This window comes from Ochotona curzoniae, unplaced genomic scaffold (assembly GCF_017591425.1).
Source record: "Ochotona curzoniae isolate NIBS_2020 unplaced genomic scaffold, NIBS_Ocur_1.0 contig_3944, whole genome shotgun sequence".
Taxonomy (NCBI): Eukaryota; Metazoa; Chordata; class Mammalia; order Lagomorpha; family Ochotonidae; genus Ochotona; species Ochotona curzoniae.
The window spans coordinates 460,071-532,159 of record NW_024466058.1 but is presented as its reverse complement, the minus strand read 5'-3'; positions in this window follow the sequence as shown (position 1 = coordinate 532,159).

Genomic DNA, 72,089 nt, shown 5'->3' with positions numbered 1-72,089 from the left:
GCTCAACTTGCCACTGGATGTGGAGTTGTTAGCGCCTGGACTGAGGATCTGCATCCTTGTTTTGTGTGGGTGCTCAACATGCTTGATTGCATCATCCTGGGCTCCACGGACATTGGACAAGAAGTGACCAAAGCGGGTTTCCTTCTAGAAAAGCTCGAAAAAATAATGGTATGTGAAGTGAATGAGCCACGTGGAGTCGTTTTGGCACTGGAAGACCTGTGCAGGCCCTTTCGAATGTTGCCATTCACCAACACACTCAGTTCCCCAGTGATCACATACACTGCTGGTATATGTGTTGCCAGACCACTAGTTTCCTAAGGTAGCTGAAAAAGGCTTGGCGCTGAACTTGGTCAGGACGTGGAGTAGTTAGCACCTGGACTGAGGATCTGCATCCTTGTTTTGTGTGGGTTCTCAACATGCTTGATTGCATCATACTGGGCTCTATGAACAATGGACAAGAAGTGACTAATGAGTGTTTTCCTGTAGATCTGCTTGACAAGCTGATGGTATGTGAAGTGAATGAGCCAAGTGCAGTTGTTTTGGCCCTGTAAGACCTGTGATGGATCTTTCGAATATTGCCATTTACCAACACACTCAGTTCCTCAGGGATCACATACACTTTCAGGCATATGTGCAGCTAGAGCCCTCATTTTGCATGGTTGCTGAAAATGGCCTTGGAGCTCAACTTGTCTCTTTGAGTGGAGATGTTAGCGCTTGCACTGAGGATCTGCATCCTTGTTTTGTGTGGGTGCTCAACATGATTGATTGCATCATCCTGGGCTCCATGGACATTTGACAAGAAGAGAACAAACAGGGTTTCCGTCTAGATCTGCTCGACAAACTGCTGGTATAAGAAGTGATTGAGCCAAGTGGAGTCGTTTAGGCACTGAAAGACCTGTGATGGCCCTTTCGAATGTGGCCATTCAACAACACACTCAGTTCCCCAGAAATCACATACACTTTCAGGTCTATGTGCTGCCAGACCACTGGTTTCCCAATGTAGCTGAAAATGGCTTGGGCGATGAATTTGTCTCTAGATGTGGAGTTGTTAGTGCCTGGACTGAGGATCTGCATCCTTGTTTTGTGTGGGTGCTCAACATGCTTGATGGTATGAACGTGGGCTCCATGGACATTGGACGAGAAGTGACCAAACAGTATCTCACTCTAGATCTGCTCGACAAGATGACGGTATGTAAAATGAATGAGCCATGTGGATTCGTTTTGTCCCTGGAAGACCTGTGATGGCCCTTTCGAATGTGGCCATTCACCAACACACTCAGTCCCCCAGGGATCACATACACATTCAGGTATATGTGCTGAATGAGTCAACATGCTGCATGGTAGCTGAAAATGGCTTGGGCGCTCAACTTGCCTGTGGATGTGGAGTTGTGGCGCCTGGACTGAGGATCTGCATCCTTGGTTTGTGTGGGTGCTCAACATGCTTGATTGCATCATCCTGGGCTCCACGGACATTGGACAAGAAGTGACCAAAACGGGTTTACTTCTAGACAAGCTCGAAAAAATAATGGTATGTGAATTGAATGAGCCACGTGGAGTCGTTTTGGCACTGGAAGACCTGTGCAGGCTTTTTCGAATGTTGCCATTCTCCAACACACTCAGTTCCCAGAGATTACATACACTTTCAGGCATATGTGCTGCCAGACCACTGGTTTCCCAAGGTAGCTGAAAATGGCTTGGGCGCTGAACTTGTCTCTGGAAGTGGATTTGCTAGTGCCTGGACTGAAGATCTGCATCCTTGTTTTGTGTGGGTGCCAAACATGCTTGATTGCATCATCCTTGGCTCCATTGATATTGGACAAGATATGACCAAACAGGATTTCCCTCAAGATCTGCTTGACAAGCTGATGGTATGTGAAGTGAATGAGCCAGTTGCAGTTGTTTGGCCTTGTAAGACCAGTGCTGGCGCGTTTGAATGTTGTCATTCACCAAAACACTCAGTTCCCCAGAGATCACATACACTTCCAAGTATATGTGCTGCCAGACCACTGGTTTCCCAAGGTAGCTGAAAATGGCTTGGGCGCTGAACTTGTCTCTAGATGTGGAGATGTTAGCACCTGGACCGAGGATCTGCATCCTTGTTTTGTGTGGTTGCTCATCATGCTTGATTGAATGAACCTGGGCTCCATGGACATTGGACAAGAAGTGACCAAACAGTTTTTCCCTGTAGATCTGCTCGACAAGCTGATGGTATGTGAAGTGAATGAGCCATGTGGATTCATTTTGTCCCTGAAAGACTTGTGCTGGCCCTTTCGAATGTTGCCATTCATCAACACGCTCTTTTCCCCAGGGATCACATACAATTTCAGGCTATATGTGCTGAATGAGGCATCATGCTTCATGGTAGATGAAAATGGCTTGGGCGCTCAACTTGCCTCTGTATGTGGAGTTGTGAGCGCCTGGATTGAGGATCTGCATCCTTGTTTTGTGTGGGTGCTCAACATGCTTGATTGCATCATCCTTGGCTCCATTGATATTGGACAAGATGTGACCAAAACGGGTTTCCTTCTAGACAAGCTCGAAAAAATAAAGGTATGTGAAGTGAATGAGCCACGTGGAGTCGTTTCGGCACTGGAAGACCTGTGCAGGCCCTTTCGAATGTTGCCATTCACCAACACACTCAGTTCACCAGAAATCACATACACAGCTGGTATATGTGTTGCCAGATCACTAGTTTCCCAAGGTAGCTGAAAAGGCTTGGCGCTGAACTTGGTCTGGACGTGGAGTAGTTAGCACCTGGACTGAGGATCTGCATCCTTGTTTTGTGTGGGTTCTCAACATGCTTGATTGCATCAATCTCTGCTCCATGGAAATTGGACAAGTTATGACCAAACAGGGTTTCCCTCTACATCTGCTCCACAAGCTGATGGTATGTGAAGTGAATGAGCCAAGTGGATTCGTTTTGGCTCTGGAAGACCTGTGCTGGCCCTTTCGAATGTTGCCATTCACCAACACACTCAGTTACCCAGGGATCACATATACTTTCAGGCATATGTGCTGCCTGAGCCGTCATGTTGCATATTAGCTGAAAATCGCTTGGGTGCTGAACTTGTTTCTGGAAGTGAGTTGTTAGGGCCTGGACTGAGGATCTGCATCCTTGTTTTTTGTGGGTTCACATCATGCTTGATTGCATCCTACTGGGCTCCATGTACAATGGACAAGAAGTGACCAAACAGTGTTTCCCCGAAGACAAGCTTGCAAAGCTGATGGTATGTGAAGTGAATGAGCAAAGTGCAGTTGTTTTGGCACTGTAAGACCTGTGATGGCCCTTTCGAATATTGCCGTTCACCAACACACTCAGTTCCCCAGGGACCACATACACTTTCAGGGATAAGTGCTGCCAGAGCCCTCATTTTGCATGGTAGCTGAAAATGGCTTGGGCGCTCAACTTGTCTCTGGGAGTGGAGATGTTAACGCTTGCACTGAGGATCTGCATCCTTGTTTTGTGTGGGTGCTCAACATGCTTGATTGCATTGTCCTGTGCTTCATGGACATTTGACAAGAAGTGAACAAACAGGGTTTCCCTCTAGATCTGCTCGACAAGCTGCTGGTATAAGAAGTGATTGAGCCAAGTGGAGTCGTTTAGGCACTGAAAGACCTGTGCTGGTCCATTCGAATGTGGCTATTCACCAAGACACTCAGTTCCCCAGGGATCACATACACATTCAGGTATATGTGCTGAATGAGCCAACATGCTCCATGGTAGCTGAAAATGGCTAGGGCACTCAGCTTGCCGCTGGATGTGGAGTTGTGGCGCCTGGACTGAGGATGTGCATCCTTGTTTTGTGTGGGTGCTCAACATGCTTGATTGCATCATCCTGGGCTCCATGAACTTTGGAAAAGAAGTGACCAAAACGGGTTTCCTTCTAGACAAGCTCGAAAAAATAATGGTATGTGAAGTGAATGAGCCACGTGGAGTCGTTTTGGCACTGGAAGACCTTGTGCAGGCCCTTTCAAATGTTGCCATTCACCAACACACTCAGTTCCCAGAGATCACATACACTGCTGGTGTATGTTGCCAGACCACTGGTTGCACAAGGTAGCTGAAAAAGGCTTAGCGCTGAACTTGTGTCTGGAACTGGAGTTGTTAGCACCTGGACTGAGGATCTGCATCCTTGTTTTGTGTGAGTTCTCAACATGCTTGATTGCATCATCCTGGACTCCATTGACATTGGACAAGAAGTGACCAAACAGGGTTTCCCTGTACATCTGCTCGACAAGCTGATGGTATGTGAAGTGAATGAGCCAAGTGGAGTCATTTTGTCCCTGGAAGACCTGTGCTGGCCCTTTCGAATGTGGCGATTCACCAACACACTCAGTTGCCCAGAGATCACATACACTTTCAAGCATACGTTCTGCCACAGCCAACATGTTGCATGGTAGCTGAAAATGTCTTAGGCGCTCAACTTGTCTCTGGAAGTAGAGATGTTAGCGCTTGCACTGAGGATCTGCATCATTGTTTTGTGTGGGTGCTCAACATGCCTAATTGCTTCATCCTGGGCTCCATGGACATTGGACAAGAAGTGACCAAACAAGATTTCCCTGTAGATCTGCTTGAGAAGGTGATGGTATGTGAAGTTAATGAGCCAAGTGGAGTCATTTTGGCCCTGGAAGACCTGTGCTGGCCCTTTTGAATGTTGCCATTCACCAACACACTCAGTTATCCAGGGATCTCATATACTAACCGGCATATGTGCTGCCTGAACCATCATGTTGCATAGTAGCTGAAAATGGCTTGGGCGCTGAACTTGTATCTGGAAGTAAGTTGTTAGCGCCTGTACTGAGGATCTGCATCCTTGTTTTGTGTGGGTTCTCATCATGCTTGATTGCATCATCCTGGGCTCCATGAACAATGGACAAGAAGTGACCAAACAGTGTTTCCCTCTAGACAAGTTTGAAAAGCTGATGGTACGTGAAGTGAATGAGACAAGTGCAGTTGTTTTGGCCCTGTAAGACCTGTGATGGCCCTTTCGAATATTGCCATTCACCAACACACTAAGTTCCCAGAGATCACATGCGCTGCTGGTGTATGTGTTGCCAGACCACTGGTTTCCCAAAATAGCTGAAAAAGGCTTTGCGCTGAACATGTGTCTGGACGTGGAGATTTTAGCGCTTGCACTGAGGATCTGCATCCTTGTTTTGTGTGGGTGCTCAACATGCTTGATGCATCAATCTCTGCTCCATGGAAATTGGACAAGAAGTGATCAACATTGTTTCCCTCTAGATCTGCTCGACAAGCTGATGGTATGTGAAGTGAATGAGCCAAGTGGAGTCGCTTTGGCACTGAAAGACCTGTGCTGGCCTTTTCGAATGTTGCCATTCACCAAAACACTCAGTTCCCCAGAGATCACATACACTTTCAGGTATATGTGCTGCCAGACCACTGGTTTCCCAAGGTAGTTGAAAATGGCTTGGGCGCTCAACTTGTCTCTAGATGTGGAGTTTTTAGTGCCTGGACTGAGGATCTGCATCCTTGTGTTGTGTGGGTTCTCATCATGCTTGATTGCATCATACCGGGCTCCATGAACAATGGACAAGAAGTGACCAAACAGTGTTTCCCTCGAGACAAGATTGAAAAGCTGATGGTACGTGAAGTGAATGAGCCAAGAGGAGTCGTTTAGGCACCGGAAGACCTGTGCTGGCCCTTTCTAATGTGGCCATTCAACAACACACTCAGTTCCCCAGGGATCACATACACTTTCAGGTATGTGTGCTGCCAGACTACTGGTTTCCCAATGTAGCTGAAAATGGCTTGGGCGCTGAACTTGTCTCTGGAAGTAGAGATGTTAGCGATTGCACTGAGGATCTGCATCCTTGTTTTGTGTGGTTGCTCAACATGCTTGATTGCATCATCCTGGGCTCCATGGACATTGGACAAGAATTGAACAAACAGGGTTCCCTCTAGATCTGCTCCACAAGCTGAAGGCATGTGAAGTGAATGAGTCAAGTGCAGTCGTTTTGGCGCTGGAAGACCTGTGCTGGATCATTCTAATGTTGCCATTCATCAAGACACTCAATTCCCCAGGGATCGCATACACATTTAGGCTTATGTGCTGCTAGAGCTGTCGTTTTCCATGGTGCTGAAAATGGCTTTGGCGCTGAGCTTGTCTCTGGATGCGGAGTTGTGAGCGCCTGGACTGGGGATCTGCATTCTTGTTTTGTGTGGGTCTTGAACATGCTTGATTGCATCATCCTGAGTCCCATGGACATTGGACAAGAAGTGACAAAGCAGGGTTTACCGCTAAATCTGCTTGTCACGCTGATAGTATATGAAGTGAATGAGCCAAGTGCAATCATTTTGGCACTGGATATCCCATTCTGGCCCTTCGAATATTGACATTCACCAACACACTCAGTTCCCCAGGGATCACATACACTTTCAGGCATATCTGCTGCCTGAGCAATCATGTTGCATGTTAGTTGAAAATGGCTTGGCGCTGAACTTTTCTCTGGATGTGGAGATTTGAGCGCCTGGACTGAGGATCTGCATCCTTGTGTTGTGAGGGTGCTCAACATGCTTGATTGCATCATCCTGGGCTCCATGGAGATTGGACAAGAAGTGACTAAACAGGGTTTACTTCAAGATCTGCTTGACACGCTGATAGAATATGAAGTGAATGAGCCAAGGTGAGTCGCTTTGGCATTGGGAGATCCATTCTGGCCAATTCTTATTGCCATTCACCAACACACTCATTTCCCCAGGGATCACATACACTTTCAGGCATATGTGCTGCCATAGCCGTCGTTTTGCATGATAGCTGAAAATTTCTTGCGTGCTAACTTGTCCATGGATGTGGAACTCTTAGCTCCTGGACGGAGGATCTTCATCCTTGTTTTGTGTGGGTGCCCAACATGCTTGATTGCATCATCCTGGACTCCATAGACATTGGACAAGAAGTGACCAAACAGGGTTTCCCTCTTGAACTTCTCGACAAGCTGATGGTATGTGAAGTGAATGAGTCAAGTGGAGTCGCTTTGGCCCTGAAAGACCTGAACTAGATCTTTCTAATATTGCCATTCACCAACAGACTTAGTTCCCAAGGCATCACATACAAATTCAGGCATATGTGCTGCCTGAACCATCATGTTGCATGGTAGCTGAAAATGACTTGGCGCTGACCTTGTCTTGGATGTGGATTTGTTAGCGCCTGGACTGAGGATCTACCTGCTTGTTTTCTGAGGGTGCTCAGAATGATTGATTGCATCATCCTGGGCTCCATGTACATTGGACAAGAAGTTCTATAACAGGGTTTCCCTCTAGATCTGTTCGACAAGCTGATGGTATGTGATGTGAATGAGCTAAGTGCAGTCTTTGGCCCTGGAAGACCTGTGCTGGCCATTTCGAATGTTGCCATTCACCAACACACTCAGTTCCCAATGATCACATACACATTAAGGCTTATATGCTGCTACAACAGTGGTTTTCCATATTGCTGAAAATGGCTTTGTCGTTGAATATGTCTCTGGATGTGGAGTTGTTAGTGGTTGGACTGAGGATCTGCATCCTTGTTTTGTGTGGGTGCTCAACATGCTTGATTGCATCATCCTGGGTTCCATTGACATTGGACAAGAAGTGACCAAACAGGGTTTCCCTCTAGATCTCCTTGACACGCAAACGGTATGGGAAGTAAATGAGCCAAGTGGAGTCGTTTTGGCCCTGAAAGTTCTGTGCTGGCCCCTTCAAATGTGGCCATTCACCAACACACTCAGTTCCCCAGAGATCACCTACACTTTCAGGTATATGTGCTGCCAGAACACTGGTTTCCCAAGGTAGCTGAAAATTTCTTGGCGCTGAAATTGTCTCTGGATGTGGAGTTGTTAGCGCCTGGACTGAGGATCTGCATCCTTGTTTTGTGTGGGTGCTCAACATGGTTGATTGCATCATCCTGGGCTCCATGGACATTGGACAAAAAGTGACAAAACAGGGTTTCCCTCTAGACAAGCTCGAAAATCTGATGATATGTGAAGTGAATAAGCAAAGTGGAGTCATTTTGGCACTGGAAGACCTGTGCTGGCCCTTTTGAATGTTACCATTCCCCAACACACTCAGTTCCCCATTGATCACATACACTTTCAGCCATATGTGCAGCCAGAGCCATCATGTTGAATGGTAGGTGAAAATGACTTGGGCGCTGAACTTGCCTCTGGATGATTAGTTGTGAGCACCTGGACTGAGAATCTGCATCCTTGTTTTGTGTGGGTGCTCAACATGCTAGATTGCATCATCCTGGGCTCCATGGACATTGGAGAAGTATTCATCAAAAACGGTTTCCCTCCAGATCTGTTCTACAAGCTTATGGCATGTGAAGTGAATGAGCGAAGTGGAGTCGTTTTTTCCCTGGAAGACCTGTGCTGGCCCTTTCAAATGTTGCCATTCACCAACACACTCAGTTCCCCAGGGATCACATACACTTTCAGGCATATGTGCTGCCAGAGCCATCATTTTGCATGGTAGCTGAAAATGGCTTGGGAGGTGAACTTGTATCTGGATGTGGAGTTTGAGCTCCTGGACTGAGGATTTGCATCCTTGTTTTGTGTGGGAGCTCAACATGCTTGATTGCATCATCCTGGGCTCCATGAATATTGGACAAGAAGTGAACAAACAGGCTTTCCCTCTAGATTTGCTCGACAAGCTGATGGTATGTGAATTGCATCAGTCAAGTGAATTCATTTTGGCCCTGAAAGTCCTGTGCTGGCCCTTTCGAACATTGTCATTCACCAACACACTCAGTTCCCCAGGGATCACATACAATTTCAAGTATATGTGCTGCCAGACCACTGGTTTCCCAAGGTAGCTGAAAATGGCTTGTGCGCTGAACTTGTCTCTTGATGTGGAATTGGTAGTGCTTGGACTGAAGATCTGCATCCTTGTTTTGTTTGGGTGCTCAACATGCTTGGTTGCATCATCCTGGGCTCCATGGACATTGGAAAAGAAGTGACCAAACATGATTATCCTCTAGATCTTCTCGACAAGCTTATGGTATGTGAGGTGAATGAGTCAAGTGGAGTTGCTTTGGCACTGAAAGACCTGTGCTGGATCGACCTAATATAGCCATTCTACAACAGACTAAATTCCCCAGGCATCACATACACGTTCAGGCATATGTGCTGCCTGAACCATCATGTTGCATGGGAGCTGAAAATGGCTTAGCGCTGACCTTGTCTCTGGATGTGAAGTTGTGAGCGCCTGGACTGAGGATCTGCATCCTTGTTTTGTGTGGGTTCTAAACATGCTTGATTGCATATAACTCTGCTCCATGGAAATTGGACAAGAAGTGAACAAATAGGGTTTCCCTCTAGATGTGCTCCACAAGCTGATGGTATGTGAAGTGAATGAGCCAAGTGGAGTCGTTTTGGCACTGGAAGACCCCTGCTGTGCAATTCGAATATTGCCATTCACCAACACACTCAGTTACCAAGGGAGCACATACACTTTCCTGCATATGTGCTGCCAAAGCCATCATGTTGCATGGTAGCTGAAAATGGCTTGGGCGCTGAACTTGTCTCTAGATGTATAGTTGTTAGCCCCTGGACTGAGGATCTGCATCCTTGTTTTGTGTTGGTGCTCAACATGCTTGATTACAGCTTCCTGGGCTCCATGGACTTTGGACAAGAAGTGACCAAACATTGTTTCCTCCAGATCTGCTCGAAAAGCTGATAATATTTGAAGTGAATGAGCCTAGTGGAATCTTTTTGGCCCTAGAAGAACTGTGCTGGCCCTTTCAAATGTTGCCATTCACCAACACACTCAGATGCCCAGAGATCTCATGCAGATTCAGGTATATGTGCTGCAAGAGCCAGCATATTGCATGGTGGCTGAAAATGGGTTGGGCACTGTACTAATCCCTGGGTGTGGATTTGTTACTGCTTGGACTGAGGATCTGCATCCTTGTTTAGTGTGGGTGCTCAACAAGCTTGATTGCATTTTCCTGGGCTCCATGGATATTGGACGATAAGTGACGAAACTGTTTTACATCTAAATCTGGTCAACAAGCTTATGATATGTGAAGTGAATGAGCAATGTGGAGTTGTTTTGGCCCTGGAAGACCTGTGCTGAGCCTATCAAATGTTGCCATTCACCAACACACTCAGTTCCCAAGGCATCACATACACTTTAAGGCATATTTGCTGCAGAAGGGTCGTTTTCCATGGTAGCTGAAAATGGCTTGGGCGCTGAACTTGTCTCTGGAGTTGTAGTTGTTAGCACCTGGCCTGAGGATCTGCATCCTTGTTTTGTGTGGGTGCTCAACATGCTTGATTGAATGCATCATCCTGGGCTCCATGGACATTGGACAAGAAGTGACCAAAAAGTTTTTCCCATTAGACAAGCTCGAAAATCTCATGATATGTGAAGTGAATGAACCAAGTGGAGTCATTTTGTCCCTGCAAAACCTGGGCTGGCCCTTTCGAATGTTGCCATTCACCAACACACTCCGTTCCCCAGGGATCACATACACTTTCAGGCATATGTGCTGTCAGAGCCATTATGTTGCATGGTAGCTGAAAATGGCTTGGGCGCTTAACTTGCCACTGGATGTGGAGTTGTGAGCGCCTGGACTGAGGATCTGCATCCTTGTTTTGTGTGGGTGCTCAACATGCTTGATTGCATCAACCTCTGTTCCATGGAAATTGGACATGAAGTGACCAAACAGGGTTTCCCTCTAGATCTGCTAGAGAAGCTGATGACATGTGAATTGCATGAGTCAATTACATTCGTTTTGGCACTGGAAGACCTGTGCTGGATCTTTCGAATGTTGCCATTCACCAACACACTCAGTTCCCCAGGGATCACATACACTTTCAGGCATATGTACTGCCAGAGACATCATGTTGCATGGTAGCTGAAAATAGCTTGGGCGTTGAACAAGTCTCTGTATGTGGAGTTGTTAGCGCCTGGACTGAGGATCTTCATCGCTGTTGTGTGGGTGCTCAACATGCTTGATTGCATCATCCTGGGCTCGATGGACATTGGACAAGAAGTGATCAAACAGGGTTTCCCTCTAGAACTGCTTGACAAGCTGATGATATGTGAAGTGAATGAGCCAAGTGGAGTCGATTTGTCCCTGAAAGACCTGTGCTGGCCCTTTCGAATGTTGCCATTCACCAACGCACTCAGTTCCCCAGGGATCACATACACTTTCAGGCATATGTGCTGCCAGAGCCATCATGTTGCATGGGAGCTGAAAATGGCTTGGGCGCTGAACTTGTCTCTTGAAGTGGAGTTGTTAGCGCCTGGACTGAGGATCTGCATCCTTGTTTTGTGTGGGTGCTCAACATGCTTGATTGCATCATCCTGGGCTCAATGGACATTGGATAAGAAATGACCAAACAGGGTTTCCCTCGAGACAAGCTCGAAAAGCTAATGGTATGTGGAGTGAATGAGCCACGTTGAGTCCTTTTGGCACCGGAAGACCTGTGGTGGCCAGTTCTAATGTTAAAATTCGCCAGCACACTCAGTTCCCCAGTGATCACATACAATTTCAGGCGTATGTGCTGCCACAGCCATCATTTTGCATGGTAGCTGAAAATGGCTTGGGCGCTGAACTTGTCTCTGGATGTGGAGTTGTTAGCGCCTGGACTGAGGATCTGCATCCTTGTTTTGTGTGGGTGCTCATCATGCTTGATTGCATCAACCTGTGCTCCATGGACATTGGAGGAGAAGTGACCAAACAGTTTTTCCCTGTAGATCTGCTCGACAAGCTGATGGTATGTGAAGTGAATGTGTCATGTGGATTCATTTTGTCCCTGAAAGACCTGTGCTGGCCCTTACGAATGTTGCTATTCACTAACACACTCAATTCCCCAGGGATCACATACACTTTCAGCTATATATGCTGAATGAGCCATCATCCTGCAGGGTTGCTGAAAATGGCTTGGGCGCTCAACTTGTCTCGTGATGTTTAGTTGTTTGTGCCTGGACTGAGGATCTGCATCCTTGTTTTGTGTGGGTGCTCAACATGCATGATTGCAACATCCTGGGCTCCATGGACATTGGACAAGAAGTGACCAAACAGGGTTTCCCTCTAGAAAAGCTCGAAAAGCTAATGGTATGTGAAGTGAATGAGCCACGTTGAGTCGTTATGGCACTGAAAGACCTGTGCTGCCCCTTTCTAATGTAACAATTCTTCAACACATTCAGATCACCAGAGATCACATACACTGCTGATATATGTGTTGCCAGACCAATGGTTTCCCAAGGTAGCTGAAAATGGCTTGGCACTGAACTTGTCTCTGGATGTGGAATTCTTTACGCCTGGACTGAGGATCTGCATCCTTGTTTTGTGTGGGTTCTCAATATGCTTGATTGCATCATCCAGTTTTCCATGGATATTGGACAAGAAGTGAACAAACAGGGTTTCCATCTAGATCTGCTTGACAAGCTGATGGTATGTGAAGTGAATGAGCCAGGTGCAGTTGTTTTGTCCCTGGAAGACCTGTGCTGGCCCTTTCGAATGTTGCCATTCACCAACACACTCAGTTCCCCATGGATCACATACACTTTCAAGCGTATGTGCTGCCAGAGCCATCATGTAACATGGTAATTGAAAATGGCTTGGGCGCTGAAATTGTCTTTGGATGTGGATTTTTTAGCACCTGGACTGAGGATCTGCATCCTTGTTTTGTGTGGGTGCTCAACATGCTTGATTGCATCATCCTGGGTTCCATGGCCATTGGACAAGAAGTGACCAAACAGGGTTTCCCTCTAGATCTGCTCAACAAGCTGATAGTATGTGAAGTGAATGAGCCAAGTGCAGTTGTTTGGCCCTGGAAGACCTGTCCTGGCCCTTTCGAATTTTGCCATTCACCAACACACTCAGTTCCCCATGGATCACATATATTTTCAGGCATATGTGCTGCCAGTGCCAACATGTTGCATGGTAGCTGAAAATGGCCTGGGAGCTCACCGTGTCTCTGGGAGTGGAGATGTTAGCGCTTGGACTGAGGATCTGCATCCTTGTTTTGTGTGGGTGCTCAACATGCTTGATTGCATCATCCTGGGCTCCATGGTCATTGGACAAGAAGTGATCAAACAGGGTTTCCCTCTAGATCTGCTCAACAAGCTGATGGTATGTGAACTGAATGAGCCACGTTGAGTAGTTATGGCACCGGAAACCTGTGCTGGCCCTTTCTAATGTTACAATTCTTCAACACACTCAGTTCCCCAGAGATCACATACCCTTTCCGGTATATGTGTTGCCAGAACAATGGTTTCCCAAGGTAGCTGAAAATGGCTTGGCACTGAACTTGTCTCTAGATGTGGAATTCTTTGCGCCTCTACTGAGGATCTGCATCCTTGTTATTTGTGGGTGCTCAACATGCTTGATTGCATCAACCTGAGCTCCATGGACATTGGACAAGAAGTGACAAAACAGGGTTTCCCTCTAGATCTGCTTGTCACGCTGATAGTATTTGAAGTGAATGAGCTAAGTGCAGTCATTTTGGCACTGGAAATCCCATTCTGGCCCTTCAAATATTGCAATTCACCAACACACTCAGTTCCCCAGGGATCACATACACTTTCAGGCATATGTGCTGCCAGAGCCATCATGTTGCATGGTAGCTTAAAATGGCTTGTGCTCTGAACTTGTCTCTGGATGTGGATTTATTAGCGCCTGGACTGAGAATCTGCATCCTTGTTTTGTGTGGGTGGTCAACATGCAAGATTGCATCATCTTGGGCTCCATGGACATTGGACAAGAAGTGACCAAACAGGGTTTCCCTCTAGATCTGCTCAACAAGCTGATGGTATGTGAAGTGAATGTGCCAAGTGGAGTTGTTTTGGCCCTGGAAGGCCTGTTCTGGCCCTTTCAAATGTTGCCATTCAACAACACACTCAGTTCCCCAGGGATCACATACACTGCTGGTATATGTGTTGCCAGACCACTGTCTTCACAGGGTAGCTGAAAATGGCTTGGCCGCTGAACTTGTCTCTGGAATTATAGTTGTTAGCACCTGGACTGACGATCTGCATCCTTGGTTTGTGTAGGTGCTCAACATGCTTGATTGAATCATCCTGGGCTCCATGGACATTGGAGAAGAAGTGACCAAAAAGTTTTTCACACTCGACAAGCTCGAAAATCTCATGATATGTGAAGTGAATGAACTAAGTGGAGTCATTTTGTCCCTGGAAAACCTGGGCTGGCCCTTTCGAATGTTGCCATTCACCAACACACTCCGTTCCCCAGGGATCATATACACTTTCAGACATAAGTGCTGCCAGAGCCATCATGTTGCATGATAGCTGAAAATGGATTGTTCGCTCAACTTGTCTCTGGATGTGGAGTTGTGAGCGCCTGGACTGAGGATCTGCATCCTTGTTTTGTATGGGTGCTCAACATGCTTGATTGCATCTTCCTGGGCTCCATGGACATTGGACAAGAAGTGACCAAACAGGGTTTCCCTCTAGATCTGCTAGAGAAGCTGATGGCATGTGAATTGCATGAGTCAAGTACATTCGTTTTGGCACTGGAAGACCTGTGCTGGATCTTTCGAATGTTGCCATTCACCAACACACTCAGTCACCAGGGATCACATACACTTTCAGGTATTTTTGCTACCTGAACCATCATGTTGCATAGTAGCTGAAAATGGCTTGGGCTCTGAACTTGTCTCTGGATGTGCAGTTGTTAGCACCTGGATTTAGGATCTGTATCCTTGTTTTGTGTGGGTGCTCAAAATACTTGATTGTATCATCCAGGCCCAATGGGCATTGGACATGAATTGTCCACACAGGGTTTCCCTCTAGATCTGCTCCACAAGCTGATGGTATGTGAAGTGAATGAGCCAAGTGGAGTTGTTTTGGCCCTGGAAGGCCTGTGCTTGCCCTTTCAAATGTTGCCATTCACCAACACACTCAGTTCCGCAGGCATCACATACACTTTCAGGTATATGTGCTGCCAGAGCCACCATGTTGCATGGGAGTTGAAAATGGCTTGGGCGCTGAACTTGTCTCTGGATGTGGAGTTGTTAGCGCCTGGACTGAGGATCTGCATCCTTGCTTTGTGTGGGTGCTCAACATGATTGTTTGCATCATCCTGGGCTCCATGGACATTGGACAAGAATTCAGCCAACAGGTTTCCCTCTAGATCTGCTCGACAAGCTGATGGAATGTGAAGTGAATGAGCCAAGTGGAGTCTCTTTGGCCCTGAAAGACCTCTGCTGGCCCTTTCAAATGTTGCCATTCACCAACACACTCAGTTCCCTAGGGATGACATCACTTTCAGTTATATGTGATGCCAGAGCCATCATGTTGCATGGTAGCTGAAAATGGCTTGGGCGCTGAACATGTCTCTGGATGTGGAGTTGTTTGAGCCTGACTGAGGATCTGCATCCTTGTTTTGTGTGGGTGCTCAACATGCTTGATTGCATCATCCTGGGCTCCATGGATATTGGACAAGAATTGACCAAACAGGGTTTCCCTCTAGACAAGATCGACAAGCAGATGGTATGTAAACTGAATGAGCCACGTAGAGTCGTTTTGGCCCGGAAAGACCTGTGCTGGAGTTGTTAGCGCCTGGACAGAGGATATGCATCCTTGTTTTGTGTGGGTGCTCAACATGCTTGATTTCATCATCCTATGCTGCATGGACATTGGACAAGTAGTGACCAAACAGGGTTTCCCTCTAGATCTGCTCGACAAGCTGATGCCATGTGAATTGCAAGAGTCAAGGGAATTCGTTTTTTCTTGGAAGACCTGTGCTGGCCCTTTCGAATGTTGCCATTCACCAACACACTCAGTTACCCTGGGATCACATTCACTTTCAGATATATGTGCCGAATGTGCCATCATGCTGCATGGTAGCTGAAAATGGCTCGGGCGCTGAACTTGTCACTGGATGTGGAGTTGTTAGTGCCTGGACTGAGGATCTGCATCCTTGTTGTGTGTGGGTGCTCATCATGCTAGATTGCATTTTCCTGAGCTCCATGGACATTGGACAAGAAATGAACAAACAGGGATTCGCTCTACACAAGCTCAAAAATCTGATGGTATGTGAAGTGAATGAGCCACGTGGAGTCGTTTTATCACTGGAAGATCTGTCCTGGCGCTTTCAAATGTTGAAATTCACCTACACACCCAGTTCCCCAGGGATCACATACACTGCTGGTATGTGTTGCCAGACCACTGGCTTCACAGGGTAGCTGAAAATGGCTTGGCCGCTGAACTTGTCTGGGGGTTGTAGTTGTTAGCACCTGGACTGAGGATCTGCATCCTTGTTTTGTGTGGGTGCTCAACATGCTTGATTGAACGCATCATCCTGGGCTCCATGGACATTGGAGAAGAAGTGACCAAAAGGGTTTCCCTCTAGATCTGCTCGACAAGCTGATGGTATGTGAAGTGAATGAGCCAAGTGGAGTCGTTTTGGCACTGGAAGACCTGTGCTGGCCATTTCAAATGTTGCCATTCACCAACACACTCAGTTCCCCAGGGATCACATACACTTTCAGGCATATGTGCTGCCAGAGCCATCATGTTGCATGGTAGCTGAAAATGGCTTGGGCGCTGAACTTGTCTCTGGATGTGGAGTTGTTAGCGCCTGGACTGAGGATCTGCATCCTTGTTTTGTGTGGGTGCTCAACATGCTTGATTGCATCATCCTGGGCTCCATGGACATTGGACAAGAAGTGACCAAACAGGGTTTCCCTCTAGATCTGCTCGACAAGCTGATGGCATGTGAAGTTGAATGAGCCAAGTGGAGTCGTTTTGGCACTGGAAGACCTGTGCTGGCCCTTTCGAATGTTGCCATTCACCCACACACTCAGTTCCCCAGGGATCACATACACTTTCAGGCATATGTTGCTGCCAGAGCCATCATGTTGCATGGTAGCTGAAAATGGCTTGGGCGCTGAACTTGTCTCTGGATGTGGAGTTGTTAGCGCCTGGACTGAGGATCTGCATCCTTGTTTTGTGTGGGTGCTCAACATGCTTGATTGCATCATCCTGGGCTCCATGGACATTGGACAAGAAGTGACCAAATAGGGTTTCCCTCTAGATCTGCTAGACAAGCTGAATGGTATGTGAAGTGAATGAGCCAAGTGGAGTCGTTTTGGCACTGAAAGACCCTGCCCTCCAATTTGAATGTTGCCATTCACCAACACACTCAGTTCCCCAGGGATCACATACACTTTCAGGCATATGTGCTGCCAGAGCATCATGTTGCATGGTAGCTGAAAATAGGCTTGGGCGCTGAACTTGTCTCTGGATGTGGAGTTGTTAGCGCCTGGACTGAGGATCTGCATCCTTGTTTTGTGTGGGTGCTCAACATGCTTGATTGCATCATCCTGGGCTCCATGGACATTGGACAAGAAGTGACCAAACAGGGTTTCCCTCTAGATCTGCTCGACAAGCTGATGGATATGTGAAGTGAATGAGCCAAGTGGAGTCGTTTTGGCACTGGAAGACCTGTGCTGGCCATTTCAAAAGTTGCCATTCACCAACACACTCAGTTCCCCAGGGATCACATACACTTTCAGGCATATGTGCTGCCAGAGCCATCATGTTGCATGGTAGCTGAAAATGGCTTGGGCGCTGAACTTGTCTCTGGATGTGGAGTTGTTAGCGCCTGGACTGAGGATCTGCATCCTTGTTTTGTGTGGGTGCTCAACATGCTTGATTGCATCATCCTGGGCTCCATGGACATTGGACAAGAAGTGACCAAACAGGGTTTCCCTCTAGATCTGCTCGACAAGCTGATGGTATGTGAAGTGAATGAGCCAAGTGGAGTCGTTTTGGCACTGAAAGACCTGTGCTGGCCCTTTCGAATGTTGCCATTCACCAACACACTCAGTTCCCAGGGATCACATACACTTTCAGGTATATGTGCTGCCAGACCACTGGTTTCCCAAGGTAGCTGAAAATGGCTTGGCACTGAACTTGTCTCTGGATGTGGAGTTGTTAGCGCCTGGACTGAGGATCTGCATCCTTGTTTTGTGTGGGTGCTCAAATGCTTGATTGCATCATCCTGGGTCCATGGACATTGGACAAGAAGTGACCAAACAGGGTTTCCCTCTAGATCTGCTCGACAAGCTGATGGTATGTGAAGTGAATGAGCCAAGTGGAGTCGTTTTGGCACTGAAAGACCTGTGCTGGCCATTTCGAATGTTGCCATTCACCAACACACTCAGTTCCCCAGGGATCACATACACTTTCAGGCATATGTGCTGCCAGAGCCATCATGTTGCATGGTAGCTGAAAATGGCTTGGGCGCTGAACTTGTCTCTGGATGTGGAGTTGTTAGCGCCTGGACTGAGGATCTGCATCCTTGTTTTGTGTGGGTGCTCAACATGCTTGATTGCATCATCCTGGGCTCCATGGACATTGGACAAGAAGTGACCAAACAGGGTTTCCCTCTAGATCTGCTCTACAAGCTGATGGTATGTGAAGTGAATGAGCCAAGTGGAGTCGTTTTGGCACTGGAAGACCTGTGCTGGCCCTTTCGAATATTGCCATTCACCAACACACTCAGTTCCCCAGGGATCACATACACTTTCAGGCATATGTGCTGCCAGAGCCATCATGTTTGCATGGTAGCTGAAAATGGCTTGGGCGCTGAACTTGTCTCTGGATGTGGAGTTGTTAGCGCTTGGACTGAGGATCTGCATCCTTGTTTTGTGTGGGTGCTCAACATGCTTGATTGCATCATCCTGGGCTCCATGGACATTGGACAAGAAGTGACCAAACAGGGTTTCCCTCTAGATCTGCTCCACAAGCTGATGGTATGTGAAGTGAATGAGCCAAGTGGAGTCGTTATGGCACTGGAAGACCTGTGCTGGCCCTTTCGAATGTTGCCATTCACCAACACACTCAGTTCCCCAGGGATCACATACACTTTCAGGCATATGTGCTGCCAGAGCCATCATGTTACATGGTAGCTGAAAATGGCTTCGAGGTTAACTTGTCTATGGATGTGGAGTTGTTAGCGTCGGGACTGAGGATCTGCATCCTTGTTTTGTGTGGGTGCTCAACATGCTTGATTGCATCATCCTGGGCTCCATGGACATTGGACAAGAAGTGACCAAACAGGTTTTCCCTCTAGATCTGCTCCACAAGCTGATGGTATGTGAAGTGAATGAGCCAAGTGGAGTCGTTTTGGCACTGGAAGACACCTGCTGGCCATTTCGAAAGTTGCCATTCACCAACACACTCAGTTCCCCAGGGATCACATACACTTTCAGGCATATGTGCTGCCAGAGCCACATGTTACATGGTAGCTGAAAATGGCTTGGGCGCTGAACTTGTCTCTGGATGTGGAGTTGTTAGCGCCTGGACTGAGGATCTGCATCCTTGTTTTGTGTGGGTGCTCAACATGCTTGATTGCATCATCCTGGGCTCCATGGACATTGGACAAGAAGTGACCAAACAGGTTTTCCCTCTAGATCTGCTCGACAAGCTGATGGTATGTGAAGTGAATGAGCCAAGTGGAGTCGTTTTGGCACTGGAAGAGCCATGATGGCCCTTTCGAATGTTGCCATTCGCCAACACACTCAGTTCCCCAGGGATCACATACACTTTCAGGTATATGTGCTGCCAGAGCCATCATGTTGCATGGTAGCTGAAAATGGCTTGGGCGCTGAACTTGTCTCTGGATGTGGAGTTGTTAGCGCCTGGACTGAGGATCTGCATCCTTGTTTTGTGTGGGTGCTCAACATGCTTGATTGCATCATCCTGGGCTCCATGGACATTGGACAAGATGTGACCAAACAGGGTTTCCCTCTAGATCTGCTCGACAAGCTGATGGTATGTGAAGTGAATGAGCCAAGTGGAGTCGTTTTGGCACTGAAAGACCTGTGCTGGCCATTTCGAATATTGCCATTCACCAACACACTCAGTTCCCCAGGGATCACATACACTTTCAGGCATATGTGCTGCCATAACCAACATGTTGCATGGTAGCTGAAAATGGCTTGGGCGACTGAACTTGTCTCTGGATGTGGAGTTGTTAGCGCCTGGACTGAGGATCTGCATCCTTGTTTTGTGTGGGTGCTCAACATGCTTGATTGCATCATCCTGGGCTCCATGGACATTGGACAAGATGTGACCAAACAGGGTTTCCCTCTAGATCTGCTCGACAAGCTGATGGTATGTGAAGTGAATGAGCCAAGTGGAGTCGTTTTGGCACTGGAAGACCTGTGCTGGCCCTTTCGAATATTGCCATTCACCAACACACTCAGTTCCCCAGGGATCACATACACTTTCAGGCATATGTGCTGCCAGAGCCACATGTTGCATGGTAGCTGAAAATGGCTTGGGCGCTGAACTTGTCTCTGGATGTGGAGTTGTTAGCGCCTGGACTGAGGATCTGCATCCTTGTTTTGTGTGGGTGCTCAACATGCTTGATTGCATCATCCTGGGCTCCATGGACATTGGACAAGAAGTGACCAAACAGGGTTTCCCTCTAGATCTGCTCGACAAGCTGATGGTATGTGAAGTGAATGAGCCAAGTGGAGTCGTTTTGGCACTGGAAGACCTGTGCTGGCCCTTTCGAATGTTGCCATTCACCAACACACTCAGTTCCCCAGGGATCACATACACTTTCAGGCATATGTGCTGCCAGAGCCATCATGTTACATGGTAGCTGAAAATGGCTTGGGCGCTGAACTTGTCTCTGGATGTGGAGTTGTTAGCGCCTGGACTGAGGATCTGCATCCTTGTTTTGTGTGGGTGCTCAACATGCTTGATTGCATCATCCTGGGCTCCATGGACATTGGACAAGAAGTGACCAAACAGGGTTTCCCTGTAGATCTGCTCGACAAGCTGATGGTATGTGAAGTGAATGAGCCAAGTGGAGTCGTTTTGTCCCTGGAAGACCTCTGCTGGCCCTTTCGAATGTTGCCATTCACCAACACACTCAGTTCCCCAGGGATCACATACACTTTCAGGCATATGTGCTGCCAGAGCCATCATGTTGCATGGTAGCTGAAAATGGCTTGGGCGCTGAACTTGTCTCTGGATGTGGAGATGTTAGCGCCTGGACTGAGGATCTGCATCCTTGTTTTGTGTGGGTGCTCAACATGCTTGATTGCATCATCCTGGGCTCCATGGACATTGGACAAGAAGTGACCAAACAGTGTTTCCCTCTAGATCTGCTCGACAAGCTGATGGTATGTGAAGTGAATGAGCCAAGTGGAGTCGCTTTGGCACTGGAAGACCCCTGCTGGCCATTTCGAATGTTGCCATTCACCAACACACTCAGTTCCCCAGGGATCACATACACTTTCAGGCATATGTGCTGCCAGAGCCATCATGTTGCATGGTAGCTGAAAATGGCTTGGGCGCTGAACTTGTCTCTGGATGTGGAGTTGTTAGCGCCTGGACTGAGGATCTGCATCCTTGTTTTGTGTGGGTGCTCAACATGCTTGATTGCATCATCCTGGGCTCCATGGACATTGGACAAGAAGTGACCAAACAGGTTTTCCCTCTAGATCTGCTCGACAAGCTGATGGTATGTGAAGTGAATGAGCCAAGTGGAGTCGTTTTGTCACTGGAAGACCTGTCCTGGCCATTTCGAATGTTGCCATTCACCAACACACTCAGTTCCCAGGGATCACATACACTTTCAGGCATATGTGCTGCAAGAGCCATCATGTTGCATGGTAGCTGAAAATGGCTTGGGCGCTGAACTTGTCTCTGGATGTGGAGTTGTTAGCGCCTGGACTGAGGATCTGCATCCTTGTTTTGTGTGGGTGCTCAACATGCTTGATTGCATCATCCTGGGCTCCATGGACATTGGACAAGAAGTGACCAAACAGGGTTTCCCTCTAGATCTGCTCGACAAGCTGATGGTATGTGAAGTGAATGAGCCAAGTGGAGTCGTTATGGCACTGGCAGAATTACGCTGGCCCTTTCTAATGTTACAATTCACCAACACACTCAGTTCCCCAGAGATCACATACACTTGCAGGCATATGTGCTGCCAGACCATCATGTTTCCATGGTAGCTGAAAATGGCTTGGGCGCTGAACTTGTCTCTGGATGTGGAGTTGTTAGCGCCTGGACTGAGGATCTGCATCGTTGTTTTGTGTGGGTGCTCAACATGCTTGATTGCATCATCCTGGGCTCCATGGACATTGGACAAGAAGTGACCAAACAGGGTTTCCCTCTAGATCCTCTCGACAAGCTGATGGTATGTGAAGTGAATGAGCCAAGTGGAGTTGTTTTTGCACTGGAAGACCTGTGCTGGCCAATTCGAATATTGCCATTCACCAGCACACTCAGTTCCCCAGGGATCACATACACTTTCAGGCATATGTGCTGCCAGAGCCATCGTGTTGCATGGTAGCTGAAAATGGCTTGGGCGCTGAACTTGTCTCTGGATGTGGAGTTGTTAGCGCCTGGACTGAGGATCTGCATGCTTGTTTTGTGTGGGTGCTCAACATGCTTGATTGCATCATCCTGGGCTCCATGGACATTGGACAAGAAGTGACCAAACAGGGTTTCCCTCTAGATCTGCTCGACAAGCTGATGGTATGTGAAGTGAATGAGCCAAGTGGAGTCGTTTTGGCACTGGAAGACCCTGCTGGCCCATTCGAATATTGCCATTCACCAACACACTCAGTTCCCCAGGTTCACATACACTTTCAGGCATATGTGCTGCCAGAGCCATCATGTTGCATGGTAGCTGAAAATGGCTTGGGCGCTGAACTTGTCTCTGGATGTGGAGTTGTTAGCGCCTGGACTGAGGATCTGCATCCTTGTTTTGTGTGGGTGCTCAACATGCTTGATTGCATCATCCTGGGCTCCATGGACATTGGACAAGAAGTGACCAAACAGGGTTTCCCTCTAGATCTGCTCGACAAGCTGATGGTATGTGAAGTGAATGAGCCAAGTGGAGTCGTTTTGGCACTGGAAGACCCTGCTGGCCAATTTGAATATTGCCATTCACCCACACACTCAGTTCCCCAGGGATCACATACACTTTCAGGCATATGTGCTGCCAGAGCCATCATGTTGCATGGTAGCTGAAAATGGCTTGGGCGCTGAACTTGTCTCTGTATGTGGAGTTGTTAGCGCCTGGACTGAGGATCTGCATCCTTGTTTTGTGTGGGTGCTCAACATGCTTGATTGCATCATCCTGGGCTCCATGGACATTGGACAAGAAGTGACCAAACAGGGTTTCCCTCTAGATCTGCTCTACAAGCTGATGGTATGTGAAGTGAATGAGCCAAGTGGAGTCGTTTTGGCACTGGAAGACCTGTGCTGGACCATTTCGAATATTGCCATTCACCAACACACTCAGTTCCCCAGGGATCACATACACTTTCAGGCATATGTGCTGCCAGAGCCATCATTTTGCATGGTAGCTGAAAATGGCTTGGGCGCTGAACTTGTCTCTGGATGTGGAGTTGTTAGCGCCTGGACTGAGGATCTGCATCCTTGTTTTGTGTGGGTGCTCAACATGCTTGATTGCATCATCCTGGGCTCCATGGACATTGGACAAGAAGTGACCAAACAGGGTTTCCCTCTAGATTTGCTCGACAAGCTGATGGTATGTGAAGTGAATGAGCCAAGTGGAGTCGTTTTGGCACTGAAGACCCCTGCTGGCCAATTCGAACATTGCCATTCACCAACACACTCAGTTCCCCAGGGATCACATACACTTTCAGGCATATGTGCTGCCAGAGCCATCTGTTTCACATGGTAGCTGAAAATGGCTTGGGCGCTGAACTTGTCTCTGGATGTGGAGTTGTTAGCGCCTGGACTGAGGATCTGCATCCTTGTTTTGTGTGGGTGCTCAACATGCTTGATTGCATCATCCTGGGCTCCATGGACATTGGACAAGAAGTGACCAAACAGGGTTTCCCTCTAGATCTGCTCGACAAGCTGATGGTATGTGAAGTGAATGAGCCAAGTGGAGTTGTTTTGGCACTGGAAGACCCGTGCTGGCCAATTCGAATATTGCCATTCACCCACACACTCAGTTCCCCAGGCATCACATACACTTTCAGGCATATGTGCTGCCAGAGCCATCATGTTGCATGGTAGCTGAAAATGGCTTGGGCGCTGAACTTGTCTCTGGATGTGGAGTTGTTAGCGCCTGGACTGAGGATCTGCATCCTTGTTTTGTGTGGGTGCTCAACATGCTTGATTGCATCATCCTGGGCTCCATGGACATTGGACAAGAAGTGACCAAACAGGGTTTCCCTCTAGATCTGCTCCACAAGCTGATGGTATGTGAAGTGAATGAGCCAAGTGGAGTCGTTTTGGCACTGGAAGACCCCTGCTGGCCAATTCGAATATTGCCATTCACCCACACACTCAGTTCCCCAGGCATCACATACACTTTCAGGCATATGTGCTGCCAGAGCCATCATGTTGCATGGTAGCTGAAAATGGCTTGGGCGCTGAACTTGTCTCTGGATGTGGAGTTGTTAGCGCCTGGACTGAGGATCTGCATCCTTGTTTTGTGTGGGTGCTCAACATGCTTGATTGCATCATCCTGGGCTCCATGGACATTGGACAAGAAGTGACCAAACAGGGTTTCCCTCTAGATCTGCTCCACAAGCTGATGGTATGTGAAGTGAATGAGCCAAGTGGAGTCGTTTTGGCACTGGAAGACCTCTGCTGGCCAATTCAAAAGTTGCCATTCACCAACACACTCAGTTCCCCAGGGATCACATACACTTTCAGGCATATGTGCTGCCAGAGCCATCATTTGCATGGTAGCTGAAAATGGCTTGGGCGCTGAACTTGTCTCTGGATGTGGAGTTGTTAGCGCCTGGACTGAGGATCTGCATCCTTGTTTTGTGTGGGTGCTCAACATGCTTGATTGCATCATCCTGGGCTCCATGGACATTGGACAAGAAGTGACCAAACAGGGTTTCCCTCTAGATCTGCTCGACAAGCTGATGGTATGTGAAGTGAATGAGCCAAGTGGAGTCGTTTTGGCACTGGAAGACCCTGATGGCCAATTTCGAATATTGCCATTCACCCACACACTCAGTTCCCCAGGCATCACATACACTTTCAGGCATATGTGCTGCCAGAGCCGTCGTTTTGCATGGTAGCTGAAAATGGCTTGGGCGCTGAACTTGTCTCTGGATGTGGAGTTGTTAGCGCCTGGACTGAGGATCTGCATCCTTGTTTTGTGTGGGTGCTCAACATGCTTGATTGCATCATCCTGGGCTCCATGGACATTGGACAAGAAGTGACCAAACAGGGTTTCCCTCTAGATCTGCTCGACAAGCTGATGGTATGTGAAGTGAATGAGCCAAGTGGAGTCGTTTTGGCACTGGAAGACCCCTGCTGGCCAATTCGAATATTGCCATTCACCCACACACTCAGTTCCCCAGGATCACATACACTTTCAGGCATATGTGCTGCCAGAGCCATCATTTTGCATGGTAGCTGAAAATGGCTTGGGCGCTGAACTTGTCTCTGGATGTGGAGTTGTTAGCGCCTGGACTGAGGATCTGCATCCTTGTTTTGTGTGGGTGCTCAACATGCTTGATTGCATCATCCTGGGCTCCATGGACATTGGACAAGAAGTGACCAAACAGGGTTTCCCTCTAGATCTGCTCGACAAGCTGATGGTATGTGAAGTGAATGAGCCAAGTGGAGTCGTTTTGGCACTGGAAGACCCCTGCTGGCCAATTCGAATATTGCCATTCACCAACACACTCAGTTCCCCAGGGATCACATACACTTTCAGGCATATGTGCTGCCAGAGCCATCATTTGCATGGTAGCTGAAAATGGCTTGGGCGCTGAACTTGTCTCTGGATGTGGAGTTGTTAGCGCCTGGACTGAGGATCTGCATCCTTGTTTTGTGTGGGTGCTCAACATACTTCATTGTATCATCCAGGCCCAATGGGCATTGGACATCAATTGACCACACAGGGTTTCCTTCTAGATCTCCTCGACAAGCTGATGGTATGTGAAGTGTATGAGCCAAGTGGAGTCTCTTTGGCCCTGAAAGTGTTGCCAGCCATATCTGTATATACTGGTTACATGCCGTACCCAAAATGGCGCCGGCCAGAGAGGCTAGATCTTGGTGCCTGGTGGATAGTCACGTAGCTTTGGCAGTACCACGCATGCGCCTAACGCATGCGCAGTGAGCTGCGGCGCGGCAGGCACGTAAACACTGGGACTGACGAATCCAGTCGCCCAGAACCCTGCGTAATCATGACGCCGACCTATCATCGGCGGAGGCGGGGCCAGACAGCACATAAGAGTAGAAGCCTGCCGGGATTCACGCTTCCTTCCTCATGTTAGTGTGCACAATAAATTTTACCGCAGGAGACTTCACACGCGTCTGCGTCTTATTGCTGGGCGGTAAGACACGTGGGCGCGACAACTGGTGCCGAGAACCCGGGACCTGGAGGGAGCCTCCCGTTCAAAACGGGATGGAGTCAGAACTGCGGCCATAAAACAGGTAAGGAGCTCTGAGAGGGAGAACTTTCGGGTGACTAGGAGCATAAATCGGAGGTATATGAGCCGCCGCTTCTGGTTATAGACATGGGCGCACAGGTCTCTCTGGTGAAATTTTTGCAGATGGTTTATGCCCCGCATAAGGGAGCGGTCAGAGAGAGTGACGAAGCCCTTCAGTCTGCCCAGGATAGTCTCTCAGAAACAGAGCGGGAGAGGAGAACCGGTTTGAAGCAAAAAATAAAGGTGAAACTTAAAGCAGTATCTTCCTCATCAAGTTCGGAGACTTCCGACGCTGAGGAAGGGTATAAGTGGGATAGGCGCTTAGAACGTAAACCTGCAGGAAATAGACAAGGATTAGAAAAGGAGAAGAAAGATAATGACGGTGCTATTGCGCCGGCCACGCGCGGCCCATGGCCTCAGGACTCTGGAGCCATTTCATCAATGGCTCCTCCTCCTGTGACGCCATCTGCCCCGCCCATGAGTTATGGTGCCGGCTCTTCCTTCATCGATGCAGCCGCGCGCCGGGAACTTCAAGATATGTTCCCTGTCTTAGAAGAAGAAAGGGAAAGAGTTCACAGACAGGTAGATGCAGCATTAGTGCGAGAATTGGCCATGTCTGTAAAGCAATACGGTCTTCATGCCAATTACACTTTGTCCCTGTTAGAACGTATGGGGGGAATGAATATGACTCCCTCTGATTGGCAATTTGTGGTGAAGGCTGTTCTCCCTAATATGGGATCATATCTAAATTGGAAGGGATTATGGCAGGAGCTTTTAAATAGATATCCATGGCCAGTGTATACCCAGATCTCTACTGCAGCTATAAAGGCTTGGAAGGCCCTTTCACTTAAAGGGCAAGAGAAACTGGGCATTACACAGGTTAAGCAGGAGCCAGATGAGCCCTTTGCTGATTTTGTGGCACGCGTAATGCAGGCCGTGGAAAGGACCTTTGGAGAGGGAGATCAGAACACTAAAATGGAAGAGCAGATAATTTGGGAGCAGTGTAATGCAGAATGTAGAGCCCTACTCAAGGATCGTAAGTCCAAGGGAATTTCAGATTGGCTAAAAGTTTGTAGGGATACAGGAGGCCCCTTAACAGCTCATGGACTAGCAGCCGCCATTTTGAGGTCTAATCATAGGGAGAGAGCATCACCTGTGTGCTTTCAGTGTGGTAAACCAGGACATATGAAAAGGGAATGCCGTGCAGGGCCTAGCAATAAGCCTCCTGGGATGTGCCCACGGTGCCGCAAAGGTAGACATTGGGCCAATGAGTGCAAGTCAGTGAAGGACATAGGAGGACGCCCTCTCTCGAGCCAGGAGTCAAAAAACGGGAGTTGGGGACCGAAGGCCCAGGTCCCCTCGACCGATCGGGCACTCTTCCGTCAGGCACGAGGGAACCCCGCCAGGAGCGACACCCTGCAAGCCTGGACCTCTGTGCCGCCACCGGAGTCCTCTTAAAACCAGAGGACGGCATTACGCCGGTACCGGTCATCTTAACAGACACGGTACCACCCGGTGCGGTCGGGCTTGTGATAGGCCGAGCAGCCTTGAGCTCTCCAGGTTTTATTGTAACACCTGGAATTTTACATCCGGAAGCTAGCTCTTTCTCAGTGCTGTGCTCAGTTGCACGAGGTGTTTTTGCTGTTGCGCCAGGTGATCCTATAGCCCAACTCATATTTTTACCAGCTTTAATTAGTGCAGACAAGACTGTCCAGACCCGAGTAGAGGTTCCTTATATAAATTTAATGATGGATATGGTCGATAGACCCATGCTTGAGTTGCAAATTGAGAATAGACCGTTTATGGGGCTTTTAGACACAGGAGCTGATAAGAGCATCATAACCTCCAAGTATTGGCCGCGTGATTGGCCTTTGATTCAAACTTCTCACAGCCTACGCGGTCTGGGGTTTGAACAAGCTCCATCCCAAAGTGCCAGAGCCCTACAGTGGAAGGATAAGGAAGGCAATTGCGGGACAGTCACACCCTATGTCCTGAACCTACCGGTTTGCCTTTGGGGAAGAGATATTCTTAAACAGATGGGGATACGACTAGTCTCTAATGCCTCCGGTTATTCTGAAGTCTCTCAAAAGTTGATGGATAAAATGGGCTATATTCAAGGAAAGGGTTTAGGTAAACAGAGTCAAGGTATTGTCCAGCCAATTGAACCTCGGGAAAATCCAGGCCGTAAAGGCCTGGGTTTTTAATAGCGGCCATTGGTATGCAGCTGCCCATACCTTGGAAAACAGCCGAACCGGTTTGGGTTCCCCAATGGCCGCTATCATTTGAGAAATGCCAAGCTGCTCAACAATTAGTTCAGGAACAATTACATTTGGGACATTTAGAGCCCTCTGTTTCTCCTTGGAATACTCCTATCTTTGTTATCAAAAAGAAATCAGGAAAGTGGCGTCTCCTACATGATTTAAGAGCTGTAAATGCACAGATGCAGTGCTTTGGTCCCGTTCAACGTGGCCTTCCAGTTTTGTCATCCCTCCCTAAGCAATGGCCGTTATTAGTGGTTGATTTGAAGGATTGCTTTTTTTCTATACCGTTAGCATCGAAGGATAGGGAGAGGTTTGCTTTCACTATTCCCTCCATTAATCATGAAGAGCCAGATAAGCGATATCAATGGAAAAGTTTGCCCCAGGGGATGGCTAACAGTCCTACTATGTGTCAACTCTATGTTGCCCAAGTGTTACAACCATTGCGAGATCGTTTTCCAGCGGCCCGCGTCGTCCATTATATGGACGATATTTTAATTTGTGCTCAAAAGCAAGATCAGTTGTTACAGATTTACGTTGATCTGAAGCGGGCTCTGCAGGATTATGGCCTTATAATTTCATCTGAGAAGGTTCAAATGCAGCAGGTGAAAGCCTTCTTAGGGTCTTTAATTACAGAAACATATATTAAGCCTCAAAAGATAAGCCTCAAGATTTCTCATTTGCGAACTTTGAATGATTTTCAGAAATTAGTGGGGGATATTAATTGGTTGCGACCCTTCCTTAAGATCTCTTCTCAAGAGTTACGGCCTTTGTTTGCTCTGCTTGAAGGCGATTCTGATCTCGCTTCCAGGCGAACCCTCACCCATGAGGCGCAACAGGTCATAATAAAAGTCCAGGAAGCTATTGAAAAGGCTCAATTAGTACGCCTAGATCAAAATCAGCCTTTTGAGCTATGTGTATTGCCTACAGAAGTTTTCCCCACTGCTGTATTATGGCAACAGGGCCCGTTACTTTGGATTCATTCTCAGGTTTCTCAGATTAAGTCTATTCAATGGTATCCATCTGCGATCGCGTCAATAGTGTTTAAAGGATTAAAATTAGCCTTAATTCATTTTGGGCGTCATCCGGACCGCATAATAGTCCCCTATACTGTTCAGCAATTACAAGTGCTGAGTGGGTGTAGCAATGAGTGGTCCATCTTAATGTTTATCTATCAGGGAATTTTTGATAATCATTTTCCAAGGCATCCATTACTACAATTTTTACAGCGACATCCTGTGGTCTTTCCGATAAGAACCAGTGCCTGTCCTCTCCCTGGTGCTCTTACAATTTTTACTGACGGTTCCTCGACAGGAGCCGGAGCCTTAGTTGCCGGAGATACTGTGATAAAAAAGACCTTTGCGACGGTTTCTCCTCAGAGGGTTGAATGCCATATGGTGCTTTTTGCCTTACAAACCTTTCTAGAACCTTTGAATATTGTTTCTGATTCTCAATATGTAGTTAATGCAGTGAATGTTTTGGAGGCCGCTGGCTCTATTTCAGGGTCCGGCCCGGTGGCGGATCTCTTTAAACAAATTCAACAGGCCATCTGGCATAGAAGCCACCCCTTTTATATAACCCATATCCGAGCTCATTCAGGTTTACCAGGGCCATTAGCTCGAGGGAATGCTCTTGCCGATGCCGCCACCAGAACCCAAATCATGATTATGATGGTGTCTCCACCATCCTCAGGGGAGAAAGCCCGCCAGTTTCATTCACAATTTCATGTTTCAGCCCAGACCCTCAGACTCCGATTTGGGATCACTAGAAAGGAAGCGCGCCAGATAGTTCTTGATTGCCCTGCCTGCTGCGAATTTAGACCTGCTTCACATGAGGGGGTCAATCCTAGGGGATTGAGACCCAATCAATTGTGGCAGATGGATGTGACGCACGTCCCATCCTTTGGGAGGAACCAATTTGTTCATGTATCCGTGGACTCCTTTTCTGGTGTGCTCTTTGCATCAGTTCTAACTGGGGAGAAGGCCATCCATGTAATCCAACATTGCTTAGAAGCATGGGCCGCATGGGGTAAACCTGAGTGTATTAAGACTGATAATGGCCCCGCCTATACTTCAGCCAAATTTCGTGATTTTTGCATGAAGATGGGCGTTAAATTAGTGACTGGCATCCCTTATAATCCACAAGGTCAGGGGATAATCGAACGTGCTCATCGCTCTATTAAGGAATTGTTGCAAAAACAAAAAACCACCTGGGAATCGCTTGGCCTCGCCAGTCAGAGCCCTCGGGCCACTCTAGCCCTGGCTCTCTTCACCATCAATTTTTTACAGCTGGATGAGAAAGGCCTCAGTGCTGCAGATCGTCATTCCCTCAAGACGGCGCAAGAGCAATCTTGGGTCAAGTGGAAGGATGTTCTGGAGTCCAAATGGAAGGGCCCAGACCCAGTTATTAGGCAGGCTCGAGGAGCCATTTGTGTGTTTCCACAGGACGCCCCAGTTCCGGTTTGGGTTCCAGCTCGATTGACTCGTTCCTGTCCATCACCGCCTTCTGACGTTTCTGCAACTGCTGGAGCGCTTGCACGAGGATCTGACTTGGGGAGGATTCATGCAGACCCGCAATCAGAAACTCCTCCTACAATCCCACAGGACAATGGTGCCCCGCCCAGTGCAAACACGGCTGATGGTGCAACTAATGGTCTGTATGGCGCTTGTGAGGATCGTGATTGCTGAGCCACGATGAGGAGTTTTGAGTGTTTTTCCATGACCCTTACCGGTCGCCCACTCAGCCCGAGCGTTTCCTCGATTTTTCTTCTTTGGATTTGCCTTTTCTCCCTTATGATGATATTAAGGAGAATATGAGTAATTTTTTATTCTCCCTACAGGACACGCTTTGTTTTCAAGCGTCTCCTGAGAATTTTAGTGTCAAGGTTTATGTGTTACTTATATTCCTTTTCAAAATGTTTCAATGGCTGCTAATCTTTCTTGCCAGCTTTCTTCCTATCTTTTAGGAAATTGGACGAGAGAATTTGATATTTTACAGTCGGAGTTGAGAATTGCCATTGTCCAGATTAATTCTACACGGGTGGATCCTGTTGTTGCTGAAACCCTGGCTACTTGGATTTGGAACATCACTTCCCATATTAAGGAATGGGTGGGAGTGGTTGTGCTAATTCTGCTCTTATGTGCAGGCTGTGCCTTATGCCTTTTTTTGCCTGTGTCGTTTGAGACACCGCGCTCAGCGAGATTGTGTGACAATACATCAAGCCCTACTAGCCATGCAGTATGGTGACTCCCCCATGGTATGGTTGAGCATGCTTCAACAGGCTTAGTTAAGAGCATGGACATCATGGCTCCTGCACCTCAGGTCATTATGGCATTGCACTGAGTTCGAGCATGATGCATAATGCACCTGACTAGCCCTTGCACCTCGCAGGTCTTATCCATTGCACGCGAGAGGGTAGTCAATCTTATAACTAACTTGTCGAGACATTGCTCTTTACAACCACCGCGGTTGTAGCCCATGACGGGTAAGATAGACCCAGACAATTATCGGTCTAAGACAGGGACTACGTCAAGCCACGCAGCCTCCCTATGACGGATCGTGCGCCTTGAGTCTACAACCTAAGACAGGCCCATACCAGTTTATTTTTCTATTGTATAAGAAGGAGGGAGATGTTGCCAGCCATATCTGTATATACTGGTTACATGCCGTACCCAAAATGGCGCCGGCCAGAGAGGCTAGATCTTGGTGCCTGGTGGATAGTCACGTAGCTTTGGCAGTACCACGCATGCGCCTAACGCATGCGCAGTGAGCTGCGGCGCGGCAGGCACGTAAACACTGGGACTGACGAATCCAGTCGCCCAGAACCCTGCGTAATCATGACGCCGACCTATCATCGGCGGAGGCGGGGCCAGACAGCACATAAGAGTAGAAGCCTGCCGGGATTCACGCTTCCTTCCTCATGTTAGTGTGCACAATAAATTTTACCGCAGGAGACTTCACACGCGTCTGCGTCTTATTGCTGGGCGGTAAGACACGTGGGCGCGACATGAAAGACCTGTGCTGGCCCTTTCGAATGTTGCCATTCACCAACACACTCAGTTCCCCAGGGACACATACTCTTTCAGGTATATGTGCGCTGACCATGGTTTCATGGAGCTGAAAATGGCTTGGGCGCTGAACTTGTCTCTCAATGTGGAGTTGTTAGCGCCTGGACTGAGGATCTGCATCCTTGTTTTGTGTGGGTGCTCAACATGCTTGATTGCATCATCCTGGGCTCCATGGACATTGGACAAGAAGTGACCAAACAGGGTTTCCCTCTAGATCTGCTCGACAAGCTGATGGTATGTGAAGTGAATGAGCCAAGTGGAGTCGTTTTGGCACTGGAAGACCCTGCTGGCCAATTCGAATATTGCCATTCACCCACACACTCAGTTCCCCAGGGATCACATACACTTTCAGGCATATGTGCTGCCAGAGCCATCATGTTGCATGGTAGCTGAAAATGGCTTGGGCGCTGAACTTGTCTCTGGATGTGGAGTTGTTAGCGCCTGGACTGAGGATCTGCATCCTTGTTTTGTGTGGGTGCTCAACATGCTTGATTGCATCATCCTGGGCTCCATGGACATTGGACAAGAAGTGACCAAACAGGGTTTCCCTCTAGATCTGCTCGACAAGCTGATGGTATGTGAAGTGAATGAGCCAAGTGGAGTCGTTTTGGCACTGGAAGACCTGTGCTGGCCAATTCGAATATTGCCATTCACCCACACACTCAGTTCCCCAGGGATCACATACACTTTCAGGCATATGTGCTGCCAGAGCCATCATGTTTTCCATGGTAGCTGAAAATGGCTTGGGCGCTGAACTTGTCTCTGGATGTGGAGTTGTTAGCGCCTGGACTGAGGATCTGCATCCTTGTTTTGTGTGGGTGCTCAACATGCTTGATTGCATCATCCTGGGCTCCATGGACATTGGACAAGAAGTGACCAAACAGGGTTTCCCTCTAGATCTGCTCGACAAGCTGATGGTATGTGAAGTGAATGAGCCAAGTGGAGTCGTTTTGGCACTGGAAGACCCTGCTGGCCAATTCGAATATTGCCATTCACCAACACACTCAGTTCCCCAGGGATCACATACACTTTCAGGCATATGTGCTGCCAGAGCCATCATGTTGCATGGTAGCTGAAAATGGCTTGGGCGCTGAACTTGTCTCTGGATGTGGAGTTGTTAGCGCCTGGACTGAGGATCTGCATCCTTGTTTTGTGTGGGTGCTCAACATGCTTGATTGCATCATCCTGGGCTCCATGGACATTGGACAAGAAGTGACCAAACAGGGTTTCCCTCTAGATCTGCTCGACAAGCTGATGGTATGTGAAGTGAATGAGCCAAGTGGAGTCGTTTTGGCACTGGAAGACCTCTGCTGGCCAATTCGAATATTGCCATTCACCCACACACTCAGTTCCCCAGGGATCACATACACTTTCAGGCATATGTGCTGCCAGATCAATCTTTTTCCATGGTAGCTGAAAATGGCTTGGGCGCTGAACTTGTCTCTAATGTGGAGTTGTTAGCGCCTGGACTGAGGATCTGCATCCTTGTTTTGTGTGGGTGCTCAACATGCTTGATTGCATCATCCTGGGCTCCATGGACATTGGACAAGAAGTGACCAAACAGGGTTTCCCTCTAGATTGCTCGACAAGCTGATGGTATGTGAAGTGAATGAGCCAAGTGGAGTCGTTTTGGCACTGGAAGACCCGTGCTGGCCAATTCGAATATTGCCATTCACCCACACACTCAGTTCCCCAGGGATCACATACACTTTCAGGCATATGTGCTGCCAGAGCCATCATGTTGCATGGTAGCTGAAAATGGCTTGGGCGCTGAACTTGTCTCTGGATGTGGAGTTGTTAGCGCCTGGACTGAGGATCTGCATCCTTGTTTTGTGTGGGTGCTCAACATGCTTGATTGCATCATCCTGGGCTCCATGGACATTGGACAAGAAGTGACCAAACAGGGTTTCCCTCTAGATTTGCTCCACAAGCTGATGGTATGTGAAGTGAATGAGCCAAGTGGAGTCGTTTTGGCACTGGAAGACCTGTGCTGGCCAATTCAAATATTGCCATTCACCCACACACTCAGTTCCCCAGGGATCTCATACACTTTCAGGCATATGTGCTGCCAGAGCCATCATGTTGCATGGTAGCTGAAAATGGCTTGGGCGCTGAACTTGTCTCTGGATGTGGAGTTGTTAGCGCCTGGACTGAGGATCTGCATCCTTGTTTTGTGTGGGTGCTCAACATGCTTGATTGCATCATCCTGGGCTCCATGGACATTGGACAAGAAGTGACCAAACAGGGTTTCCCTCTAGATCTGCTCGACAAGCTGATGGTATGTGAAGTGAATGAGCCAAGTGGAGTCGTTTTGGCACTGGAAGACCCGTGCTGGCCAATTCGAATATTGCCATTCACCAACACACTCAGTTCCCCAGGGATCACATACACTTTCAGGCATATGTGCTGCCAGAGCCATCATGTTGCATGGTAGCTGAAAATGGCTTGGGCGCTGAACTTGTCTCTGGATGTGGAGTTGTTAGCGCCTGGACTGAGGATCTGCATCCTTGTTTTGTGTGGGTGCTCAACATGCTTGATTGCATCATCCTGGGCTCCATGGACATTGGACAAGAAGTGACCAAACAGGGTTTCCCTCTAGATCTGCTCGACAAGCTGATGGTATGTGAAGTGAATGAGCCAAGTGGAGTCGTTTTGGCACTGGAAGACCTGTGCTGGCCAATTCGAATATTGCCATTCACCAACACACTCAGTTCCCCAGGGATCACATACACTTTCAGGCATATGTGCTGCCAGAGCCATCATGTTGCATGGTAGCTGAAAATGGCTTGGGCGCTGAACTTGTCTCTGGATGTGGAGTTGTTAGCGCCTGGACTGAGGATCTGCATCCTTGTTTTGTGTGGGTGCTCAACATGCTTGATTGCATCATCCTGGGCTCCATGGACATTGGACAAGAAGTGACCAAACAGGTTTTCCCTCTAGATCTGCTCGACAAGCTGATGGTATGTGAAGTGAATGAGCCAAGTGGAGTCGTTTTGGCACTGGAAGACCTGTGCTGGCCAATTCGAATATTGCCATTCACCCACACACTCAGTTCCCCAGGGATCACATACACTTTCAGGCATATGTGCTGCCAGAGCCATTGTTTCGCATGGTAGCTGAAAATGGCTTGGGCGCTGAACTTGTCTCTGGATGTGGAGTTGTTAGCGCCTGGACTGAGGATCTGCATCCTTGTTTTGTGTGGGTGCTCAACATGCTTGATTGCATCATCCTGGGCTCCATGGACATTGGACAAGAAGTGACCAAACAGGGTTTCCCTCTAGATCTGCTCGACAAGCTGATGGTATGTGAAGTGAATGAGCCAAGTGGAGTCGTTTTGGCACTGGAAGACCCTGCTGGCCAATTCGAATATTGCCATTCACCAACACACTCAGTTCCCCAGGCATCACATACACTTTCAGGCATATGTGCTGCCAGAGCCATCATGTTGCATGGTAGCTGAAAATGGCTTGGGCGCTGAACTTGTCTCTGGATGTGGAGTTGTTAGCGCCTGGACTGAGGATCTGCATCCTTGTTTTGTGTGGGTGCTCAACATGCTTGATTGCATCATCCTGGGCTCCATGGACATTGGACAAGAAGTGACCAAACAGGGTTTCCCTCTAGATCTGCTCGACAAGCTGATGGTATGTGAAGTGAATGAGCCAAGTGGAGTCGTTTTGGCACTGGAAGACCCCTGCTGGCCAATTCGAATATTGCCATTCACCAACACACTCAGTTCCCAGGGATCACATACACTTTCAGGCATATGTGCTGCCAGAGCCATCATGTTGCATGGTAGCTGAAAATGGCTTGGGCGCTGAACTTGTCTCTGGATGTGGAGTTGTTAGCGCCTGGACTGAGGATCTGCATCCTTGTTTTGTGTGGGTGCTCAACATGCTTGATTGCATCATCCTGGGCTCCATGGACATTGGACAAGAAGTGACCAAACAGGGTTTCCCTCTAGATCTGCTCGACAAGCTGATGGTATGTGAAGTGAATGAGCCAAGTGGAGTCGTTTTGGCACTGGAAGACCTGTGCTGGCCAATTCGAATGTTGCCATTCACCAACACACTCAGTTCCCCAGGGATCACATACACTTTCAGGCATATGTGCTGCCAGAGCCATCATGTTGCATGGTAGCTGAAAATGGCTTGGGCGCTGAACTTGTCTCTGGATGTGGAGTTGTTAGCGCCTGGACTGAGGATCTGCATCCTTGTTTTGTGTGGGTGCTCAACATGCTTGATTGCATCATCCTGGGCTCCATGGACATTGGACAAGAAGTGACCAAACAGGGTTTCCCTCTAGATCTGCTCGACAAGCTGATGGTATGTGAAGTGAATGAGCCAAGTGGAGTCGTTTTGGCACTGGAAGACCCTGCTGGCCAATTCGAATATTGCCATTCACCAACACACTCAGTTCCCCAGGGATCACATACACTTTCAGGCATATGTGCTGCCAGAGCCATCATGTTGCATGGTAGCTGAAAATGGCTTGGGCGCTGAACTTGTCTCTGGATGTGGAGTTGTTAGCGCCTGGACTGAGGATCTGCATCCTTGTTTTGTGTGGGTGCTCAACATGCTTGATTGCATCATCCTGGGCTCCATGGACATTGGACAAGAAGTGACCAAACAGGGTTTCCCTCTAGATGTGCTCGACAAGCTGATGGTATGTGAAGTGAATGAGCCAAGTGGAGTCGTTTTGGCACTGGAAGACCCTGCTGGCCAATTCGAATATTGCCATTCACCAACACAGTCAGTTCCCCAGGGATCACATACACTTTCAGGCATATGTGCTGCCAGAGCCATCATGTTTTCCATGGTAGCTGAAAATGGCTTGGGCGCTGAACTTGTCTCTGGATGTGGAGTTGTTAGCGCCTGGACTGAGGATCTGCATCCTTGTTTTGTGTGGGTGCTCAACATGCTTGATTGCATCATCCTGGGCTCCATGGACATTGGACAAGAAGTGACCAAACAGGGTTTCCCTCTAGATCTACTGCACAAGCTGATGGTATGTGAAGTGAATGAGCCAAGTGGAGTCGTTTTGGCACTGGAACACCCATGCTGGCCTATTCGAATGTTGCCATTCACCAACACACTCAGTTCCCAGGCATCACATACACTTTCAGGCATATGTGCTGCCAGAGCCATCATGTTGCATGGTAGCTGAAAATGGCTTGGGCGCTGAACTTGTCTCTGGATGTGGAGTTGTTAGCGCCTGGACTGAGGATCTGCATCCTTGTTTTGTGTGGGTGCTCAACATGCTTGATTGCATCATCCTGGGCTCCATGGACATTGGACAAGAAGTGACCAAACAGGGTTTCCCTCTAGATCTGCTCGACAAGCTGATGGTATGTGAAGTGAATGAGCCAAGTGGAGTCGTTTTGGCACTGGAAGACCGCTGCTGGCCAATTCGAATGTTGCCATTCACCAACACACTCAGTTCCCCAGGGATCACATACACTTTCAGGCATATGTGCTGCCAGAGCCATCATGTTGCCATGGTAGCTGAAAATGGCTTGGGCGCTGAACTTGTCTCTGGATGTGGAGTTGTTAGCGCCTGGACTGAGGATCTGCATCCTTGTTTTGTGTGGGTGCTCAACATGCTTGATTGCATCATCCTGGGCTCCATGGACATTGGACAAGAAGTGACCAAACAGGGTTTCCCTCTAGATCTGCTCGACAAGCTGATGGTATGTGAAGTGAATGAGCCAAGTGGAGTCGTTTTGGCACTGGAAGACCCTGCTGGCCATTCGAATGTTGCCATTCACCAACACACTCAGTTCCCCAGGGATCACATACACTTTCAGGCATATGTGCTGCCAGAGCCATCATGTTGCATGGTAGCTGAAAATGGCTTGGGCGCTGAACTTGTCTCTGGATGTGGAGTTGTTAGCGCCTGGACTGAGGATCTGCATCCTTGTTTTGTGTGGGTGCTCAACATGCTTGATTGCATCATCCTGGGCTCCATGGACATTGGACAAGAAGTGACCAAACAGGGTTTCCCTCTAGATCTGCTCGAAAAGCTGATGGTATGTGAAGTGAATGAGCCAAGTGGAGTCGTTTTGGCACTGGAAGAACCCTGCTGGCCAATTCGAATGTTGCCATTCACCAACACACTCAGTTCCCCAGGGATCACATACACTTTCAGGCATATGTGCTGCCAGAGCCATCATGTTGCCATGGTAGCTGAAAATGGCTTGGGCGCTGAACTTGTCTCTGGATGTGGAGTTGTTAGCGCCTGGACTGAGGATCTGCATCCTTGTTTTGTGTGGGTGCTCAACATGCTTGATTGCATCATCCTGGGCTCCATGGACATTGGACAAGAAGTGACCAAACAGGGTTTCCCTCTAGATCTGCTCGACAAGCTGATGGTATGTGAAGTGAATGAGCCAAGTGGAGTCGTTTTGGCACTGGAAGACCTCTGCTGGCCATTTCGAATATTGCCATTCACCAACACACTCAGTTCCCCAGGGATCACATACACTTTCAGGCATATGTGCTGCCAGAGCCATCATGTTGCATGGTAGCTGAAAATGGCTTGGGCGCTGAACTTGTCTCTGGATGTGGAGTTGTTAGCGCCTGGACTGAGGATCTGCATCCTTGTTTTGTGTGGGTGCTCAACATGCTTGATTGCATCATCCTGGGCTCCATGGACATTGGACAAGAAGTGACCAAACAGGGTTTCCCTCTAGATCTGCTCGACAAGCTGATGGTATGTGAAGTGAATGAGCCAAGTGGAGTCGTTTTGGCACTGGAAGACCCGTGCTGGCCATTTCGAATGTTGCCATTCACCAACACACTCAGTTCCCCAGGGATCACATACACTTTCAGGCATATGTGCTGCCAGAGCCATCATGTTGCATGGTAGCTGAAAATGGCTTGGGCGCTGAACTTGTCTCTGGATGTGGAGTTGTTAGCGCCTGGACTGAGGATCTGCATCCTTGTTTTGTGTGGGTGCTCAACATGCTTGATTGCATCATCCTGGGCTCCATGGACATTGGACAAGAAGTGACCAAACAGGGTTTCCCTCTAGATCTGCTCCACAAGCTGATGGTATGTGAAGTGAATGAGCCAAGTGGAGTCGTTTTGGCACTGGAAGACCCTTGCTGGCCAATTCGAATGTTGCCATTCACCAACACACTCAGTTCCCCAGGGATCACATACACTTTCAGGCATATGTGCTGCCAGAGCCATCATGTTGCATGGTAGCTGAAAATGGCTTGGGCGCTGAACTTGTCTCTGGATGTGGAGTTGTTAGCGCCTGGACTGAGGATCTGCATCCTTGTTTTGTGTGGGTGCTCAACATGCTTGATTGCATCATCCTGGGCTCCATGGACATTGGACAAGAAGTGACCAAACAGGGTTTCCCTCTAGATCTGCTCGACAAGCTGATGGTATGTGAAGTGAATGAGCCAAGTGGAGTCGTTTTGGCACTGAAGACCCGTGCTGGCCATTTCGAATATTGCCATTCACCAACACACTCAGTTCCCCAGGGATCACATACACTTTCAGGCATATGTGCTGCCAGAGCCATCATGTTGCATGGTAGCTGAAAATGGCTTGGGCGCTGAACTTGTCTCTGGATGTGGAGTTGTTAGCGCCTGGACTGAGGATCTGCATCCTTGTTTTGTGTGGGTGCTCAACATGCTTGATTGCATCATCCTGGGCTCCATGGACATTGGACAAGAAGTGACCAAACAGGGTTTCCCTCTAGATCTGCTCGACAAGCTGATGGTATGTGAAGTGAATGAGCCAAGTGGAGTCGTTTTGGCACTGGAAGACCTGTGCTGGCCAATTTCGAATGTTGCCATTCACCAACACACTCAGTTCCCCAGGGATCACATACACTTTCAGGCATATGTGCTGCCAGAGCCATCTTTTTCCATGGTAGCTGAAAATGGCTTGGGCGCTGAACTTGTCTCTGGATGTGGAGTTGTTAGCGCCTGGACTGAGGATCTGCATCCTTGTTTTGTGTGGGTGCTCAACATGCTTGATTGCATCATCCTGGGCTCCATGGACATTGGACAAGAAGTGACCAAACAGGGTTTCCCTCTAGATCTGCTCGACAAGCTGATGGTATGTGAAGTGAATGAGCCAAGTGGAGTCGTTTTGGCACTGGAAGACCCTGCTGGCAATTCGAATATTGCCATTCACCAACACACTCAGTTCCCCAGGGATCACATACACTTTCAGGCATATGTGCTGCCAGAGCCGTCTGTTTCCATGGTAGCTGAAAATGGCTTGGGCGCTGAACTTGTCTCTGGATGTGGAGTTGTTAGCGCCTGGACTGAGGATCTGCATCCTTGTTTTGTGTGGGTGCTCAACATGCTTGATTGCATCATCCTGGGCTCATGGACATTGGACAAGAAGTGACCAAACAGGGTTTCCCTCTAGATCTGCTCCACAAGCTGATGGTATGTGAAGTGAATGAGCCAAGTGGAGTCGTTTTGGCACTGAAAGAACCTTGCTGGCCAATTCGAATGTTGCCATTCACCCACACACTCAGTTCCCCAGGGATCACATACACTTTCAGGCATATGTGCTGCCAGAGCCATCATGTTGCATGGTAGCTGAAATGGCTTGGGCGCTGAACTTGTCTCTGGATGTGGAGTTGTTAGCGCCTGGACTGAGGATCTGCATCCTTGTTTTGTGTGGGTGCTCAACATGCTTGATTGCATCATCCTGGGCTCCATGGACATTGGACAAGAAGTGACCAAACAGGGTTTCCCTCTAGATCTGCTCGACAAGCTGATGGTATGTGAAGTGAATGAGCCAAGTGGAGTCGTTTTGGCACTGGAAGACCTGTGCTGGCCAATTCGAATGTTGCCATTCACCAACACACTCAGTTCCCCAGGGATCACATACACTTTCAGGCATATGTGCTGCCAGAGCCATCATGTTGCATGGTAGCTGAAAATGGCTTGGGCGCTGAACTTGTCTCTGGATGTGGAGTTGTTAGCGCCTGGACTGAGGATCTGCATCCTTGTTTTGTGTGGGTGCTCAACATGCTTGATTGCATCATCCTGGGCTCCATGGACATTGGACAAGAAGTGACCAAACAGGGTTTCCCTCTAGATCTGCTCGACAAGCTGATGGTATGTGAAGTGAATGAGCCAAGTGGAGTCGTTTTGGCACTGGAAGACCTGTGCTGGCCATTTCGAATGTTGCCATTCACCAACACACTCAGTTCCCAGGGATCACATACACTTTCAGGCATATGTGCTGCCAGAGCATCTGTTTCCATGGTAGCTGAAAATGGCTTGGGCGCTGAACTTGTCTCTGAATGTGGAGTTGTTAGCGCCTGGACTGAGGATCTGCATCCTTGTTTTGTGTGGGTGCTCAACATGCTTGATTGCATCATCCTGGGCTCCATGGACATTGGACAAGAAGTGACCAAACAGGGTTTCCCTCTAGATCTGCTCAGAAGCTGATGGTATGTGAAGTGAATGAGCCAAGTGGAGTCGTTTTGGCACTGGAAGACCGCTGCTGGCCAATTCGAATGTTGCCATTCACCAACACACTCAGTTCCCCAGGGATCACATACACTTTCAGGCATATGTGCTGCCAGAGCCATCATGTTGCATGGTAGCTGAAAATGGCTTGGGCGCTGAACTTGTCTCTGGATGTGGAGTTGTTAGCGCCTGGACTGAGGATCTGCATCCTTGTTTTGTGTGGGTGCTCAACATGCTTGATTGCATCATCCTGGGCTCCATGGACATTGGACAAGAAGTGACCAAACAGGGTTTCCCTCTAGATCTGCTCCACAAGCTGATGGTATGTGAAGTGAATGAGCCAAGTGGAGTCGTTTTGGCACTGAAAGACCCTGCTGGCCAATTCAAATGTTGCCATTCACCAACACACTCAGTTCCCCAGGGATCACATACACTTTCAGGCATATGTGCTGCCAGAGCCATCATGTTGCCATGGTAGCTGAAAATGGCTTGGGCGCTGAACTTGTCTCTGGATGTGGAGTTGTTAGCGCCTGGACTGAGGATCTGCATCCTTGTTTTGTGTGGGTGCTCAACATGCTTGATTGCATCATCCTGGGCTCCATGGACATTGGACAAGAAGTGACCAAACAGGGTTTCCCTCTAGATCTGCTCTACAAGCTGATGGTATGTGAAGTGAATGAGCCAAGTGGAGTCGTTTTGGCACTGAAAGACCTAAGTTTGATATTTCGAATGTTGCCATTCACCAACACACTCAGTTCCCCAGGGATCACATACACTTTCAGGCATATGTGCTGCCAGAGCCTTCGTCTTGCATGGTAGCTGAAAATGGCTTGGGCGCTGAACTTGTCTCTGGATGTGGAGTTGTTAGCGCCTGGACTGAGGATCTGCATCCTTGTTTTGTGTGGGTGCTCAACATGCTTGATTGCATCATCCTGGGCTCCATGGACATTGGACAAGAAGTGACCAAACAGGGTTTCCCTCTAGATCTGCTCGACAAGCTGATAGTATGTGAAGTGAATGAGCCAAGTGGAGTCGTTTTGGCACTGGAAGACCTGTGCTGGCCATTTCGAATGTTGCCATTCACCCACACACTCAGTTCCCCAGGGATCACATACACTTTCAGGCATATGTGCTGCAGAGCCATCATGTTGCATGGTAGCTGAAAATGGCTTGGGCGCTGAACTTGTCTCTGGATGTGGAGTTGTTAGCGCCTGGACTGAGGATCTGCATCCTTGTTTTGTGTGGGTGCTCAACATGCTTGATTGCATCATCCTGGGCTCCATGGACATTGGACAAGAAGTGACCAAACAGGGTTTCCCTCTAGATCTGCTCGACAAGCTGATGGTATGTGAAGTGAATGAGCCAAGTGGAGTCGTTTTGGCACTGGAAGACCTGTGCTGGCCAAATCGAATGTTGCCATTCACCAACACACTCAGTTCCCCAGGGATCACATACACTTTCAGGCATATGTGCTGCCAGAGCCTACATGTTTCCAGGTAGCTGAAAATGGCTTGGGCGCTGAACTTGTCTCTGGATGTGGAGTTGTTAGCGCCTGGACTGAGGATCTGCATCCTTGTTTTGTGTGGGTGCTCAACATGCTTGATTGCATCATCCTGGGCTCCATGGACATTGGACAAGAAGTGACCAAACAGGGTTTCCCTCTAGATCTGCTCCACAAGCTGATGGTATGTGAAGTGAATGAGCCAAGTGGAGTCGTTTTGGCACTGGAAGAACCCTGCTGGCCAATTTCGAATGTTGCCATTCACCAACACACTCAGTTCCCCAGGGATCACATACACTTTCAGGCATATGTGCTGCCAGAGCCATCATGTTGCATGGTAGCTGAAAATGGCTTGGGCGCTGAACTTGTCTCTGGATGTGGAGTTGTTAGCGCCTGGACTGAGGATCTGCATCCTTGTTTTGTGTGGGTGCTCAACATGCTTGATTGCATCATCCTGGGCTCCATGGACATTGGACAAGAAGTGACCAAACAGGGTTTCCCTCTAGATCTGCTCCACAAGCTGATGGTATGTGAAGTGAATGAGCCAAGTGGAGTCGTTTTGGCACTGGAAGACCTATGCTGGCCATTTCGAATATTGCCATTCACCAACACACTCAGTTCCCCAGGGATCACATACACTTTCAGGCATATGTGCTGCCAGAGCCATCATGTTGCATGGTAGCTGAAAATGGCTTGGGCGCTGAACTTGTCTCTGGATGTGGAGTTGTTAGCGCCTGGACTGAGGATCTGCATCCTTGTTTTGTGTGGGTGCTCAACATGCTTGATTGCATCATCCTGGGCTCCATGGACATTGGACAAGAAGTGACCAAACAGGGTTTCCCTCTAGATCTGCTCGACAAGCTGATGGTATGTGAAGTGAATGAGCCAAGTGGAGTTGCTTTGGCACTGAAATTCCTGTGCTGGCCATTTCGAATGTTGCCATTCACCAACACACTCAGTTACCCAGGGATCACATACACTTTCAGGCATATGTGCTGCCAGAGCCATCAAGTCGAATGGTAGCTGAAAATGGCTTGGGCGCTGAACTTGTCTCTGGATGTGGAGTTGTTAGCGCCTGGACTGAGGATCTGCATCCTTGTTTTGTGTGGGTGCTCAACATGCTTGATTGCATCATCCTGGGCTCCATGGACATTGGACAAGAAGTGACCAAACAGGGTTTCCCTCTAGATCTGCTCGACAAGCTGATGGTATGTGAAGTGAATGAGCCAAGTGGAGTCGTTTTGGCACTGGAAGACCTGTGCTGGCCATTCGAAAGTTGCCATTCACCCACACACTCAGTTCCCCAGGGATCACATACACTTTCAGGCATATGTGCTGCCAGAGCCGTAGCTTTCCATGGTAGCTGAAAATGGCTTGGGCGCTGAACTTGTCTCTGGATGTGGAGTTGTTAGCGCCTGGACTGAGGATCTGCATCCTTGTTTTGTGTGGGTGCTCAACATGCTTGATTGCATCATCCTGGGCTCCATGGACATTGGACAAGAAGTGACCAAACAGGGTTTCCCTCTAGATCTGCTCGACAAGCTGATGGTATGTGAAGTGAATGAGCCAAGTGGAGTCGTTTTGGCACTGGAAGACCTCTGCTGGCCAATTCGAATGTTGCCATTCACCAACACACTCAGTTCCCCAGGGATCACATACAATTTCAGGCATATGTGCTGCCAGAGCCATCATGTTGCATGGTAGCTGAAAATGGCTTGGGCGCTGAACTTGTCTCTGGATGTGGAGTTGTTAGCGCCTGGACTGAGGATCTGCATCCTTGTTTTGTGTGGGTGCTCAACATGCTTGATTGCATCATCCTGGGCTCCATGGACATTGGACAAGAAGTGACCAAACAGGGTTTCCCTCTAGATCTGCTCGACAAGCTGATGGTATGTGAAGTGAATGAGCCAAGTGGAGTCGTTTTGGCACTGGAAGACCTGTGCTGGCCATTTCGAATGTTGCCATTCACCAACACACTCAGTTCCCCAGGGATCACATACACTTTCAGGCATATGTGCTGCCAGAGCCATCATGTTGCATGGTAGCTGAAAATGGCTTGGGCGCTGAACTTGTCTCTGGATGTGGAGTTGTTAGCGCCTGGACTGAGGATCTGCATCCTTGTTTTGTGTGGGTGCTCAACATGCTTGATTGCATCATCCTGGGCTCCATGGACATTGGACAAGAAGTGACCAAACAGGGTTTCCCTCTAGATCTGCTCGACAAGCTGATGGTATGTGAAGTGAATGAGCCAAGTGGAGTGCTTTGGGCACTGGAAGACCCTGTGCTGGCAATTTCGAATGTTGCCATTCACCAACACACTCAGTTCCCCAGGGATCACATACACTTTCAGGCATATGTGCTGCCAGAGCCACTGGTTTCCAAGGTAGCTGAAAATGGCTTGGGCGCTGAACTTGTCTCTGGATGTGGAGTTGTTAGCGCCTGGACTGAGGATCTGCATCCTTGTTTTGTGTGGGTGCTCAACATGCTTGATTGCATCATCCTGGGCTCCATGGACATTGGACAAGATGTGACCAAACAGGGTTTCCCTCTAGATCTGCTCGACAAGCTGATGGTATGTGAAGTGAATGAGCCAAGTAGAGTCGTTTTGGCACTGGAAGACCATGCTGGCCAATTCGAAAGTTGCCATTCACCAACACACTCAGTTCCCCAGAGATCACATACACTTTCAGGCATATGTGCTGCCAGAGCGGTCGTTTTCCATGGTAGCTGAAAATGGCTTGGGCGCTGAACTTGTCTCTGGATGTGGAGTTGTTAGCGCCTGGACTGAGGATCTGCATCCTTGTTTTGTGTGGGTGCTCAACATGCTTGATTGCATCATCCTGGGCTCCATGGACATTGGACAAGAAGTGACCAAACAGGGTTTCCCTCTAGATCTGCTCGACAAGCTGATGGTATGTGAAGTGAATGAGCCAAGTGGAGTCGTTTTGGCACTGGAAGACCTCTGCTGGCCCTTTCGAATGTTGCCATTCACCAACACACTCAGTTCCCCAGGGATCACATACACTTTCAGGCATATGTGCTGCCAGAGCCTTCGTTTTGCATGGTAGCTGAAAATGGCTTGGGCGCTGAACTTGTCTCTGGATGTGGAGTTGTTAGCGCCTGGACTGAGGATCTGCATCCTTGTTTTGTGTGGGTGCTCAACATGCTTGATTGCATCATCCTGGGCTCCATGGACATTGGACAAGAAGTGACCAAACAGGGTTTCCCTCTAGATCTGCTCGACAAGCTGATGGTATGTGAATAGAATGAGCCAAGTGGAGTCGTTTTGGCACTGAAAGACCTGTGCTGGCCAATTCGAATGTTGCCATTCACCCACACACTCAGTTCCCCAGGGATCACATACACTTTCAGGCATATGTGCTGCCAGAGCCATCATGTTGCATGGTAGCTGAAAATGGCTTGGGCGCTGAACTTGTCTCTGGATGTGGAGTTGTTAGCGCCTGGACTGAGGATCTGCATCCTTGTTTTGTGTGGGTGCTCAACATGCTTGATTGCATCATCCTGGGCTCCATGGACATTGGACAAGAAGTGACCAAACAGGGTTTCCCTCTAGATCTGCTCGACAAGCTGATGGTATGTGAAGTGAATGAGCCAAGTGGAGTGGTTTTGGCACTGGAAGACCCTTGCTGGGCAATTCGAATGTTGCCATTCACCAACACACTCAGTTCCCCAGGAATCACATACCCTTTCAGGTGTATGTGCTGCGAGACCACTGGTTTCTCAAGGTAGCTGAAAATGGCTTGGGCGCTTAACTTGTCTCTGGATGTGGAGTTGTTAGTCCTTGGACTGAGGATCTGCATCCTTGTTTTGTGTGGGTGCTCAACATGCTTGATTGCATCATCCTGGGCTCAATTAGCATTTGAGAAGTATTCACCAAACAGTGTTTCCCTCTAGATCTGCTCCACAAGCTGATGGTATGTGAAGTGAATGAGCCAAGTGGAGTCGTTTTGGCACTGAAAAAAGCGCATGAACTGTGAGGACTGACGAATAAGGTCGCCCAGGATCTTGCGTGATCATGATGCCGACCTATCATCGCTGGAGGCGGGGCCAGTCAGCACATAAGAGCAGGCAGCCTGCTGGGGTCTTAGCCCTTTCCTCTTCCTCATCTTGGTGTGCACAATAAATTTTACTGCAGAAGACTTCACTCGCATCTGCCTCTTATCGCTAGACCATAGTAGTCGTGGGCGCGACAAAGATCTACATGGTTTTTTTGTGTGGGTGTTCAACATGCCTGAATTCATCATTTGGGCTCATTGGGAATGGAGAGATGGGACCCAACTAGGTTTGCGAGAGATCTGCTAGGAAAGCTGATGGTATGTGAAGTTCCTAAGCCAGGTGGAGTCATTTTGGCACTGGAAAAGCAGTGCTGCTCCATTGGCAAGTTGCCATTCACCAACACACTGAGTTCCCAAGTTGTCAAATCCACTTTCACCAACACACTGAGTTCCCAAGGTGTATATGTGCCAGAGCACTTGGTTTCCATGGTAGGTGCAATTGGCATGGGCAAAAAACTTGTCTCTGGATGTGGATTTGTTAGCACCTTGACTCAGGATCAACATCGTTGTTTTGTGTCAGTGTTCAACATGCCTGATTTCATGATCTTGGGCTCAATGGTCATTGGACGAGATGGGACCCAACTCGGATTCCGTTAGATCTGCTAGGAAAATTGATATCATATGAAGATCCTGAGCCAGGTGGAGTAGATTTAACACCGGAAACTCTTGCTGCTCCTGTCGCAAGTTGCCATTCACCAACACACTGGGTTACATAGGTGTGACATGCACTTTTAGATATATGTGCTGTCAGAGCACTTGGTTTCCATGGTAGGTGGAAATGGCTTCGGCAATGAACTTGTCTCTGGAAGTGGAGTTCTTAGTGGCTTGAGTCAGGATCTACTTGTTTGTTTCGGTGCATGTTCAACATGCCTATTTTCATCATTCTGGGTTCTATGGGCATGGAGGAGAAGGGACCCAACTCGGTTTTCGGGACATCTGCAAGGAAAGCTGATATTATATGAAGATCCTGAGCCACGTGGAGTAGTTTTGGCATTGGAAAAACTGAGCTGTTCAATCGACAATTTGCCATTGGCCAACACACTGAGTTACCTTGGTGTCACATCCACTTTCAGGTATATGTGCTGACAGAGCACTTGGTTTCCATGGTAGCTGGAAATGGCTTGGGCGCTGAACAAGTCTCTGGAAGTGGAGTTCTTAGCACCTTGACTCAGGATCAATATCATTGTTTCGTGTGGGTGTTCAACACGCCTGATTTCTTCATCCTGGGCTCAAAGGGCATGGAAGAGGTGGGAAACAACCCGGGTTCAGAGAGAGCTGCTAGTAAAGCTGATGGTGTGTGAAGTTCCTGAGCCACGTGGAGTCGTTCTGGCACTGAAATACCTTGATGCTGCTTCGGCAAGATGCCATTCACCAACAGACTGAATTCCCTATGTGTCACATCCACTTTCAGACATATGTGCTGCTAGAGCACATGGTTTCCATGGTAGCTGGAAATGGCTTGGGCGCTGAACTTGTCTCTGCATGTGGAGTTCTGAGAGCCTTGATGCAGGATCTGCATCCTTGTTTTGTGTGGTTGCTTAACATGCCTGATTTCATCATCCTGGGCTATATTGGCATTGGACACGTTGGGACCCAACTCAGTTTCCGGGACATCTGCTAGGAAAGCTGATGGTACGTGAAGTTCATGAGCCAGGTGGTGTCATTTTCGAATGGAAGACCTGTGCTGCTCCTTCAACAAGTTGCCATTCACCAAAACACTGAGTTCCCTAGGTGTCACATCCACTTTCAGATATATGTGCTGCCAAAGCACTTGGTTTCCATGGTAGCTGGAAATGGCTTGGGCAATGAACTTGTCTCTGGAAGTGGAGTTCTTAGCGCTTTGACTCACGATCAACATCGTTGTTTTGTGTCGGTGCTCAACATGCCTGATTTGATATCCTGGGCTTAATTGGTATTCGACCAATGGGACCTAACTCACTTTCTGGGACATCTGCTAGGAAAGCTGATATCATATGATTTTCCTGAGCCAGGTGGAGTAGTTTTAACACCGGAATCCCTTCCTGCTCCTTTGGCAAGTTGCCATTCACCAACACACTGAGTTCCCTAGGTGTCACATCCACTCTCATACATATGTGCTGCCAGAGCACTTGGTTTCCATGGTAGCTGGAAATGGCTTGGGAACTGAATTTGTCTCTGGATGTGGAGTTCTTAGCGCCTTGAGTCAAGATCAACATCGTTGTTTCGTGTGGGTGTTCAACATGGCTGATTTAATCATTTTGGGCTGAATGGGCCTGGAGGAAATGATACCCAGCTCGATTTCATGGACATCTGCTGCTATGAAAGCTGATGGTATGTGAAGTTCCTGACCCAGGTACAATTATTTTGGCATGGAATCGCTTGCTGCTCCTTAGGCAACTTATCGTTTACAAACAAACTGAATTGCCTAGGTGTGACATCCACTTTGAGACGTATGTGCTGCCAGAGCACTTGGTTTCCACGCTAGCTGGAAATGGCTTGGGCGCTGAACTTGTCTCTGCATATGGAGTTCTAACCCGTTGAATCAGGGTCTACAACGCTGTTTCGTGTGGCTGTTCAACATTCCTGATTTTAGGATCCTGGGCTCAATAGGCATTGGACTAGATGGGACCCACCTCAGTTTGTGGGATATCTGCTATGAAAGCTGATATTATATGAAAATCCTAAGCCAGGTGGAGTAGTTTTTGCATTGGAACAACTGAGCTGTTCATTCGGCAAGTTGCCATTCACCAACACACTGAGTTCCCTAGGTGTCACATCCACTTTCAGGTATATGTGCTGCCAGAGCACTTGGTTTCCATGGTAGCTGGAAATGGCTTGGGCAATGAACTTGTCTCTGGAAGTGGAGTTCTTAGCGCCTTGACTCACAACAACATCGTTGTTTTGTGTCGGTGTTCAACATGCCTGATTTCATGATTCTGGGCTCAATGTGCTTTGGATGACATGGGAACCAACTAAGTTTCCGGGACATCTGCAAGGAAAGCTGATAGTATGTGAAGGTCCTGAGCCAGGTGGAGTAGTTTTAACACCGGAATCCCTTGCTGCTCCTGTGGCAAGTTGCCATTCACCAAGACACTGGGTTCCAAAGATGTCACATTAACTTTCCGTTATATGTGCTGCCAGAGCACTTGGTTTCCATGGTAGCTGGAAATGGCTTGGGCGCTGAACTTGTCTCTGGAAGTGGAGTTCTTAGTGGTTTGAGTCAGGATCTACTTGGTTGTTTCCTGTGCGTGTTCATCATACCTATTTTCATCACCCTGGACTCTAAGGGCATGGAGGAGATGGGCCCAACCCGGATTCGGTTACATCTGCTAGGAAAGCTGATGGTGTGTGAAGTTCGTAAAGCAGGTCGAGTCGTTCTGGCACTGGAAGCCCATGGGCTGCTTTGGCAAGTTGCCATTCACCAACACACTGTGTTCCTTAGGTGTCACATCTACTTTCAGATATGTGTACTGATAGAGCACTTGGTTTCCATGATAGCTGGAAATGGCTTGGGCGCTGAACTTGTCTCTGGATGTGGAGTTCTTAGCGCCTTGACTCACGATCTACATCGTTGTTTTGTGTGGCTGTTCAACATGGCTGATTTCATGATCCTGGGCTCAATGGGCATTGGATGAGATGGGAACCTACTCAGTTTCTGGGACATCTGCTAGGAAAGCTGATGGTATGTGAAGTTCCTGAGCCAGGTGGGGTCATTTTCAAAATAGAAGACCTGTGCTGCTCCTTCACAAAGTTGGCATTCACCAACACACTGAGTTCCCTTGGTGTCACATCCACTTTCAGGTGTCTGTGCTGCCAGGGCACTAGGTTTCCATGGTAGGTGGAAATGGCTTGGGCGCTTAACTTGTCTCTGTAAGTGGAGTTCTTAGCGCCTTGTCTCACGATCAACATTGTTGTTTTCTGTCGGTGTTCAACATGCCTGATATCACCATCCTGGGCTTAATTGGCATTGGACGAGTTGGGACCCAACTCGTTTAATGGACATCTGCTAGGAAAGCTGATATCATATTAAGGTCCTGAACCTGGTGGAGTAGGTTTAACACCGGAATCCCTTGCTCCTCCTGTGGCAAGTTGCCTTTCACCAACACACTGGGTTCCATAGGTGTCACATCCACTTTCAGGCATATGTGTTGACAGAGCACTTGGTTTCCATGGTAGGTGGAAATGGCTTCGGCAATGAACTTGTCTCTGGATGTGGAGTTCTTAGCGCCTTGAGTCAGGATCTACATCGTTGTTTCATGTCGGTGTTCAACATGGCTGGTTTAATCATTTTGGGCTGAATGGGCCTGGAGGAGATGATACCCATCTCTTTTTCATGGACATCTGCTGCTATGAAAGCTGATGGTATGTGAAGTTTCTGAGCCAGGTAGAGACATTTTGGCACTGGAATCGCTTGCTGCTCCTTCAGCTAGTTATCATTTACAAACAAACTGAATTGCCTAGGTGTGACATCCACTTTGAGACTTATGTGCTGCCAGAGCACTTGGTTTCCATGGTAGCTGGAAATGGCTTGGGCGCTGAACTTGTCTCTGCATATGGAGTTCTGAGCGCCTTGAATCAGGGTCTACATTGCTGTTTCGTGTGGCTGTTCAACATTCCTGATTTCATGATCCTGGGCTCAATTGGCATTGGACGAGATGGAACCCAACTCGTTTTCCGGATTATCTGCTATGAAAGCTGATATTATATGAAAATCCTAAGCCAGGTGGAGTAGTTTTTGCATTGGAACAACTGAGCTGTTCATTCGGCAAGTTGCCATTCACCAACACACTGAGTTGCCTTGGTGTCACATCCACTTTTAGGTATATGTGCTGCCAGATCACTTGGTTTCCATGGTAGCTGGAAATGGCTTGGGTTCTTAACTTGTCTCTGGATGTGGAGTTCTTAGTGCCTTGATTCAAGATCTACATCTTTGCTTTTCCTGTGTATTCAACATGCCTGATATCACCATCCTGGGCTCAAAGGACGTTGGACGTGATGGGACCCATCTCGGTTTCATGGACATCTGCTGCTACGAAAGCTGATGGTATGTAAAGTTCCTGAGCCAGGTGGAGTCATTTTGGCACTGGAATCCCTTGCTGCTCCTTTGGCAAGTTATCGTTTACCAACACACTGTGTTCCCTATGTTTCATATCCACTTTCACGCATATATGCTGCCAGAGCACTTGGTTTCCATGGTAGCTGGAAATGGCTGGGGCAATGACCTTGTCTCTGGATGTGGAGTTCTTAGCGCCTTGAGTCAGGATCTACATCGTTGTTTCTTGTCGGTGTTCAACATGGCTGATTTAATCATTTTGGGCTGAAAGGGCCTGGAGGAGATGATACCCAACTCGGTTTCATGGACATCTGCTGCTATGAAAGCTGATGGTATGTGAAGTTCCTGAGCCAGGTAAAGTCATTTTGGCACTGGAATCGCTTGCTGCTCCTTCAACAAGTTATCGTTTACAAGCAAACTGAATTGCCTAGGTGTGACATCCACTTTGAGACGTATGTGCTGCCAGAGCACTTGGTTTCCATGGTAGCTGGAGATGGCTTGGGTTCTTAACTTGTCTCTGGATGTGGAATTCTTAGCGCCTTGACTCAGGATCTACATCGTTTTTTTGTGTCGGTGTTCAACATGCCTGATTTCATGATCTTGGTCTCAATGGGCATTGGATGACACGGGAACCAACCCCGTTTCTGGGACCTCTGCTAGGAAAACTGATGGTGTGTGAAGGTCCTGAGCCAGGTGGAGTAGTTTTCACACCGGAATCGCTTGCTGCTCCTGTGGCAAGTTGCCATTCACCAACACACTGGGTTCCATAGTTGTCACATCCACTTTCAGGTATATGTGTTGCCAGGGCACTTGGTTTCCATGGTAGCTGGAAATGGCTTGGGCAATGAACTTGTCTCTGGATGTGGAGTACTTAGCGCCTTGACTCACGATCAACATCGTTGTTTTGTGTCGGTGTTCAACATGCCTGATTTCATGATCCTGGGCTCATGGGCTACGGATGACATGGGAACCAAATCAGTTTCCGGGACATCTGCTATGAAAGCCGATATCATATGAAGGTCCTGAGCCAGGTGGAGTAGTTTTAACACCGGAATCCCTTGCTGCTCCTGTGGCAAGTTGCCATTCACCAACACACTGGGTTCCATAGTTGTCACATCCACTTTCAGGTATATGTGTTGCCAGGGCACTTGGTTTCCATGGTAGCTGGAAATGGCTTGGGCACTGAACTTGTCTCTGGAAGTAGAGTTCTTAGTGGCTTGAGTCAGGATCTAATTGGTTGTTTCCTGTGAGTGTTCAACATACCTATTTTCATCACCCTGGACTCTAAGGGCATGGAGGAGATGGGACCCACCTGGATCCGTTAGATCTGCTAGGAAAGCTGATGGTGTGTGAATGCGCAAACCAGGTAGAGTCGTTCTGGCACTGGAATCCCTTGCTGCTCCTTTGGCAACTTGCCATTCACCAACACACTGAGTTCCTTAGGTGTGACATCCACTTTGAGACGTATGTGCTGCCAGAGCACTTGGTTTCCATGGTAGGTGGAAATGGCTTGGGCGCTGAACTTGTCTCTGTAAGTGGAGTTTTTAGCGCCTTGACTCACGATCAACATTGTTGTTTTCTGTCGGTGTTCAACATGCCTGATTTCATGATACTGGGCTTAATTGGCATTGGACCAATGGGACCTAACTCACTTTCCGGGACATCTGCTAGGAAAGCTGATTTCATATGAAGGTCCTGAGACAGGTGTGGTCATTTTCGAAATGGAAGACCTTAGTGCTCCTGTGGCAAATTGCTTTTCACCAACACACTGGGTTCCATAGGTGTCACATCCACTTTCAGATATATGTGTTGCGAAAGCACTTGGTTTCCATGGTAGCTGGAAATGGCTTGGGGAATGTACTTGTCTCTGGAAGTGGAGTTCTTAGTGGCTTGAGTCAAGATCTACTTGGTTGTTTCCTGTGCGTGTTCAACATGCCTATTTTCATCACCCTGGACTCTAAGGGCATGTAGGAGATGGGACCCAACTCGGATTCCGTTAGATCTGCTAGGAAAGCTGATGGTGTGTGAAGTTCGTAAACCAGGTAGAGTCGTTCTGGCACTGAAATACCTTGCTGCTCCTTTGGCAAGTTGCCATTCACCAACACACTGTGTTCCCTTGGGGTCACATCCACTTTGAGACATATGTGCTGCCAGAGCACTTGGTTTCCATGGTAGCTGGAAATGGCTTGGGAACTGAACTTGTCTCTGGATGTGGAGTTCTTAGCGCCTTGAGTCAAGATCAACATCGTTGTTTCGTGAGGGTGTTCAACATGGCTGATTTAATCATTTTGGGCTGAATGGGCCTGGAGGAGATGATACCCAGCTCGATTTCATGGACATCTGCTGCTATGAAAGCTGATGGTATGTGAAGTTCCTGAGCCATGTAGAGACATTTTGGCACTGGAATCGCTTGCTGCTCCTTCGGTAAGTTATCGTTTACAAACAAACTGAATTGCCTAGGTGTGACATCCACTTTGAGACGCATGTGCTGCCAGAGCGCTTGGTTTCCATGGTAGCTGGAAATGGCTTGGGCGCTGAACTTGTCTCTGCATACGGAGTTCTGAGCGCCTTGAATAGGATCTACATCGCTGTTTCGTGTGGCTGTTCAACATTCCTGATTTTATGATCCTGGGCTCAATTGGCATTGGACGAGATGGGACCCAACTCGGTTTCTGGGATATCTGCTATAAAAGCTGACATTATATAAAAATCCTAAGCCAGGTGGAGTAGTTTTTGCATTGGAACAACTGAGCTGTTCATTCGGCAAGTTGCCATTCACCAATGCACTGTGTTCCCTTGGTGTGACATCCACTTTTAGGTATATGTGCTGCCAGAGCACTTGGTTTCCATGGTAGCTGGAAATGGCTTGGGCACTGAACTTGTCTCTGGATGTGGAGTACTTAGCGCCTTGACTCACGATCTACATCGTTGTTTCGTGTGGCTGTTCAACATGCCTGATTTCATGATTCTGGGCTCAATGGACATTGGATGAGATGGGAACCAACTCAGTTTCCGGGACATCTGCTAGGAAAGGTGATGGTATGTGAAGTTCCTGAACCAGGTGGGGTCATTTTCAAAATGGAAGACCGTGCTGCTCCTTTTCAAGTTGCCATTCACAACACATTGTTTCCATAGGTGTAACATCCACTTTCAGGTATATGTTCTGCCAGAGCACTTGGTTTCCATGGTAGGTGGAAATGGCTTGGGCACTGAACTTTCTCTGGATGTGGAGTTCTTAGTGCCTTGATTCAAGATCTACATCTTTGCTTTTCCTGTGTATTCAACATGCCTGATATCACCATCCTGGGCTCAAAGGACGTTGGACGTGTTGGGACCCATTTCGGTTTAATGGACATCTGCTGCTACGAAAGCTGATGGTATGTAAAGTTCCTGACCAGGTGGAGTCATTTTGGCACTGGAATCCCTTGCTGCTCCTTTGGCAAGTTATCGTTTACCAACACACTGTGTTCCCTATGTTTCATATCCACTTTCACGCATATATGCTTCCAAAGCACTTGGTTACCATGGTAGATGGAAATGGCTTGGGCAATGAACTTGTCTCTGGATGTGGAGTTCAGTGCCTTGAGCAAGGATCTACTTGGCTGTTTCCTCTGCTTATTCAACATGCCTGTTTTCATCATCCTGGACTCAATGGGCATTGGACGAGATGGGACACATCTCGGTTTCGTGGACATCTGCTAGGAAAGCTGATGGTATGTGAATTTCCTGAGCCAGGTGTAGTTGTTTGGTACCTTAATCCCTTGCTGGTCCTTCGGCAAGTTATCGTTTACCTACACACTGAGTTCCCTTGGTGTCACTTCCACTTTCAGACATATGTGCTGCCAAGCACTTGCTTTCCATGGTAGTTGGAAATGGCTTGGGCTCTGAACTTCTCTCTGGATGTGGAGTTCTTATTGCCTTGAGTCACGATCAACATTGTTGTTTTGTGTGGGTGTTCAATATGACAGACTTCATGGTCCTCGGCTCAATGGCCATTGGATGAAATGGGACCCAACTCGGTTTCCGAGAGATCTGCTAGGAAAGCAGATGGTATTTGCAATTCCTGAGCCAAGTGGAGTCATTTTGGCACTTTCAAGACCTATTCTGCTGCTTGGACAAGTTGCCACTCACCAACACATTGAGTTGCCTAGGTGTCACATCCACTTTCAGGTATATGTGCTGCCAGAGCACTTGGTTTCCATGGCATGTGCAAATGGCTTTGCAATGAACATGTCTCTGGATTTGAAGTTCTTAGCGCCTTGACTCAGGATCAGAATCATTTTTTCGTGTGGGTGTGTAACATACCAGATTTCATCATTCTGAGCTCAATAGGCATTGGACGAGATGGGACCCAACTATGTTTCCAGGACATCTGCCAGGAAAGCTGATGGTGTGTGAAGTTCCTGACCAGGTGGAGTCGTTTTGGCACTGGAAGAACTGTGCTGCTCCTTGGGCAAGTTGCCATTCACCAACACACTGAGTTCCCTACGAGTCACATCCACTTTCAGACATATGTGCTGCCAGAGCTTGGTTTCCGTGGCAGCTGGAAATGCCTTGGACGCAGAATTTGTCTCTGGATGTGGATTTGTTAGCGCCTTGAGTCAGGATCTACTTGGTTGTTTTGTGTAGGTGTTCAACATGCCTGATTTCATTACTCTGCGCTCAATGGGCATTGGACGAGACGGGAACCAACTCGGTTTCCAAGAAATCTGCTAGGAAAGCTGATGTTATATTAAGATCCTGAATCAGGTGGAGTAGTTTTAACACCGGAATACCTTGCTGCTCCTGTGGCAAGTTGCCATTCACCAAGACACTGAGTTCCCTGTGTGTCACATCCACTTTCAGACATATGTGCTGCCAGAGCACTTGAGTTCCATGGTAGCTGGAAATGGCTTGGGCGCTGAACTTGTCTCTGGATGTGGAGTTCTTAGCGCCTTGACTCAGGATCTACATCATTGTTTTGTGTGGCTGTCAACATGCCTGATTTCATCATCCTGGGCTGAATGGGCATTGGACGAAATGGGACCGAACTTGATTTCCAAGAGATCTGCTGGAAAGCAGATGGTATGTGAAATCATGAGCCAAGTGGAGTTGTTATGGCATTGGAACAACTGAGCTGTTCCTTGGGCAACTTGCCATTCACCAACACACTTAGTCCCCTAGGTGTTACATCCTTTTTCAGAGATATGTGCTACCAAAGCACTTGATTTACATGGTAGCTGGAATTGGCTTGGGCAATGAACTTGTCTCTGCATGTGAAGTTCTTAGAACCTTTCCTCAGGATCAACATTGTTTTTTTGTGTGGGCGTTCAACATTCCTGATTTCATATTCCTGGGCTCAATGGGTATGGACGAGATGGGACCAAACTCAGTTTGCGTTGGATCTGCTAGGAAAGCTGATAGTATATGATGTTCCTGAGCCAGGTGGAGTCGTTTTGGCACTGGAATCCTGTGCTGCTTCTTGAGCAAGTTGCCCTTCACCAACACACTGCGTTTCCTATGATTCACATCCACTTTCAGACATATGTGCTGCCAGAGCACTTGGTTTCCATGGTAGCTGGAAATGGCTTGGGCACTGAACTTGTCTCTGGATGTGGAGTTCTTAGCACCTTGACACAGGATCTAAATTGTTGTTTAGCGTGGGTGTTCAACATGAATGATTTCATCATCCTAGGCTCAATGTGCTTGGACGAGATGGGACCCAAGTATGTTTTAGGGACTTCTGCTATGATAGCTGATGGTATGTGAAACTCATGAGCCAGGTGGAATCGTTTTAGCACTGGAATCCCTTGCTGCTTCTTTGACAAGTTGCCATTCACCAGCACACTGTGATCCCTGGATGTCACATCCACTTTCATACAAATGTGCTGCCAGAGCACTCGGTGTCTTAGGTAGTTGGCAATGGCTTGGGCAGTGAACTTGTCTCTGGATGTGGAGTTCTTAGAACCTTGACTCAGAATCAACATCGTTGTTTCATGTGGGTGTTCAAAATGCCTTTTTCATCATCCTTGCCTCAATGGGCATTTGACGAGATTGGACCCACACATCTGCTAGGATTTTGGGTATCCTGGAACATCTGCTAGGAAAGCTGATGGTATGTGAAGTTCCTGAGCCAAGTGGAGTCGTTTTGGCACTGGAAGACCTGTGCTGGTCCTTTCGAATGTTGCCATTCACCAACACACTCAGTTCCCCATTCATCACATACGCTTTTAGGCATATGTGCTGCCAGAGCCATCATGTTGCATGGTAGCTGAAAATGGCTTGGGCGATGATCTTCTCTCTCGATACGGAGTTGTTAGCCCCTGGACTGAGGATCTGCATCCTTGTTTTGTGTGGGTGCTCAATATGCTTGATTGCATCATCCTGGGCTCCATGGACATTGGACAAGAAGTGACCAAACAGGGTTTCCCTCTAGATCTGCTCGACCAGCTGATGGTATGTGACGTAAATGAGCCAAGTGGAGTCGTTTTGGCACTGGAAGACCATTGCTGGCCTTTCTAATGTTGCCATTCACCAATACACTCAGTTCCATAGATATCACATACATTTCAGGCATATGTGCTGCAAGATCACTGGTTTTCCATGGTAGCTGAAAATGGCTTGGGCATGAACTTGTCTCTGGATGTGGAGTTGTTAGCACCTGGACTGAGGATCTGCATCCTCACTCTAGGCGCTAAGAACTCCAAAGAGAGAACGTTGGCGGATAAGCCATTTTCACCTAGCTTTGAAAACAAATGCTCCTGCAGCATACATGCTTGAAGGTGAAAGTGACACCTATGAAACTCCATGTATTTTTGAATGGCAACTCCCAAGAGGGGCAGGGCAGGTATTGCAATGCTACAACTACTCCAATTGATCATGAACATCACAAAGAAGCAGCCATTTGAGCAGATACCACAGAGACCCAGACTGGTCAATTCGGGTACAACGCACACCGAACCCTGGAAGATGAAATAAAGCATGTTGAACACCTACACAAAACAAGGATGGAGATCCTCACTCTAGGCGCTAAGAACTGCACATCCAGAGAGAAGTTCGGCACCTATGCTATTTTCACCTTCCATTGAGAACAACTGCTCTGGTGACTTATACGCCTGAAAGTAAAAGTGACTCCAATGGAACTCCATGTTTTGGTAAATGGCAACTCCCAAGAGGGGCAGGACAGCTCTTTCAGTGCCCAAACGACTCCATTTGAGTAATGAACTTCACATACCAGCAGCCATTTGGGCAGATGTCATGTAAACCCAGTTTGGTCACCTCTGGTCCAATGCCCATGGAGCACTTAAAGATGAAATCAAGCATGTTGAGTTCTCACACAAAACAAGGATGGAGATCCTCATGCTAGGCGCTAAGACCTCCGCAGAGAGAATTTTGGCGATTATGCCATTTACTCCTACAATTGAAAACAACTGCTCTGGCAGCATATATGCTTGAAGGTGAAACTGCACCTATGAAACTCCAAGTATTAGTGAATGGCAACTCCCAAAAGGAACAGGGCAGGTCTTGCAGTGCCAAAACTACTTCATTTGACTCATGGACATCACAAAGAAGCAGCCATTAGAGCAGATGTCACAGAGACTCAAACTGGTCACTTCTAGACCAATGCATACTGAGTCCTGGAAGATGAAATTAAGCATGTTGAACACCTGCAGAAAACAAGGATGCAGATCCTCACTCGAGGCGCTAAGAACTCCACATCCAGAGAGAAGTTCGGAGCACAAGACTTTTAACCTACCATAGAAAACAACTGCTCTGGCAGCACATATACCTGAAAAAGAAGTTCAGAGCCCAAGCCATTTTCACCTACCATAGAAAACATCTGCTCTGACATCACATATACTTGAAAGTGAAAATGACACCTATTCAACTACGTGCATTGGTGAATGGCAACTACCGAAAGGGGGAGCACAGGTCTGGCAGTGCCAAAACGACTCCATTAGACTCATGATCTTCACATACCAGCAGACATTTAAGCAGATATCACAGAAACCTAGATTGGTCACTCTGGTCCAATGCACACTTTGCACTGGAAGATGAAATCAAGCATGTTGAGATCTCAAACAAACCAAGGATGGAGATCCTCACTCTAGGCGCTAAGACCCCCACAGAGAGAATTTTGGCGATTATGGCATTTACTCCTACCATTGAAAACAACTGCTCTGGCAGCATATACGCTTGAAGGTGAAAGTACACCTATGAAACTCCAAGTATTAGTGAATGGCAACTCACAAAAGGGACAGTGCAGGTCTTCCAGTGCTAAAACGACTCCATTTGACTCATGGACATCACAAAGTAGCAGCCATTAGAGCAGATATCACAGAGACTCAGATTGGTCACTTTTATTCCAATGCACACTGAGCCCTGGAAGATGAAATTAAGCATGTTGAACACGTACACAAAACAAGGATGGAGATCCTCAGTCCAGGCGCTAAGAACTCCACATCCAGAGAGAAGTTCGGCACCTATGCCATTTTCGCCTTCCATTGAAAACAACTGCTCTGGCAGCTTATATGCCTGAAAGTGAAAGTGACACCTATGAAACTCCATGTGTTGGTGAATGGCAACTCCCAAGAGGGGCAGAACACCTCTTGCAGTGCCAAAACGACTCCATTTGACTAATGAACTTCACATAATAGCAGCCATTTGAGCAGATGTCATGGAAACCCAGATTGGTCACATTTTTTCTAATGCCCATGGAGCCCTGGAAGATGAAATCAAGCATGTTGAGGACCCACACAAAATAAGGATGTAGATCCTGACTCCAGGGACTAGGAACTCCACATACAGAGAGAAGTTCGGAGCACAAGCCTTTTAACCTACCATAGAAAACAACTGCTCTGGCAGCACATATTCCTGAAAAAGAAGTTCAGAGCCCAAGCCATTTTCACCTACCATAGAAAACATCTGCTCTGACAGCACATGTACTTGAACGTGAAAATGACACCTATGGAACTACGTGTATTGGTGAATGGCACCTAACGAAAGGGAAAGCACAGGTCTTGCAGTGCCAAAACGACTCCATTAGACTCATGATCTTCACATACCAGCAGCCATTTGAGCAGATGTCACAGAAACCCAGATTGGTCACATCTGGTCCAATGCACACTGTGTCCTGGAAGATGAAATCAAGCATGTTGAGATCTCACAAAAACCAAGGATGGAGATCCTCACTCTAGGCGCTAAGACCTCCACAAACAGAGAGAATTTTGGCGTCTATGCCATTTACTCCTACCATTAAAAACAAATGCTCTGGGAGAGGTTTTAAGATGGCCGACGTAGGAGGAAGGCTGTGAGGGAGCGTCCAGTGAGAGAGGGATAGAACGCTACAGAAGCAGCAAAGAGGAACAACAGGGAACTGCAGGGAGAGGTCCGTGAAGCTCCCTGGGACAGTGTGGAGCCAAAAAGATCCACACAACTCGGAAGAACAAAGAGAACGGAGCATGGCAAAGGCAGAAAAACCGACATCCCACTCCAGACCTGCTGAGTCACTTTTGAAAACGGCCTAATGGGAGACACGGACAGCTAGGAGGTGGGGAGATCAGGGGGATCGTCGCCGGTGGGAGGCCTTCGACAGCGGCGGAGGCAGACTGCAGCGGCCGGACGTTTGGTGAGCGGGGGGGGGGGGTTGACATGGCAGCCTCCACATTCCTCGCCCCCTGCTGAGGTTCCAGCCTCTGAGAACACGGGGCAGACGGCCTGAAACTGTTGGGTCTGTGCCTTGGGAACTACGCACAGTGGTGTTGGTGGCTGAGGGTGCCCCGGGAAGGCACCTCGGATGTTCCTGCGCTGAGGGGGCCAGTGGGTCTCGGTGCACAGAGGCTGCTGGCGAGGGTCTGGAGTCCCCCACATCCTGCCTGGTGGGTGCGCGAGACCACCAGGAGGACTCTGAACGCTGCATCGAGCGGGCTGGGCGCCCCACCTGCAGCAGCCGCCTCCTCAGCGCAGGTGTCAGGTGTCAGGAAGGCTCTGAGATTTGGGAAGTGTAGCGCTGTGTGTCTCTGACACGCAGGTACCACTCCCATAGCGTGAACTGCTCACTCCTCACCTCCCACCCCGCAGTTCTGAGCGTGGGCGACCCACCAGGAGAGCTCTGAAAACTCCTGCACCACACTGACACAGTGCGAACCTGCCGTGAAGTCATTATAACAGGGCGCCTGGGCCACTCCTCCGCTAAGGGCCTGTGTGGGGGAGCCACACGGGAGCAGGGGCTCTGAACACCCACACACCACGAGTGGTGGATTCACTGCACAAGAGCCACGCCTGGAAAGTGCCTCACCCACAGTCCCGTGTGTGGGAGACGCACCAGGTGGGCTCTGAAAAACCCTGCAGTCCCTGACACGGAGAACGCAGGGAGAAAGCACATAAAACCTTCTAAGCCCTGTGGATTCCCGTGCAGGGGGCACACCCAGAGAGCGCCTCCATCCCTCCACGCCCTGGGGTGTCACACCTGTAGAAGAGGTGCCCAGAGTGTGCCTGGAATCCACTGGGCCCCCAAGGTGGTGCTCTACAGCCCCGGGCCCTGAGAACGCACCAACGGTGCCTTGAAAATTACCACGCCCTGCAACACCACGCCTGCAGGCTCCAATCTCTACAGGAAAGCACCTGACAGCCCCTCAACACACGGGTCCATTTGCCCCACCAGAATACACCAACGCAATGGGAAAAACCACCAGAAAGAGTTGTGCTCCAGATGAAAGAGCCAGCACCCCACCAAACAAGGGCCAAAAGCCATTATCAATATCGGCGATGCGAGATGAAGACATGGAAGTGTTACCAGACAAGGAATTTAAAAAAATAATGCTAAAATTTATCAGAGACAAGGACACAAAGCTGGAAGACCTCCAGAACCGCATAATCACCGAAATACAACAAATCAAAACCAAACTGGATGCCCAAGATAATAAAATTGAAAGCCTCATCAACAGAATAAATGCGGCAGAGGAAAGGATCTCTGAAACAGAAGACACACAAAATGAAGGTGCCCAGCGAATTAAACAGCTGGAGACAAACCTCAGCAAAACTAATAAAATGATGCAAGAGATGAAGGATTACCTTAGAAAATTGAATATTCGGATCATCGGCCTCCCCGAGGGAGTAGAAAGAGAATCTGGGATGCAAGCAGTGCTTGATGAAATTATACAGGAAAACTTCCAAAACACTTGGAACACGAATCCACCCCGCATACAGGATGGACAGAGAACTCCCAACAGACATGATCCAAAGAGATCTTCACCCAGACACACGGTGCTCAAGTTCTACTCCAATGAAGACAAAGAAGGAATCCTGAGACAAGTACGAAGTAGAGAAAAGATCACATACAGGGGAAAACCCATCAGAATCACTGCTGACTTCTCCGAAGAGACCCTACAAGCAAGGAGAGAATGGACAAAGATCTTCCAAGTCCTGAAACAAAACAACTGTCAACCAAAAATAATCTACCCAGCAAAGATCTCATTTGTATATGAGAACGAAATCAGATACTTCAATAGCAAAGAAAAACTAGAAGAATATGTCTACACAAAACCAGCTCTGCAAAGTCTCCTTAGAAATGCGCTAGTTCCGGACAAAAAGGAGGCAAATCACAAAGAAAGTTGGCAAATAAGAAGGTCTCCAAACTAAAGGCCGCACAAACAAGACAATTACATAGGCAACAACACACACACAACACAATCACATGGCAGGGCAAAATTGCAACCTCTCAATTTTAACTCTCAACACAAATGGTCTAAATTCACCAATCAAAAGACAGAGATTAATAGAATGGATCATCAAACAAGACCCAACCATCTGTTGCCTACAAGAAACGCATCTAACCAGAAAGGATGCAAAGAAACTGAAAGTGAAGGGATGGAAAAAGATATTTCACGCCAATAGACGAGAAAAAAAAAGCTGGGGTAGCTATCCTAATTTCAGACGAGATAGATTTCATTCTAACTAACATCAAAAGAGACAGGGAAGGCCATTTTATACTGGTGAAAGGAATGATCCATCAAGAAGCAATCACCATCATTAATGTTTATGCACCGAATCTTAATGCACCTACTTAACGTAAAGCAATTACTTACAGACTTAAGGGAAGACATAGACACCTGCACAATTCTTGTAGGCGATCTCAACACACCTCTAACAACAATGGACCGGTCTACGAAACAAAAACTCAACAAAGAAACAACAGAGCTCACACAAACAATAGAACAACTGGACTTAGTAGACATATATAGAACTTTTTATCCTAAGGCCACAGACTATACATTCTTCTCAGCGGTGCATGGCACCTTCTCCAGAATCGACCACATGATAGGACATAAAGCGAATCTAAACAACTTCCAAAACATTAGTATCATACCATGCACCCTCTCAGACCACCATGGGATGAAACTGGAAATCAACAACTCAAAACTCCCCAGGAAGTATAGGCACTCTTGGAAATTGAACAATATGCTATTAAACGAACAATGGGTCAGAGAAGAAATTAAAGATAAGATCAAAAAATTTATGGAAACCAATGAAAACTCTGATACAACATTCCAACCATATCCAAAAACTGCAAAACAAGAACCACATAATAGTTTCAATAGATGCAGAAAAAGCTTTCGACAAAATCCAACACCTCTTCATGCTAAAAACTCTAGCCAAAGTAGGCATAGATGGGAAAATCCACAACATAATCAAAGCAATTTATGAAAAACCCAACGCCAGTATCATACTGAATGGAGAAAAGCTAGAACCCTTCCCACTGCGATCTGGAACAAGACAAGGGTGCCCGCTATCACCACTGCTATTCAACATAGTCCTAGAGGTACTTGCAGAGGCCATAAGACAAGAAAAAGAAATCAAAGGCATACATATAGGAAACGAAGAAGTCAAGCTTTCACTATATGCAGATGACATAATCCTATACATAGAAAACCAGGAGACTCAATACAGAAACTGCTAGAGCTTATACGAGAGTTTGGCAGAGTGGCGGGGTACAAAATTAACGAACGAAAATCAACAGCCATAGTGTACGCAAATAACATCAAGATGGAAGAAGATCTAACCAACAGGATACCATTCAAAATAGCAGAGAGAAGTATGAAGTATTTGGGAATGAATCTAACCAAAAGTGTAGGAGACCTATTCAAAGAAAACTACAAACTATTTAAAAAGGAAATTGAACAAAACCTCAAAAGATGGAATAACATCCCGTGCTCCTGGATAGGCAAAATCAATATCATTAAAATGTCTATACTACCACAAGCAACATACATTTTCAATGCAATTCCAATCAAATTGCCCAAAACATTCTTCACGGAACTGGATACAATGATTCAAAAGTTCATCTGGAAACACAAAAAACCACGAATAGCTAGAACCATCCTGAAAAATAAGAAGTTAGCAGGGGGAATCACAATCCCGGACCTCTGGACATACTATAGAGCAGTGGTTATCAAAACAGCCTGGTACTGGCACAAAGACAGAAAGGAAGATCAATGGAATAGAATAGAAGCACCAAAAGGGAACCCACACAAATACAGCCAATTAATCTTTGACAAAAATACCAATGACAACTCAAGCAAGTGGGAAGGCCTCTTTAGCAAATGTTGTTGGGACAACTGGCTGATAGCCTGTAGAAACAAAAAGATAGACCCACATCTATCACCATACACCAAGATCCAATCTACATGGATAAAAGACCTAAACCTACATCCAGAAACCTTCAAACTCTTGCAAGAAAATGTAGGAAATACCCTGCAAGACCTAGGAGTAGGTTCCGACTTTCTAAGAAGGACACCAAAAGCAATAGCAGTTGAGAACAGAATAAACAAATGGGACCTCATCAAACTAAGAAGCTTCTGTACAGCAAGGGAAACAATCAACAAAGTAAAAAAGCAACCCACAGAGTGGGAGAAGATCTTTGCACACGATATAGGCGATAGGGGGCTAATTTCCAGGATATACAAAGAACTTCAAAACAACCAAAAAACCAAAACAAACAAGCCACTCAAGAAATGGGCACGGGAAATGGGCAAACATTTCACAAAGGAACAAGTCCAAATGGCAAACAAACATATGAAAAAATGTTCCAGCTTCCTAGCAATAAGGGAAATCCAAATTAAAACATCGATGAGGTACCACCTAACACCAGTAAGATTGGCCCACATAAAAAAGAACAACAACGACGCTTGCTGGCCAGGATGTGGGGAAAAGGGAACCCTACTCCACTGCTGGTGGAGCTGCAAATTGGTACAGCCTTTATGGAAATCAGTCTGGAGAACACTCAAACAACTCAAAATCTGCATACCATATGACCCAGCAATAGCACTCCTAGGAATATATCCAAAACACCTGTTTTACGACAAACCAACATGCATCCCTATGTTCATTGCAGCACAATCAGTAATTGCAAAAACATGGAAGCAACCGAAATGCCCATCAGCAGAAGATTGGATAAGAAAGCTTTGGTTCATCTACTCCATGGAATACTACTCAGCTATTAAAAAAAAACAAAATGCAGTTCTTTGTGGCTAAATGGGCACAACTGGAAACTATAATGCTAAGGGAATGAGCGAATCCCAAAAGGTTAGATACCACATGTTTGCCTTGATTTAACCTGTAATTTTTTGTTTGGTTGTTTGTTATTTTTTGAACCTGTCATTGATACTGTCTCAACCCAGATGTTTCGAAGAATGGAACTTGCATTATTTTTAACATATTGTTTACCCAATACTATGTCAATTAATTCCATAATGTTGTATATTGATACTGAGGCCTTGTTGGGGCTTTTAACTGACCGGATCTTTACTCTGTTAGACCTATCTTCAGACCATAGAAGGTCTCCCCAAGAGGTCACTGAACTTATCTGGACAATAAGACGCTGAACGTTATGCTAGGCATGTGTTTGCAAGCAATGAATCTCAACTGAACTTGAAATATGGTTATGCAACAAGGTGGAGGAATCCACCCTGGGGGGAGGGGTATGGGAGGGGTGGGAGGAATCCCCAGCGCCTATAAAACTGTACTACATAATACAATGTAAGCAACAATAAAAAAAAAAAAAACAAATGCTCTGGCAGCATATACGCTTGATGTTGAAAGTGACACCTATGAAACTCCATGTGTTGGTGAATGGCAACTCCTAAGAGGGGCAGGCCAGCTCTTGCAGTGCCAAAACGACTCCATTTAACTTATGATCTTCACATACCAGCAGTCATTTGAGCAGATGTCATGGAAACACAGATTGGTCATTTCTGGTCCAATGCCCATGGAGACCTCGAAGATAAAATCAAGCATGTTGAGAGCTCACACAAAACAAGGATGAAGATTCTCACTCCAGGCGCTAAGAACTCCACATGCAGAGAGAATTTCGGAACCAATGTCATTTTTGCTTAAAATAGGATAAACTGCCCTGGCAGCATATATGTGTCAAAGTGAATCAGACACCTATGGAACTCCATGTGTTGGTGAATTGCAACTCCTAAAATGCGCAGCACAGGTCTTGCAGTGCTACAACTACTCCATTTGACTCATGAACTTCACAAAGAAGCAGCCTTTTGAGCAGATGTCACAAAAACCCAGATTGGTCACTTCTGGCCAATGCATGCTGAGGCCTGGAAGATGAAATCAAGCATGCTGAGCACCCACACAAAACAAGGATGTAGATCCTCACTCCAGGCGCTAAGAACTCCACATCCAGAGAGAAGTTCGGCGCATAAGCCATTTTCACCTAGCTTTGAAAACAACTGCTCTGGCATCACATATGCCTCAAAGTGATAGTGCTCATATGAATCTACATGTGTTGTTGAAAGGCAACTTCCAAAAGGGAAAGCACAGGTCTTGCAGTGCCAAAACTACTCGATTTGACTCATTCTGTTCACATACCAGCAGCATTCGGGCAGATGTCAAAAAAAAATCAGATTGGTCACTTCTGGTCCAAAGCCCATTGAGCCCTGGAAGACGAAATCAAGCATGTTGGAACCCAAACAAATCAAGGATGTAGATCCTCACTCCAGACGCAAACAACTCCACATCAAGAGAGATGTTCGGTGCCTATGGCATTGTCGCCTACCATAGAAAACAAGTGCTCTGGCAGCTTATATGCCTGATTGTGAAAGTGACACCTATGGAAGTCCGAGTGTTGGTCAACGGCAACTCCCAAAAGGTGTAGCACAGGTCTTGCAGTGCCAAAATGACTCGATTTGACTCATGATCTTTGCATACCAGCAGCCATTCAAGCAGATCTCACAGAAACCCAGATTGGTAACTTATTCTGCAATGTACACTGAGTCCTGGAAGATGAAATCAAGCATGTTGACATCTCACACAAAACAAGGATGTAGATCCACACTCCATGCACTAAGAACTCCACATCCAGAGAGAAGTTCGGCACCTATGCCATTTTCGCCTTCCATTGAAAACAACTGCTCTGGCAGCAAATATGCCACAATATGAAAGTGACACCTATGGAGATCCGTGTGTTGGTGAATGGCAAATCCCAAAAGGGGCAGCACAGGTCTTGCAGTGCCAAAACGACTCCATTTGTCTCATGAACGTCACATACCAGTAGCCATTTGAGCAGATGTCACAGAAACCCAGATTGGTCACATTTTTCTCCAATGCACACTGAGCCCTGGAAGATGAAATCAAGCATGTTGAGCACCCACACAAAACAAGGATGTAGATCCACACTCCATGCGCTAAGAACTCCACATCCAAAGAGAAGTTCGGCGCAAAAGCCATTTAACCTACCATAGAAAACAACTGCTCTGGCAGCACATATACCTGAAAAAGAAGTTCAGAGCCCAAGCCATTTTCACCTACCATAGAAAACATCTGCTCTGACAGCACGTATACTTGAAAGTGAAAGTGACACCTATGCAAATATGTGTATTGGTGAATGGCACCTACCAAAAGGGGGAGCACAGGTCTTGCAGTGCCAAAACGACTCTATTTGACTCATGATCTTAACATACCAGCAGCCATTTGAGCAGAAGTCACAGAAACCCGGATTGGTCACATCTGGTCCAATGCACACTGTGCCCTGGAAGATGAAATCAAGCACGTTGAGATCTCACAAAAAACAAGGATGGAGATCCTCACTCTAGGCGCTAACCTCCAAGGTCAGAGAGAATTTCAGCGCCTAAGCCATTTTCGCCTACCATTGAAAACAACTGCTCTGGCAGCATATATGCTTGAAGGTGAAAGTGACACCTATGAATCGACATGTATTAGTGAATGGCAATTCCCAAGAGGGGCAGGCCAGCTCTTGCAGTGCCAAAACGACTCCCTTTGACTCATGATCATCATACACGAGCAGCCATTTGAGCAGATGTCTTGGAAACCAAGATCAGTCACTTCTGGTCCAATGTCCATGGAGCCCTGGAAGATGAAATCAGGCATGTTGAGATCTCACACAAAACAAGGATGAAGATTCTCACTCCAGGCGCTAAGAACTCCACATCCAGAGAGAAGTTCGGCGCATAAGCCATTTTCACCTAGCTTTGAAAGCAATTGCTCTGGCAGAAAATATGCCTCAAACTGAAACTGACACCTATGAAACCTCATTTGGTGGCGCAAGGAAACTCCCAAAATGGGCAGCATAGGTGTTGCAGTGCCAAAACTACTCAATTTGACTCATGATTTTCGCATACCAGCAACCATTCTTTCAGATGTTGTGGAAACCCAGATTGTTCACGTTCTCTGCAATGCACACTGAACCCTGAAAGATGAAATCAAGCATGTTGGCACACACACAAAACAAGGATGCAGACCCTCACTCCAGGCGTTAAGAACATAACATGCAGAGAGAATTTCGGCACATAAGCCATTTTCACCTACCATAGAAAACAACTGCTCTGGCAGCTCTTATGATTGAAAGTGAATGTGACACCTATGGAACTCCGTGTCTTTCTGAATGGCAACTCCGAAAAAGGCAGCACAGGTCATGAAGTGCCCAAATGACTCCATTTGACCAATTCGCTTCACATACCAGCAGCCATTCGAGCAGATGTCACAGAAACCCAGATTGGTCACATTTTTCTCCAATGGCCATTGAGCCCTGGAAGTTGAAAACAAGCATGTTGAGATCTCACACAAACCAAAGATGGAGATCCTCACTCCAGGCGCTAAGAACTCCACATCCAGAGAGAAGTTCAGCACCTATGCCATTTTCGCCTACTGTTAATAACAACTGCTCTGGCAGCATATATGCCTCAAAGTGGAAGTGACATCTATGGAAATCCATGTGATGGTATATGGCACTCCCGATAGGCGCAGCACAGGTCTTCCAGTGCAAAACGACTCCATTTGTCTCATGAACGTCATATACCAGTAGCCTTTTGAGCAGATGTCACAGAAACCCAGATTGGTCATTTCTGGTACAATGCACACTGAGCCCTGAAAGATGAAATCAAACATGTTGAGCAGCCACAATTAACTAGAATGTGTATCCTCACACCAGGCGCTAAGAACTTCACATCCAGAGAGAAGTTCAGCACCTATGCCATTTTCACCTAGCTTTGAAAACAATTCCCTGGCAGCACATATGCATGAAAGTGAAAGTGACATCTGAGAAACTCCATGTGTTGGTGAATGGCAACTGCAAAAATTAGCAGAACTCCTCATCAAGAGAGATGTTCGGTGCCTATTGCATTGTCGCCTACCATAGAAAACAACTGCTCTGGCCGCATTAATCTCTAAAAGTGAAAGTGACACCTGAGGAACTCCATGTGTTGGTGAATGGCAACTCCCGAAAGGAGCAGCAGAGGTCTTGCAGTGCCATTACTACTCCATTTGAGTCATGAACTTCACATTCCAGCAGCCATTTGACCAATTGTCACAGAAACACGGATTAGTTACTTCCATTTTAATTGCCCATTGAGGCCTGGAAAATGAAATCAAGCATGTTGAGATCTCACACAAAACAAGGATGTAGATCCTCGCTCCAGGCGCGAAGAATTCCACATCCAGAGAGAAGTTTGGCTCCCAAGCCTTTTTCACCTACCATTGAAAACGACTGCTCTGGCAGCAAATATACCTGAAAAAGAGGTTCAGAGCCCAAGCCATTTTCACCTACCATACAAAACAACTCCTCTGGCAACACATATAACTGATTGCGAAAGTGACACCTATGGAACTCCGTGTGTTTTTGAATGGCAACTGCTAACAGGAGCAGCAAAGTTCTTGCAGTGATAAAACAACTCCATTTGTCTCATTCTCTTCACATAGAAGCAGCCATTAGAGCAGACGCCACTCAAACCCAGATTGGTCACTTCTGGTCCGATGGCCATTGAGCCCTAGAAGATGAAATCAAGCATGTAGAGATCTCACACAAAACAAGGATGTAG